Source organism: Pelmatolapia mariae, linkage group LG7 (genome assembly GCF_036321145.2).
Source record: "Pelmatolapia mariae isolate MD_Pm_ZW linkage group LG7, Pm_UMD_F_2, whole genome shotgun sequence".
Taxonomy (NCBI): domain Eukaryota; kingdom Metazoa; phylum Chordata; class Actinopteri; order Cichliformes; family Cichlidae; genus Pelmatolapia; species Pelmatolapia mariae.
The window spans coordinates 54798092-54870180 of record NC_086233.1 but is presented as its reverse complement, the minus strand read 5'-3'; the positions used below and the strand labels follow the sequence as shown (position 1 = coordinate 54870180).

Below are 72089 nucleotides of genomic sequence, written 5' to 3'. Positions count from 1 at the left end.
CCAATCTAACTGATGTTTGTACTTTAAAGCAGTGCACATTTAAGTGTATTCTGGGCTGTAAATCAACAATGTAGTAAATCCCCTTTAAATTTATGTTGTCATTTATTTATTTGTCATATGATCTAAAGCAATTTCATCTAGTAACATTTAATTGCCCTGTTATAATGTGCGCACAGCGAGGAGGTTTAACAATTACTGCTGTTTAATAAAAGCATTGTGACTTATGTACAAGGAAATCATTTTATCTTTTGAGCTTAATATGTAGATTATAGCAAAACCCAAGAGCATTTCTTGGTAATTTCCTCTGTTTACACTTTTCAGAAACAAACCCGGAGACAACTCACAATGGACCAATTTTTCAAGAGCCCCTTCATTGCTTGTTTAAAGTTGGAGTTAAACTGTGTGATTAAATATTATTTAGTCTCAGTGAAACTATTTCAATGAAAGAGTGCTTAACAAATCTATCAGACCACCATCCAATGGAAGGTTTATGGCACAGCTGTCCTAAATTAACGGTACCGGTAATTACCCAAATCTTGTTTTATGTTTCTATCATGGTAAATCCACCAGTATGTGCAAGCCCTTTAAACATAGTGAAATGCATATTGATTAATTTTTGACTTCTTAGAGCATACATCTTTCTATAAAACATCCAACAGATGTAACACTTAAGAAAGGTTCACAAGGGTCTCCAGTGAGAGAATTGTTTAGTTGTTAATGATCAAACATTTGTGCAGGTTGCATGGTCAGTTGTCATTTCATTTTGTGGGTAAAAGCAAACACAGGGCTAACTAAGCCTTAGCAACTTGTATGAAGACTGACAGAAAACAAAACAGGAGACAATGCTTTTTGCTGTTCTGTCCGGTGTTAATGGAGTTGCTTTTTAAACTTGAACTTTATAGTGATATTACTTTTGAACCATTTAAACCTGGTTGAGAAGTAGCAGATGCGTTAAATTCACCCCTTTTACCCTCACCTCCATGTGGTAACAGTCAGCTACACTTAATGAGAGGTACTCTGTTGTATTGTGCCCACAGAAACCAGTGCCGTGTGCATGGTTCTGACTTTGAAACAGCTGACCATGTGAGAGGAAAAATTTAGACCAAATGCCAGGAGACAATGTGTTTTCAGTTCATGCTGGCCCAAATAGAATGGAGAATCAGCACGTTGTGAATCCTAGAGAGTGCATTTAGAACTTTGCAGGCGCTGGGACATTAATAATGGTGTTTGCTTTATTTGATTTTTGATTTTGGTTTTTAATTGTTACTTTGTGTTACTGCGTGCAAATATACAAGTGGTCCTGCTGAAATAAGTGGTCCAAGTGTCCCTGTCTTAGTTTTCCTCTTTGCTCTTCTGAAGAAAGGCAGCTGTGAGCAATCTCTAGCTCTCTATAACACATGAGGCTCTGCTCTCTGCTTGTGTGTGTACATGCATGTCTGTGTGTGTGAGTGTACGAAGCACATGGATTTTTTGTGTTAGAGTATTTGGGCATGCTACTTGGACCAACTTGAGCCACTGTCAGCACTCTTAACAAGTCCCCAGCGTGCAACATGACAGTAAATAAGCTTCCTTGCCTTTCAGCCACTCACTTAAAGACATACTTGAACTTTGCTTTTAATTAGAGACTTAAAAGACCACTGTTAACACACACAAACATGGGGTATACTGCCCAGAGGACTGCAGAGTTTACACAACATATAGTCTTTTGCAGTTTTAATTCCTTTAACAATCTGAAAAATACCCAATGGGGGATGGGTCATGGGAACGGACTTAGAGATTTGGGTATGTGTCTGTGGAAGGGAGAGTTTAATGTACATGCTCAACAAAGTTTATAGTATGCAGTAGAAAGATTACTAAAATAGCAAATACCTAATGCAAAGACACTGTAGTTTTGGAAGGTTACTAAGTAAATAATCTCCACAAACAGCTGCATGTGATTATGGAGAATCTGCTCTGGTGTCCATTTGCAATTTACAGTACTTGAAGAACTTTGAATCCTTTTGACCAATCAAATTTGAGCAAGCTTTGGTTGCATACAGGTAAAGTGTTCGTACATAATGCAAAATAGACAAGAACTGAGCTTCCATTGATCTTTTTTTAATTTATCTGCAAACATAAGCAATGACCAGCTAAGTGAACACAAAGTCTTGGCCCTCAGTACTGTGATAGTTTCCCTTCATAAACAACAGACTCCAGAACAATATGTTAATTATCAGAATGCACAGACTTCATAAAAGCCTCCGGTTTATTACTGAACACTGAACTCTTCACAATTCCATTAGCTGGCCGGGCATCATAAATCATGCACACACAGTGTTGCTCTCCTGGTTACCATGATGATGTTATGTACACACTCAGAAACGCACCAGGTTTTGTTATGATATCATACAGCACGTCTTCTGCCCCCCAGGCTAAATTGTCAGGCTCAGTTTCCATCACCCCAACAACACCAACAAACTGTAAATGAGACTTTTTTTATTGCCATGACAAAAGATGTGATCACTGAACTCCTTTCCCCGACAGCGTGACATTAGCGACGACAAGACAATAGACCTTTCCCTGCATAACTAACAACAAGTGTCCCATCTCTTACCAAACACTGACATATCACATCTCCTCTAATAATGCTGGAAGAATGCCGTTGAAACAAACAAAAGGGTGTACACTTACAATTATTAATCCAGATCGATGTTTCCTCCGAGTCCATGGTATTTGAAAGAGTGTGTGTGAAAACCTTTGCCTTCAGGGTGTGTGAATGAGAGCGCATGTGGATGAGTGTGCAATGAGTCTAGCTTTGTGTTGGGGATTGGAGTAACAGAAGATGAGTTTAGACGAGCAGTAATATCAGCCCTTTCTACATTGCTATTGCTTATCATTAGTATTTCTAATTCTGTTTTTTTAAAGGTAAATTGCACTTGTATTTGTGTATCTTTCTTCAATAGTTACAGGCGATATTGAAAAACAAGCACACTAATGTGTAAAACTGTTATGTGTCACAAAAGCACCTGGGAGGAGAAGAGTGGTGACGTCAGCCAGTCTCAAAGGAGAAGAGGGCTGATACTGGGCATGCCCGCCTGCTACCTACCTCCTTGGGGAACCTGGGAGTACAAAGTATTAAGCAAGAGTAAGAGATTGTTAAGCAGGTGAATGACGAGTGTAGACTGGGAACTATATTGTACAGGCAAATGCCTCCCAAAGGAAAAAGAATGTGATGGGATATAAACAACGTACCACTGAGATTGAACCAATAAAAAAAGACTCATCCGTAAATCATTCATGGCGTATGTGTGACTGACTGTGAGTTCCAGATGCCACAGACATATAAAAGGCTGCAGTATGTACAGCTTGTGGTTCCCAAATGACAAAGATTTACAACTTTCCAAAGTGCTGTACACAGTAGAACAGCCTGCCTGGTAACCATTCAGATATACCAACAGAGCAGCAAATATTTCCTTTCCAACTGTCCAACTCATGACTTCATGTGACCTGTTTCTTGTAAGTGCTCATTCAGAAAACACTCACACATAAAAGAATATCAATGGCTATTAAGCAGAGTTGTGTCATGACATCAAATTAGCGTAGTTCTCTGTCAGAGATCGTTAATGTTATGCCCACTGGGCCTAGACTGCAATCCGTTGAGCTTACCAGCTTGCACACACACACACACAGAAATAGAACCACATAAAGTCATGGTGTTGCATGTGGTTTTCATCACCATCCACTGTCACCACCATGCGGCAATGGAACAGCCACATCTCCTGCACCTACAGAGCAAGCAATTTTAAAATAGCTCACATCCCAGAAAGGCCACCTCTGAGGCAGCATTTCCTACACTTAATTTATTTGCACATATTAGTCTCATAAAGTAAAAACAGATGGATGACACTGTGCGTGAAAATTCTGTCAACCCACATGTAATCTTATATGTTTAGATTTATTTAATTCTGTCTGTTTGCATTTTTAAATCAATATCAAAAGATGCAAAAACTATGATACAGGATGTCACAACTATGGCGAGTCTTATGTGTTAGTACAGTACTCCTATTGTGTTATTACAAATAGATGTGAGAAAGGAATACAATAAAATTCAAATTCGAACTTTTGACCCAACCCATCTTTGTGAGCTCTGACAAGTTTATAAACCCTGTAAGACCCCTTGAGAGCATGTTAGTATTGTGAACTTAGGATACTGTTTAGCCAATGATAAGTAAAGAAACCACACCACAAGCTTTCACTTTCCACAAAGACAGAAAAAGAGCTGTTTTCATCATGTCACAATAGTGGAACTAAGGTAATTGTTTTTATATACAGTACTGTGCAAAATCTTGAGTCTCCCCTCATTTCTCTTTATTTTGTTAAGAAAATTTTAAATAAGTACAGTGATTCATTGAAACATAAGCTAACATGGCCACCTCTGTTCTTTAACACAGTCAGAACTCTTTTGGACAAGCTTGTAATTTCTTCAGGTAGCCTTCACAAATAGTTACCTAGGATGTAGAATAATACAAAGCTTTCTTTATTGGCTGGTTTCTGTTGTATCTGTATCAAGAAGATCCAGCTCTGCTTCAATAATATTGAGGCCAGGGCTTTGGGTGTGCCTTACTTTTTTTTGTCTATCCATGCATTAGTGTGTTTGCAATTGTGGCATAGAAAGACACTAGTGCACGTCACTTTCCAGATAATAATGCATGGTTGATAATATCTGACAATACTTTTCTGCATTTATAATTCCATAACTTTTCTTTTCATCTCCAACACAACTGGCTGAACTAAAGCCTCAAATCATGACAAAGCCTCCACCGTGTTTACAGATGGCTGCGGACACTCACCGTCTTACCTCTCTTTGTGTTCATCACTCCATAATATCTGTTGCTACTGATCACTGTTTCAACTCCTTAAGAATGGCTTCTTCCATTGAGACTATTTCTGATAAGCATTCAAAAAACAAGCCTCTCACGTCCTATCTTTTCTAGATTTTTTTTCCCATTTCTTAAGGACATGACTCTCAGATACTGTTCAGCAAAATACTATTTCATGCCTGTTAACTTTGGCATTGTTCATAGAATCAACTAGAGAAATGGGGACATAATTATGTGTTTTTACAACAGGTTTTTGCAACTGCTAGTCACAGGTATACAATTTAAAATTGGCTCTATTCTATATTGTCTGTTATGTATAAACACAACATGCTAGAATGATTCATAGGTCAGGGTGAAGTGTCTTAACAAACACAAGGTACAAGGAATGCACTGAAAATGAATAAAAAAGCAATAAATGTGAATAGAAAAATCTTAAAAGATGTTCAGAAAGTCTGGAGAATTATTATTCAAGACCACTTTACAAAGATTACAAGAAAGTCTGGTTTCTTTACAGAAAAATATCAAGAGTGGGTCAAAGCTTTTGCCAGGTATTATGCATGTCTCTTGCAGCACATTTGGAAAAAAAAAACATCAAAAATAATGAGTCTAAAGCTATGTTTTTATTCAGTACTATGCAGTCATTTTTGCTTAAGTTGTCTCCAACAATGTATACATGCATGCAGTCATTTGTGGTTGGTATTATTACTGTCTAGTAGTGTGAGTATTTATTTCTAAAATCAGGTCATTACTAAGACCACAGCAACCAATGCAGACTTGGCATAAGGTGTGTGAGTAACTGTTAAAAATTTTACCATTGTTATTATGTTTTTACCACATGAATGATTTCACAACATGATAAACAACTCATTTATGCCCCTAAAATAAATGGATGAAGTGATTGATCAAATGGCTGCAAAAGTGACTCAATGCTTACAGATTAATTTTCAGTTAAATGTGTGTCTATGTAGAGTGGGTAGAAGCTGAAATGGGTGTCTGTCCTGGTCCCTGTCCCAGGCTGCATTCACCAGGGTCATGAAGTTATCCAGTGTCACCACAGGACTATTGGATGGCTGTCAGCGCGCTAAATTAAAAACCACAAGCACGCAGCATTTAATTTTGGTGTTTTTACCCCTAATGGAGTGGGACTGCTTGCCGCCATGGTGCTGGGAGATGTGTGTGTGTGTCTATACATGGATGAATGTGTGTGTTCTTGATTACCTGTACAAAGCCCCTCTGTACTAACTGTTTTACTGTCTTTCCTGCCTTTCTTCATAATGTAGCAGAGACAGAAAGAGAGATCCAATCTAGCACAACATAAAAAACCACAGATGAATCCTTTATCGCCTGTGACCCATTTTTTTTATTATAATAGACTAAATGCATGATGAGTTGATGAACTGAGGCCTAACCCATTCCATCAGCAATGTCTAATTTAAATCAAATTACTCCAAATGGCAGGATAATTTAAGCTCACCAAAAAGTCACGAGTCTAATGAAAATCAAGGAACAAATAGCCAAGAGACAGTACAAAGTCTTTAGAGATAATTGTATGTCTGCACAGATTAACATAGTGTCGGTGCACTTGGTAAACAACAGCTACTCAAGGCTCCAGTGTGATTTGTGGCTTAACAACAGAAGAGCAGTAGACCCCGTTAGAATGTTTACAAGCTTAAAATTAAACTTAATAGCCTAAATTGGACACTGTTGAGTAATTAAAGTTATAAGTAAAACTTCTGTGAAATCAGCAGTTTTGATTGAATGAATAGAGATTTGGTGTGAGGATGTTAATGTGAACTTTTAAATACTCTGCATATTCCACATGCACGGACCATAGCAGACCTTTGACTAGTAATAAAGCATATTTGTGTTCAGCCATTTCGGATAGGTGACATTTCTCCGACCTCCATTGTAAAAGAGCACCGCACAATCAAGATTCTGCAGATGGCCTTTAACTACCTTGGTAATGGAAAAGTGAAGAGAGAAATGAATGCGACCGGGCATTAAAAAGGGGGATAAAATTGTGATGACATAACTTCTAACCTTTCTGTGTGGGGTTGGCATGTTCTCCCTGTGCCCGTGTAGGTTTTCTCCAGTACTCCGTAGTTTGAAACTGCAGCTTCAATAGGATATAAGATCCATTTGGGGATCCACAGGAGGATGCATGAGATAAATGATAAACTATTATTTTGTATGTAACCCAAAAAGCTGCTTTAAAGGTTTGACTTTGTACGTTTTTGGGGGATGTTATCTACTTTTATCCTTTTCCCTATAGTGTCAAATTGTATCTTATGGAATAGTTTTTGGAGAAGTGACAATGTTTGAAAATGTCTTTTACATCCCATCTTTATGTTCAGCATCAACAAAATACTAAGGACTAATCGCTTGCAGGACTGAAACTGCACAGCACACAAATATAATAATCCTGGATGAATTGAGACAAATTCTTCTTTCCTCTACTTGGAAATTTGAGGCCATGACAAACTGATTATTTTCTTACAGTTAATCTCTGACGAATTGCTGCATAAAGTATTTCCTCCAAGAACATTTACACAGACATTAGCAGAAGCCTGGTCAAGCTTCAATATATCAAATAGTCAAGATAGTGTTTATAATCTCAAGTCAAACCGTTAAAAACAAAATAAAACAAAAAAAACCTCTCCAAGTATGCCAGGGAAAACTTTTAATAAAGACTTGGGACAGCTTACCTGTCACCATTTGTTATATCCATGTGCAAGACATTCTTATTCCCAACTTTTCACAAGTACAAAAGCTACACCTAGAGTCTTTTCTGATCCACAGGAATACTCCTCAAGCATCACTTCAGGAGATAGAGTAGTTGGTGTCACAATCACACAATTCCCAAGACCTTTTTGCTTTTTTAAATTTAAACTAACCTTTCCTGTTGCTTTTCGGTGAATGCCAGTATGCATTGGATATACACTGTACTATTATTATACTTCCTGTCATGAAAAAAAATAAACACAAGGGTATTTTTTTCACTTGTTTTTCTGACAGGTAGTCTAGTACACTTGTTAAGCACTTCAGGTTTGGGAGAAAAATCAATGATTTGGATAAAATACACCTTTTACAATGTGAAGTATAAGTTAAAATGCAAAAGTCCAGACTAACTGATAACAATTAGTCTGGATTTTCCTTGAGGCATTCATTTATTATAAATTATATTATCTTCTCCTGTGAAAACTAGAAATATCTTAAGACCATATGTTTTTTATGGTATTTGCTTTACTGGGAACTTTTTCATCAGTGTTACTCATTAAAAACAGTTTCAATTCAATTCAGTTAAATTCAATTTAATTCTATTCAGTTTTATTTATATAGTGCCACTTCACAACTGTTGCTTTATAATGCAGGATACAGACCCTAAAATTTTAAACAAAACAATAGAAGAAAAAGAAAAGTTGTTGCTTATTTCAGTTTAAATGCTGTCTGTGAGATGTAAAATATGGCAGGGAGATTGTTATTTGGCATTGTAAATCCCTCTCAAGTTTTTAGAGTGCATCCTCCCATTGTGTTTACGCAGACATATCAGAGCTCTGGTCAAGCTTCAGCATATCAAATTGCTGGGATAGAGAGAGGGTACCTTATGTAGCTCATTAGAGTGGAACCATCTGTAGGGCATTAGAGCTTCAGTATGCACTTCTTGTCCTCAGTTGTATAAAAATACACACTGTTCTCTCTAATCTGGCCTGCTCAGCCTCTCTGTTTATTTTTTTAACCTGAGACGGAAATGTTTGGTAACTGAATCTGCAGTGGACTTGTGGACTTTTTAGACTGTAGGTGACTAGAAACTGAGGAGTTTAGGTATGTCCAATACTGATAGCAATTGCAGCCTCCTTTAAAATAGCCATTTTGGCCATGAGCAGGTGTTTTGGACAAGAAGCTGCTTTAAAAGCACAAGAAGCTTGTTTGGTTCAATTACCAGTAAGTTATGGATTTTTTTAATCCAGTCTAAGTAGCCTTCATGAATGTTAATCTTATACATTGCATGGAGTTTTTGAATAATCTGAGAAACTCTGAGTGACACCGTTTTTCTAACTGTGTACACCAACAGTGTATGTGAAGTTGAGCAATTGAGATGTCATTGAGCTGACTGTAGACTTAGAGTTTTAAAATGGTCTTGGTTTAATTACTTTAACTCTTAGATTTACATACTAAGTCCTAATTGTAATCAGTGTCGTGGTTGTTGCGACAAAAAATGCAGTGCATTACTTAATTAATTGCCAGAGAAAGTAATTACTCGTTACTCCGTAAAATGACCCGAAACACGCTGTCACATAATTACCAGTTAACAATATAAACCTTAGGCTAGGCAATAAGGACACACATATAATCTTTCTTTTAGTTTTTAGTAGGAACATAAAGCTGACAACACAAACAAGAATTTAAAAAAAAAAAAAAAAACAGCCCAAAAACACTTTGAGGCGATCACAACATTGTCTGAAAAGGTGGAAACAGAGAATTGTCTGCTCATCAGACAATTGTTACCTGTTGAAGTTCTGCTGGGCTGGGGTCAGCGTGCGCTCAGCTTTTTCATCACTCTGGGTTCTTGGCTAGCTTTGTGTTAGCATGCGGTCTGTGCAGATGCTTGAAAAGAGCTGAAGCTGTGTCGCTGCTCTTTCTCTCCTGAATGCAGTTTGCACTTTACCATCGTGTTCATATCCTTTTGTGGAGCAAAAATAAAAGTAATGTCCATATCGCCACTCCTCAACAGCTGTTGACTAAGTGGTCAGGAAGACAAAAAGCATCTATTTTGTTGGGGTTTTTTTCTTTTCATCTGCCCTATAGGCAGATAACTGAAGAACCTCTGTAAAGCAAGTAGCAACATAATTGCATTATCTAATAGTAATGTGATTACAGTACACTTAGTTACACTGATTGTAATAATGTTAGCTGTTTTTTTAAGAGTTTATTTAATATGGGTTATTGTGTTGTTTTCTGTTTCAGTTGAAAAATATTACTGCTTCTGTCCTTTGACCTCTATAATTATGTGTGCATAATTATCAAACTATTATTATCAATCGCTCAGTGAATTTTAGTTAAAGCTTCCTCCAGTCTTTCCTCCTAATCCAGCCTACTTGCCTGAGACCACTAGTCGCCGGGCTAGTACAAAGTGTCAACGTCTTGTCAGCTTTGTTACAGACTAACACCTCTCTTAATTCCAAGTGGGCTGTGAGCTCAAATGGTTCACAGTCAGAATAAACTGTCATCTCCTCTGTTCCTAAATTTAAATTCAAAAATTCATCCATGTTCTGATTCCAGACAGCTACTTGGTTCTCTTGGTCTTCAGCCAGTCCACCATAGAAGAATCTTTTTTATTTACTCTGATTGGTTGAATCTGTCAACCAACCAATCAAAGTCAAAGTCACATAACACCTAATCACAAGCACTGCTGCATGTCAACAACACAGAGGTCAATAAATAAATAAATACATTAGAATAACAAGAAGAAATGTCTAAAAATTTAAAAAAAAACCACAGAAATATTAATCTAAGTGAGCTCTGTCTGTTTGTTCTACACTGAGGTATAAGGTAACGGCAACCTGAGAGGAACTTCCTGAACTCAGATGACAAAACTTGTTTGGCATGGATAATAATGTTTGGGTTTTTCTGGCTTTTTTTATCACTCGATTTTCCCAAAATGAACCTAAATCTTTATCTATCCATACACATAAATCCCTGTGCTTTAGTTTGGTACCATGTTGGTGCAGTAGTTAGCATTGTTGCCTCACAGCACAAATGAGTTCAGCTCCACCATCTGGCTGGGGCTTTACTGTGTGGATTTTCCATGTTCTCCCCTGTGTTTGTGTGGGTTCTCTCTGGGTGCTCAGGCTTCCTCCCAAAGTCATACAATTAATGAGTTTAGGTGAACTGATGATTCTAAATTGCCCACAGGTGTGAGTGTGAATGCTTGTCTGTCTCTGTGTGTTAGCCCTGTGATAGACTGGTGACCTGTCCATTGATAGCTGGGATAGGATAGGCTCCATCCCTGCTGTGACCCTGATAAGGATAAGTGGAAGATAATAGATGGGTTCTTTTTTATTTAAGTGTGAGTAACTTTCACTACTGTTACTTTTTGTCCTCACTACTGCGTATACTGCATTTGGATCCTCACGAAACAAAAGCACAATGGAATATTTTCACAGTGGTATAAAATAATTATTTCCTTTAAGTAATGAATGTTTTGTCCAACAAAAAAAGAACAGTGGAAGAGCAGAAAAGAAGCCATGCCATCTATTCGTCCACTCTAGTTTCGCCACTCCCTCAGGGCATTTTGTCACAGGTGGTTACCGTTTGTGTCTGACAAGGGGGTGATTTATACTCAAAGCAGGAGTGCCACATGGTAGCCATGGTAGGACCAAAGAAACCCCCAAAACAACCTTGTGAACTACACAGTAAAAGCGAGAGGATAAAAAAGTGAGGGTTCTGAATAAAACTGAAAATTAAGAGTGAAATATTACAAACAATTTCGGGGGCTTGGGGTAGTTGGAGCTTAAGTGGGAGTGAGAGGGCACATAAATTTGCATATTAGCACTTACTGCCTTTTTATCCACGCTTAATATTAAAGATATGTTTATGTAATGTTTTATTGCAGCTTAAGCATTTACTACCTGACAGGACCTTTTAACAAAATGAGAACCATAGGTCTTCTCACTACAATCAAAGCATGCTGGAATTAATTTCTCCTTAGTTTTATTACACAAGTTTTACACATTTTATAGTAAAAACATCACATCTTGAATAATAAAAGTAAACAGATTTCTATGGTATTAACACCTGGACTGTAACTGGTAAAATGTTGCAACATGTTTATAAAAATTGCTTGCACACAAACACACAGACTGATTATAGGTCGTGCAGGACTCCTAGCTGGTCATCTGTCTAGCCTAAGAGCAAATGAGTAGTTAGCCATTTCAGGACAATGGCCACAGTGTCCATTTGGCTCTGACCCCTCACACACTCCAGGGCAGCATGGAGAAAACATTCACAGCACTGCGGGAGGCCTCAACCAAATGCACACAATACTGGCCCCTGTGACACTGTCCATGCATCCTGTTGCTGTCAGTGCTCTTTCATCTCTCACTCTCTCTGTTTTGTGCTTTCTCTCACTCTTTCCTTGAATTTAGACTCATTTCAGCTCCTAATATTTAGAAGTCAAATCACTGAAAACCTTTCTAACCTTAATTTCTCAATTTCATTGAATGAAAATGAGCAATTTAACAGTTAATCAGGAAAAAAAAACTATCAGCTAAATATGATATAAATAATTATATAAATTTAAATATCAGCAATAATAGCAGTGAATTAACTGATGCGTTAACATTATAATTTATCTATAATTTTTTTTTTTTGTCTCTCTTAAACCACATAATGCACTGCTTTGCCAAACCACTAACCAGAAACAATGGACATCAGAGATGTGAAACCAGAAAGAGGAAAAAGAAAAGCAGAGCCAAAGACATGGGTGTGAAAACAGGTCATATAAGCTGTTGCGTTTGTGTAGGACCAATGAAGCAGGGTGGGGTGAACAAAAACTATATATAACTACAGTGAGGGTACTTTGGTGTGGTTGCTCATCTCTTCACCCTATAACTGACTCCAGCTCTATAAACTAAAGAGGTACTATAGTACAACCACAACTTCCTCTTACCTTTCGTTAAAGCCCAAGTTATACAGAGACTGAAAGCTGTGCTGGCTTTACAGAACCATTCATAAATTCATAATTGATCTCAAATAAACAGGTTTCCCACAAGTATTCACTCAGATTTTTATTCACTTCACTAAAGAGTTTAGATACAGCTTGTTCCAGTACTTTGTTAAGAAGTAGTGAAATAATCACAACCACATCCTAGTTTTTAAATAGCAACACTTTTTAAACATTGGAGCATGTTGTGTTTGTTGTAATGGACCCATTTAATGGTCCATGTTTTTGCAAAAGTAAAGCAAATTTTTGTTTGTTTCCCAACCCTGCAATAGAAAGCTAACCTGTGCAGCTGTCACCATGACAGCTGGGATAGGCTACAGCCTCAATGGAAAAGGTGATGAAAATGGATGAATGTTTCTTTCCAGCTTGCCAGAATGGAAGATAATATAAGAGAAGCTAGGGCAGCACTTCAATCTGGGGTCCTGCTGGTGATTAATGTGTGTGAATGTGAACCTGAACTTGATGGCTCACCTTTGAACACTGGAGGCCACATGCAGACACTAGTGAAAAACGCACAGACACCACACACAGAGTGGAAGAAATAAATAGCTCAAGTGTGAGGGTGGTGAGTGTGTATAGCGTGGGTTGTATCTGTAGTGGGATAGCACTTTTACAGAATTTCAGACCATGTTAATAGAAAATTAGTTTACATGATCTTGCCATGAATAGTAGCAGTTTCATATTCAGCAAAAATCTTTTTTTTTCATGCACTGATGAATGTGTGCAAAGGTCTGGGGCACCTTACGCCATGACTCTAACCTGAGTCCCTCCTTGTCTTTGAATCCATGCCAAATTCTTTATTCCCCATTTCACACAACATCATATTAATTCTTCATTCCTACCTACCCTCATCCTGCTAACTTTCTCCTTGTCCTTACTTCAGTTCCTATGTCTCTGGGCTTCTGTACTTCTTTTTCCCTCGAGCACCATCACTTCTCCCCCCCCCCCTCCCACAGGCTGCACAGTAAAACAGGAGCATGCAGGCTCATGGGAGGCCATTAACCACCAGAAATGCTGTCTTACAGCTCTGTTGCAGTGCAAACGACTGCAGATTCCTTTACACATCCATGAGCCCAATGTGGTAGACCAGCACATAATGTAGCCATGCTTCAAATGACTTCTGGCCCTGCATATTCAATACCTACTGAGCTGTGGTCACAAATGTTTGCAGGTGTGTAAATGAGAGATAGGTGTGGTCCTACTCAAAATTAATGGGTGCCAGAATAGAGCGCCCCAGTTAACTTCCTTGTAGTATTTCCATTATAGTTTCCATGAGTGTAAGTGACTTCGAGGAAAAGAGGATTGCTTGGCCACAGTCTTTGTTAGGACAACAATGATGAAATTAAATAAAATCTTTGTCCTCCTGGCTCTTCCTCTGTCACAGACACATTCCATAAGGCTGAAGCTGGCTCCCAATTTTGCATGTGGTCTGTAAGACAATACCATCATTATGAAGTGGTACATGCCCAATTAACCTTTAACCTTTATAGGCAATATATGATGGGGGAGGCTCAGCTGTATCGCTGATCTCGAAAAGTGCACATACACATACTATAGACACACACAGACTACAACTTAAAAAAAGAAAAAACACAAGGAGGAATTTTCTGATAGTCACATAAAATAGCTTAAAGCCTTGTGTATATGAAACATTTATTTATGAAGCTGTCAGTGAGAGGCTTGATTAACCATAGTGGAAAATAAGAGGTAATAGCATCACATTTGGGTTTCCTGTAGCACATGCAGAGCTGCTCCACCTCCACTTTTTAAATGGAGAGTTTGCAGGAACAGCAAAGATATACAAGCACAAGTACAGACCTTTTTTTCTTTATGAAAGAATCCAGATTCAATTCCTTTGACCTTGCGCCTTGACGTTACCCTAAAAGCTACCTTTAAAAATGAGCTATAAGCTGGGGATTTTTTTTACAATGTTAAAAGAATAAAAATACAAGCAATTATATATTTAAGCTCTTAGTCTAAAACAGCAGAGAAATATGATCTAGCTTGTAGCTGGTAAATATATGATTGCATTCCTATCTGAAATGGGAAACACATGGTACAAAATATATTGCTTTACAATAAATTGAAGTTATGTCCTGCATCATTCTTACTACTTAATGTAACATAGAGCTACTGTTGATTTATGCAGATGCTATTGACAATACCATAAAAATCCCACTGAGGTGTCAGCTTTCTGCAAGATGAAAAATATAATAAGATGAATACTGCTTTCTCTTCATTGCATCAGATGCACCAGTTATATTTCAAGTACAGACAGCCTGCTTAGTTAACACGATCAGCATAACACTTAGTTAATTTAAGTTTTCAATAGGAACATAAGTTTGTACTTTATGTCTTTCTTCAAATTGGCTTCACAGTTAAATATATTATTATCTTATTAAAGAAGTGTCTTAAGACACCTTTGTGCATCAGTGCATGAATGTCTGTGTGTAATGTAACAGAGCCCCGCTTAACTGCTCCCCAGAGACAGGCTTGAAACTGAAGCTAAGAATAGCCCTGGCTGCATTACCTCTTGTAAAGGGGGAGATAAGGGTGAGTTGGAAGGAGAGGAAAGAGGCAAGGGGGCAAGTGACACTGTGCCGCATGGGAGATGACAAGTAGACACGGGAGCGTTAGTCCATTGCAGGACAGCTCTTTTATCTGGCACAGATAGTATATACACATGACCTAACCAGTGACCCTTCCAACCTCTCAGAGACAAGAATGCATGCATATGCGCACAAACACATGCAAACACACACATATGCAAGCTGTTTGGGCACCTTACATGTCAGACATGCTTAACTTTTGTTTTTTGGAAATTACATTTTAATTTTTAGCATTTTTTTTGCTTGAGGAAGAAGAAATGGTGTTTAAGATGCTCAATACCATTAGGTTTAGTGGCATGGCGGGTAGCAGGTAGGTAGAGATACATGAAGGAATATAGTAGCCAGACGTTGAGGAATAAGTTCTTGATTTTAAATTGTAGTGACCCAGGATTATTGGCACTTTTTAAAAGACAGATGAAAGCTGCATTACTACTACTCACTGCTGTAATTCCAACATGTGCTTCTCTAACAGACCAACGGGACTCTGTTTGCTCGTTCTTTGTTGGGTTTTTTTGTGGGTTTTTTTTACAAGTGTCTGGGTTTGAGAATAGATGGATGGGCACACGGAGACACACAGAGGAATGACAAAAACAACATATCTCTGGGTGCCATACGGTGTGATCTGTGCTACTCGCATGTCACACTGACACATATGCACTCACAGTCTTCTCAGATGTCAGGTGAGAGGTTGTGACCCTGCACTAACAGCTCTGTTTCCTTTACCACTGAATATGAGAACCTCCTCCAGGATCTCTGAATGGTTCAAAAAAGGAAACGCTGCACTGAGTGACCTGTCAAAATAGGTAAACGACAGCACGCCAAGGAATAAATGCATATGTGAACAGTTTTGTGTGTCTGTGTTGACATTAAGAAAATGGAGACATGAATAGCTATATTCATCCCAGCAAAACAGCTACTCCAGGCGTGGTACTGCAGCAGTATTGGTAGTGATGTCTGATAATCACCTGTCATTTGAGATAATTGGGTAATTGGGGTAATGGACTTCACTGTGGTCCACTCTGAGCTCATCATTTCAAACAGGTATGGAAGGTTATATTTATACCATCTACACTAGCTGCCTAGGCATATAAAAGGATGAGCCAGAGGTAATTAGTGTCTGCCTCTGTTTTCATTTTACAGACCAGAGAATGACCACTGAGACAGATAGAAGAAAAGGATTTTAGAGAAAAGGAGAAAAAATAAAGAATGAGCTAAATACAATAAGCAGAATAAGAGCTAAATAACATAAATAAATAAATAAAGCAACCAAAATGCTTTGCCAGGTGTTTAATGGGGACTCAGGGTTATTTAGTGTATGACACAGGGAAAGACAGAACGCATTACCATAGCAGTCTAACATTATGGTCCCGCTGCTATTACAGATTTAATGACACGCTGTGTGGTAGCCAACTACATTTAACCCTCTCATCTGCATAATAGTGCTGCCCTTACAACACTCACAGCGGAGTAATACCTCATTGTAATTAATCTCCCTCTCTTTATCTCTCCCTTGCACCCATTCATGTACACACACTCACACATTTACGCACAAGAGAAATTGACCATTAGCGCACATTTTGCAAAAACGAAAGCACTATATAGTTTATTCTGCAAATTTGTCCATGTAAAATATTATCAAGCTAAACCAATGTATCCCTCTGACATTACATACCACGGGTTATTATGTGGGCTATTAAAATCATGGCCATGTGGGAATTTACTCTATTATCTGTAACTAAAGGTGACAAAGCACGTATAGTTGTTGGGTTGGATGCAGAAAAAATGTATTATAGGAAAATATTTTATTTGCAATCTCTACATTGGTGATGTAAATGAGGCAAGCAGCCCAGGTGAATGAATTTTGAGTCCATAGTCTTTGAAACTTTCTATCATTGCCTAGATAGATCAGGCACAAGTGACAGCAAAGCCGGTAACCGGTGAGCAGCAGTTAAAAACTGGAAAGACTGAATGAATCGTATTAAATGACACTTTTCGCCGAGAATGCTTTGCCATTTATCAAATTTATTGAGACTTTTATTTCTTCTCTTTCTCTTAATAACACTCGGTCACGCACACATGCATACATACTTATATACTGTAGGGAGCAGGAATCTGAACCACCATAAAATTCATAGCAGGTTGAATGTGACCTCCATTTCTTGCGTGAAATATATTCTCTGCTTATTCCTTCACATATTTCAACTTTAAGCATGGCCGAAAGAGCCATAAAAACGCAGTGAGTGCAGTCATCTGTCACTTGCAGAAGGCTACCGAACATTGTCTGTTCTGATGATAGCAGTGCCCTTCATGCTTGCCAAACTGGTGGCTTGGTACCTCCTTATTATGCAGACACTGGATGTGATTGTGAGCATTTGGTGTTCAGATAAGGGTTAAGGTGGGCATTTGCTGATCCTAAGGATAATTTTGGATGTAAATCCTTTAACTAAATAAATAGGCAACTTTATGCCTTTCAATATATATAGATACTTGCAAATTTCTTTAGCACATGCAGAAATATTAATCCATCAGGCATTTGTGTGTTTTGTGTTGGTTGGCCCTCATGTTGGAATGCAGGAATGTGCCTGCCATGAAGCAACATGACAACCGACATGCACATGGATTTCAGAAAGACATCAAAGACTGAGCCATATGGGTAGGGTTACCAAAACCACAGGAAGGAAGACGGCAGGAAGGAAGCCGAAATGAAAGAAAGCACATAAATATATATATAAAAAACACAATTCATTTTACAGTCTAATATAAATAATAACCATAATAGACTACCATGTGCCTGGTGATGATTAAGGAAAGTAATTAGCTTGCAATGAATGTAGAATGAGCTCATTAAGACAAATGCAGGGAGACTGAGGCTTATCACAGTCAAAGACACACTGGCAGCTTCTCCTTTATGAAAGCACTGAATCATCCGTCTTACAAATCTGTTTAAAAAACCAGGAAGCTGTGTGGCGACCTGCTGTGATCACCAGGCCATGACAGCAGTGTTTTGAATGATGAAGTAATGCATGGGTTGAAGAGCAATGGATGTCATTTTTCATTTACATATCTACACAAAAGGCCTGCAAACTGGACCATTTCTCCTTTGATTGCTGTTATTTTCTGAGCCATCTGAATGAATGGCAGTTCACCGAGAAAAGGAATTTCCCTCAGTATCAGCATGGCCCACCATTTATCTCTACAAGTAAAGCTGATTAATACTGAGAATGCCAATATTCACTTCTTACACTCTACTACAGTGCCATACCAAGCATTGTTGGCAATTGTAAAGAAAAAAGTGTCACATCAAATATATGTCGATTTAATATTGCACTCTGCGTGCAGTAAGGTTACTGCAATATACCTACTGAGATTGTCTGATTTTTGTTATTATTAAGCATGTGGCCTCTCATTTTATTGCTTTTTCTGGAAGTGAACTTTGCCCAGCTTTGGTCTTATGTAATCTTGTTGTGAATTTGGCTCAGCACCTGGCAGCTTAAATCAAATTCCCCTTGGTCTCAATAAAACAGTTCTGCTTGGAACTTATCCACTGTGAGACAGAAAGGAACATTGTGCGTGCTATTGCAAAAGAACAACTGATTCTGCGAAAAGGCCAGTGTGGCCCTTGTAAAAATGTAGCGGGAAACCAAGGTAAGCATGCAGAAGTTCTTGCATAAATGTTTTGCTTTTAAGTAAACAGACTCTCCAAATTCATTCAATAGAGACATGAAAATCGAGGCGCGAGTACTTTTGATTGTGCTTAGCAGTACCAAGTGGAAATCCACAGCGCTACAGCTGTTATGGTGACAAACATTTTATTTAAGCTTTTGATCTCCCATCACTGGCAGCTCAACACCATTCACACCTCTGGAAAATACTTAGATCATTCCATGCATGCACATACACGGTTACACGCATACCTTGTTTGCTAATGTGTTAAAAAGGGCAATGATACTTTTCCACTGCAAAGGTCCTTACTCTTCCTATACCAGCCACTAAAATTTGGGCTCTGCAATTTTTTTCTTTAGCTCAATGTAATTTGTAGTTTCAGTGCAGGTGGAAATTGTAATAATTAAACATAACATATAACTAGAGCAGTACAGCAAACATCCAGATCAGTGAGTATAATGCATTTAGAACTACAACAATATTTACGGATGTTTATTTTTTCTTAAATAAATGACAATAAATTTTAAATAAATCAGAGTAAGCGTAACAAAAAAAAAAAAACAATAAAAATAACAATTAAGCACATGTAATATATGAAATTAAGTCCAAATAGCTGTAAAGCACTGATATAGTTAAATTGAACAATTCAAACCATGGTCAAGGTGTGCACAGGTCTGTTATCAGGTTTGGTGATTTTTCACATAAAAGCTGAACCAGCTTAAGCACATATCAACTGTGTATGACTCAAAATCAATCACAGAGAAAATGCAAAAATAAAACTTAATTTTTAAAAAACAAATAACAAAACAATTAAGAAGCAGTTTTGCACATACTTAGCTCCGTCACTGAGTAAGCAAGACAAGCTTCAACGTGATTTTTTTTAACCTGTTGTCACTGGTTATTCTGCTTAACCACTCCAACAAATGTCTAACCATAGAGTAGATCGAAGGCAGAGTCAAAGAGGAGCATTGCAAGGTGTTTGGTGTCAGCTGTCAAATCCTTGGTGGCATGATGTCATGTGGTTTGACTGATAAAGGAGGAGATGCCATTACATGCCACCAGGCAGAAGAGGTATGCTACAGTAATTCCCTCAAAGTATCCACTTTTCTCTTTCACCTCTCTCTTGCTCTGCTGCCTCCTCTCCCTTTCCTCACATTAACACCTGATAGCTGTGACCACTTATCAGGTATCCTACCCAGTCTCTAAAATCAAAATGTTAAAAAGCTCTCACGGTTTTCTTATGCACTCTTTTCTTTCCTTCTTTTTAGGGGGTCCCAGTGTTATTTTTCAAGAGTTTTACAACTGTCAGACAAAAGCATCAAAATTACCTTTACTTCTGTGTCTGTATGTGTGTGGGGGACAAACTGACACTCATGGCTTAACCGCTCTATGCTGGCTGGCATTTTGTCCATGACTCCTACTCTGTCTAACAGTAATGTAATAGACAAATAAAATGAGACATAATAGGGATGAGGCCACAAATATCAAACATACTTCTGTAGATTAAATGAAATCTAAACTGGCTGAAAAGAAATGAGAGTAGACATCTGCGCATCCTTTTCTTACAGTTGATATCTATTACATCAGGAAAATATTTTCCAAATGAATTCAGGGCAGGTCATGTGGCTTGACAGCAAAACAAGGATAAAGTAAAGATATGTGACCAATTGGAAAACCAGATTAAAAGGCTAAAGGTCAATGAGGTGTGGCATCAAACTGCACTGAGAGCCATATCGATTTCATGGATATGTACACTGTGGCCCCTGGGATCTGTGGATGCCAGCAGCAATATGAGACACACACACAAGCAAGTGTGCACACACGAGGGTGCAAACTCACATAGTCATATATAAGCGCAACTAGTTAGGAAGATTTTCTGTTCTGGTGTTACGTACACAAACAGCTATACTGACACTGTGCAATTCCTAATTCAATAAGCCTCATGCTGATATAGACATTCGGTTTAGATTGCCATGCCATTAATCACATATGATGAACTGTATAACAAATGTTTTCTCCGGCTCTCTACCTACACAGCATCTAGAATTTCAAATATGAAACATGAGTAAAGTAGATTCAGAGATAGTAATGGTCTAAAAATTAATTCGCAGCAGCCATTCAATCAAAATTACAGAACCCATGGACTAAATCTTTTTTACAACTGGGAATATCAGCTATGCCAATATAGTCAACAAGGGAAATTATTACAGATTTTTTTTTGTTAATATTCTAAAACTATAAAATGTTCAGTGTTACATTTATTGCTGTGTCTACACAACAACTAAACAACTTGGTAAAGTTGAAGAACCAATTTCAAATTGTACCTATTGGCACTTTTACTAGGAGTGCATCACAAAAACACATAATTTATTCTCATTTCTTTAATAGAACCTATAAAAAATACCAAAGATAAGAGACTCTGACAGGCATAAAATATGTATTTTTGCACCAACAATGTGATTCCCAAAGAGCTATTAGCCAAAAACATGCCATATCTCAGCATACTGTTCAGTGTGTCCTTCTGAAGAAATTGGAGAAGCAGAGGACGAAAGAAGAAAAGACAGGCCTAAACAAAACTTGCAACCTAAGATGAATCATATCTGAAAGTCATATCCTTAAGAAATGGGAAAAAATCCAGCAAAGAACTTACACAGGACCTGAGAGATGCATCTGGCTCATCAGTTGATTCATCTACTCTTTGTCAGGCCTCATATAAAAATGGCCTCAGTGGAAGGATGGCTGTCAAGAAGCCATTCTTAAGGAAGGGAATTAGGGAGAAAAGCTATGGTATGCCAAATTACACAAGCACTGGACTGAAAATCAGTGGTCTTATGCACAGAAAATTCCAAGTTTGAAATTTTTGTCAGGTCGCGAGTGTCTGTAGGCATCTGCAAAACACGGTGGAGGCTCGGTCATTGTTTTTCGACATGCATGTCAGCCAGTGGTGTTGGAGAGCTTTTCTATATCGATGACTTTATGATTGCAGAAAAACACAAACAGATTTTAAACAATTTTGCAACACCATCTGCAAGAATTCATTTTTCAGCATGACAGAGATCCCAAACACATCCCCAATGTAGTAAAAGCATATCTGGAAAGAAACACACACAGTGGAAGACTATCAATCACTGACTGGCCTCCCCAGAGGCTGAACCTCAGTGTGGAATTATCTTGACAGCGAATACAAGAAAAGCCAGGACAATTAAAAGTCCTTGAAGAAGCCCAGAGAGCTATTCTTGAAGACTACTTAAAGAATTGACAAGAAAGCTTATCTAAGAGATTTCAGAGTATGCTAAAAAAAAAAAAAAAGAAAAAGAAAAAAAAAGTTAGTCATACCAAATATTACAACAAAGCATCTTAGAGCAAATTTGTTCTAGCACAATGAAGAACAAACAAAAGTTTCAAGAATTATTTTTCTTCACATTCCCAGTCATCTAAATTCCAACTTCAACCACAAACAATTGGTTTTTTTTTTTTATCTTGATGAATGAAATAACCACCCAGTCATATTGAATACTAATACCTTTATACATCAGTGCGAGACTTGTCAGCAATAGATTAAAGTCAACAAAGTATTAAACTGTGCCAATGCCTACCCAGAGTAACTGACAAGAATCTGACACTTTAAACACACACTGTCTATGTTTTGACATAGCTGAGTTCATTACACTGACAACCTGTCTGGAAGTTGAGCCCGAAGGCTGTTTGAAAGGAAAATATAAAGAAAGCAAGAGGGACCATTTGTATATTGATCTCAAAAATCAAGCTTGAAATCTGAGTGCTTTCGTGACACCCCAGCATGGAAAACTGTTGAAAACCCTCCATCACATGTTCTGGAGGTTTTCCATGTTTACTAAAGCTCATCAACTCTCTTGCTGATTCGGGGTTCCACAGTATAGAGCAGATACTGGAGGTGATTGCTTCCAGTCATGCACATTAGTCCAGTGTCTCTTCCCCTTCATGTAATATTTCAGTTTCTCTTTACTCTCATTGGGACTCCGCTACAAACCAAGGTACACATGACAGTCTCACATTTAACAGATGAACCTACACAGATAAACACCAAAAAAAAAAAAGGAGAAGAAAGATGAGAGGGGGGCAAAAAGCCAAAACATGCTGGTGAGTAAAGTTAATTTGTAAAAGTCTGGTAACCAATAGACCTTACATAAACCAGACATGGAAAAACAAAGCAGAAAATGTTGAATAAATATTGTTTTTACTTTAATGGCATAAGTGCTATCGCTTAAAAATACAACTAAAGAGTTTTTAATTATATTCAGCAGCACAAATATGGAGGATAAATTCTTTTCAGAGACAGTTTCTGGCTCATTTGTTTTGTTTTCATTTTACTTGCGTCAGAGACAGCATGGTGTGGTGGACATGACAAAAACCTCTTTCTCTCACTGAAGACTTGGATTTGTGATCATCGCCTCATCTGTGGTTAAGCTTAGGAAACAAAACTCTTTAGCAGGGCAAGGATTGCAACACAGAGTTTGTGGCTTGCCAAAAACCTTTATCTAACAACATTTTCTCACTCTGTTAAATAGAAAATATGAGGTAACACTGGCATTTGTTCGCCCATTGTGCCATTTCAATTATTATTTTAGGGCTCCAGCTCCTTTCACTGTAAACTAAGGATCTGCACGTTAAGCTTTCTTTGTGATATATGTGAAATTCAAGTTAAAGAAATTGTGGAAACTTCTGAATAGTTTTAAGATTTGTGTCTTTCTCATGTTCTGGTAGTGAAAACCAATTACCAGATAAACTAGATTAAGCTATAAGAGACAGATCAAATAAAAAATATTCACCACTGGTAATCAGTATGTGAGCCATGTACTGTATAATTTATTTTCATATAATTCTTCTGTGATTTTACTCAAGAAACTTGTACGAACAACGAAATAAGAACTTGCCCGTACTTTACAGTCCCAGGGACTTTTAGACTCTGAGAAAAACTGTGAACTGAATAAAATCTCTCTTAAGGACAGTATGTTTGGTATATGATATTTAACAGCAGTAAACACACTACACCCAGTGCAGGTAAACATACATCCTGACTGAGCCCTGTTTACAAAAACTGGCCACAGCAAGGGAGACCAACAGGGCAGAGGCAGACATCTCTTCTGCAAGGAGGTTCAAAGGAGCTCTTTGTACAGCAGATGAAAACATCTATCATAGGGGGTGTTTAGAATATTGCATGTCCTGCCACAGATCCCGGAGAGAAGAGAGATCACTTATGTCTGTAAATGAGGCTGAGGGAGCACAGGTAGTCATTACTCAGAGGAAACAACTGTTTCTACCTCTTACTCACATACCTCTCTCCTTCCAATACCCGCAGGCCACCATCAATACCGCCCAACCCGACAGCTATCATAGACCACTTGGCGGTCTCCACCCATGCTCAGAAGTTCACTGTCAACGCCTGACAAACACACATCTGCACAGCTGTAAATGCCCTGTAATATAGAACCAGAAACACCTCCTTGGTCTGACATCTCAATTCCGCTCTGTTCTCCCTCTAGTCTTCCTGTCAAAGTTTTTGATATCTTGATTCAGGCATGGCACTGTGGAGGTTGTGGAACAGGGTTCATTAGAAAACACCTTTGCAAAGGAGTTTTGCACCTGGGCACATGTGCATGAAGTGACGTTAATACTTTCTTGGTGTTGTCAGGATAATGGAAGCTGACAGATTCAGGTCAACAGGTATTGCTATGTGATTTTTGTTTTGTTTTTTTCTTGGTCCCAACTAATGCCATGCAGTTTCACTTACACTATTGATAATTGTTTTTGATGTGCATTTTTACTTTAAATCAATTGAAACACTGGAATGTGTTGTTCAGTTGACCCAGGCTATAAAAGGAAAAACACTGCTGTTGACAGTTTTATCCTTTAACACTAGTAATGATTAATTCTTGTTGCACAAGTCAATATTAGTTCATATAGTGCCAAATTACAACAACTGCCACCTGTAGGTGCTTTATGTTGTAAGGTAAAGACTCTAAAACAAGCACTAAAACACCTACATAACTTTGTAGATCATGTCTAACCTGTAGATCCCGTCTATAGACCAATTCTTGCTGTAGTTGCCCATGTGGATCACTGATCACAGAGAAACCAATTTTTACAAATGTAACTGATGGAGAAAAAGAAGTATACTGCGTACGTGTGCCTTTGTCTGTGTGTGAATACACTGTAAGGCTTCGCTCCAGGGGATCCTAAGCACACTTGCTTGCTCATTACACCAATCACATCAAATTAACCACTTCCTTCTAGAGATTCTGGTTCCTTTCCATGGATTCTGTTTCCTCATTTAACCCCCACTGTTTCTGTCTGCCTGTCTAGAACAGCAAATCACTTCACTCATGGGTTGTTTTCCAGCCAAATGTGAGGGTCAAGTTAACTCTGACCACACATAGTATGCTTATGTCTACAATTACGATCTCTTATGGCATCTGACAACAGATCTTCTATGCAGGATAGCACATTATCATTCAGCCTTATATATAAATAAGGAACACTAAGTTGTAATAAATAATAAGATAATAAGTTGATGCTGTTGAAATGAAATCATTAGCAATAGCAACACTGAGCAGTGAGCTGATAGTTTTTGGCAGTTATCACCCTTAGTGGTCTTTCAAATTGTTTTTTTGGAGAGTGTGGTGGTACTGTGGCAGTTGGCTGTGATGGTCTAAAGAGGGGAAATGATCATGCCACAGTACAGGACAATGTGAAGTATAAATAAATGTTTGGTAAGCTGAACTAATTTTGATTTAAGAAAATACATTGTCTTAAAATATGCATGTACATTTGTTTATGTGAAATAAGTTGATAAACAATATATATATAATTTTTTGATGTAATAATATTTAGAAGAAAAGATTTTCTAGTTTTTATAAAGTCCTCTTGCTGTTTCCTTTTGGGGGAGATGCAGTTTATTCTTTACAGCTGACTGATAAATAAACAATAGACAGAGAGGAAGCATTTGAAATATTTATTGTCTTTGTTACAAGAAGCTCTGAAAATCACTGTGGAAAAGCACAAAATGGGAGACCTATTTATACAGTTAGATAGGGAGAAAGTAAGCACAATAAAATGTGTCTCTGTAAGAAAAACACAGTGTCCATCATAAAGGCAGTTATAGCTATTTATGGTGCAGTTATGGTCTATGAGACAATGATAATAATATTTCTGAAAGTCATATTTTTTATATATATATTTGGGTTTGAGACTAATTTTCTATGTGACTCTTCTTCCAGTATTTCAGGAGCTCACTCAAAATGAAATTTAAGACGTTACCACTAAATCAATTAAAACAGGACTCCCATGACTGTGATGATGCCTTTCACAGAAGAGCCTTGTCATTTTATTTTCAGCCTGAAATACAAGCACTGTGTATCATATTACTTCCATTTTTATGTAAGTCTGTACATAAAATTCAGGTCAGGCACACTGGGTTGCATAATGCTTGGTTTTCATGCTCATGCCTCTGACACTGATGCCATCTCAACTTTTTATTTTTATTTTGGGAAATCTGTAACTGGGTTTGATCACAGCCTTTTATATTTCAAATGGTTTCTACTGAAGTTGCCACTTTCTCTTCTTCTTCTTGTCTTTTACACATTCACCTTTACACACTCACACACACAGGGACACACACTAAACAACAAACCAGCTGGTCCTGAATCATTCTGACATCTGCATACAGTGTACAGGGACTCGTGTTGCTATATCAGGAGAGGCTCAGCTGAGCTAACCCTAACTAATTCTGAGTATGCCTGTCATATACTTGAGACTGCCTGTAACTGCAGCAGTAAAGTTTTTGCATACTGATTTTATCTGTGCACAGAATATAAGTAAGCAATAAATTTAAGGAACTGAGGCTCCAAGACACATTTATTTAAATAACGTTCACAAACAGTTAGAATAAAAAACCCTCTATTGCACCTACAGTACACAAGAGTAAATGGATTGTACAAAAATATGTCATTTTTTTTTAGAATAACATCATAAATGGTTACTGTTATAGGTCAGTAATAAGACTAAACTTAGCATGCTATGTCTCCTGTACATGTCATATCAATATTTACAGTCATACATAATGAAAGTAATGCCATCATCTTAATTCCAATATTACAAATCCTAACTTTTAACGTCATTAAGTGACCAAATGTAGTATTAGCCCTATGAAACTTTGGAGTAAAACGAGCAACAGCAGTCAGTCAAACTATTGGAAAGAGCAGTCATGTAGCAATCCTTCATCAAACCAGTACTACTGAGGCTTGAGTGATGTCAATGGATAATTTATTTACAAAGTTAACTGTGCGTTTTCCTGTAACATACCTCTACTACTTCAAGTTGTTTGCAAAGTATATTGCATTTTTGTACTGCATATTTCACTGATCGTCTTTCATGTCACTTTAAGAGTTAAAGTTTACTTGCTCATCTGACACTGCAGTTTCACAGTTCTGAGTCACATTAGCTTGATCCTTAAACCAGTAAATATAAACATCCTTAATGTTTCTATATCCTGTCGCCTATTGTTCTGCTGTCCTCACTACCCTCCCTTGCTTCTGTTGTTCTTTCTTTTCCACATTCTCTCTGTGGTGTCTCCTGTTCCGGCTCTTCTTCATTTCCTGGATGTGTTTCCATTTGCCATTTCCTAAGCCTCGTCCTCGAACCCTCAACGGCCTCTTATCCAGCCACAGTGCATCGCAGTACTCCTCTAGAGAGCTGAAGGGAGAGCTCATCGCTCTCAGGTAGTCTTTATATCGCTGACGTGCCTCTGTTCCATGGTGTAGGCCGCCGGCAGAGTCGTCACTCGGCTTGGCTTTTCTGTCTAGCTGTCCATTTGTAACAACTTGTAGAGTGACACGGAGGAGAGTATGGGTGAAGTGTGTGTGCTCTTGAGCTACACAGATATACACACCGGCATCAGAAGCATGAAGGGAGCGAATTAGGAGACCTCTTTCCGTGTGAATTACTCGATCATCAAATCTGACCTGAGAGACAACAAGAAACATATAAGAGCTACATAATGACAACCCACCACCACAAACCCCAGCTAACACATCACCCTCCTCAAACACATACATTTGTGAAAATTTGTAACCAAGTTGTGTAAAACAAGGTAATGACCCCTAAAACGGGAAGCATATGGAATTAGGTGTGGCGAGTATAGTTCACGGCGTGGGTGGGCACAGGTCATTATGTGATGAGAGATCTTTAGACGCATAATGAGAGTAAGCGTTGAGCGCTGCTGGGAATGTATGTGCTTGTCGTTAAGGTAAGTGGCATGCTAATGTTTTTGGCCCTATTTCCGTCTAGCATCCACCACGGTTCATCGGATGATGTGACTGCTGTCAGAGCCTAAAAAAAACACAGCTGTGTTAAGAGGACACAGAAAGAGCATGAGGGAGTGAGTCCAGCATGTGTGAAAGTGTGGCTGCTTCAAAGGGATACCTCCCACAGCTGCACTTTGACCCCCGGAGGTGTAACTGATAAGAAATGCAGAATATTACCATGCCTTTTGCCCATGTGCTTGCTGTGGACTTGTTTTACCATTTTTTTCTTACATACACAGGTGTCTCTGTGTGTGTTTATGTCTGTGTGTGTGCGTGTGTGCATGTGTGTGTGTGTGTGTGTGTGTGTGTGTGTGTTTGGATAGCTCTGTGGTGGTTTCCAGATCTGACACTAATGATGTGTAGTCAAGGCAGAGGCACACCCACAGGTTTCAGAGTCTTTCTGGATGTTGTCTTTTGCACACATTAGACCTACTAGCCAGTCTCATACCACATTCTCATTTCCTGACACACCTGACTGACTTGACAAAACATATGGTATACGTATTAAAAACATAAAAATCACACTTACGTGGCTCTCTGTCCTCTGCCTTTTAAAATCATCCAATTAGCATTCATGTGCCTATCTGATTGCTTTTTAAGTCGCCTGCACTCTTCCATCTAAAACCAAGGCATCTGTGACTAAATAGCAATGCCAGGCTTTTAAACTTAGCCAGATGGTCTGTCTTTATTTGTATGCCTGTGTGTGGATATGTCTGTGTCTGTGTGTGTGTCTGGGCATGCAATCACATCAGCAATTCCTACAAGGGAAAGCAATCCAGTGTATAGTGTATAGTGGTGTATAGCGTTCATAAACACACTTAGATGCTCTTCTGTTTTAACAACTTTGCATGAATAAGAGTAAAGCAATGAAATGTTATTTAATGATGAAGTTTAAACTGTTAAATGAAACACAGGCGAGAATAAGCATTTTTTGCAGTTTACCTCTAAGTTAAGAAATTCCCACCTAAGCTGAGAAATAGGTGCTTTGTGCTAATGAGCATTGTGCATCACATTTAACCTTTTCCATACTTTTCTTATTAGAGATTACCTAATGGGCTAGCATTCCAGGCTCCAGGAGGTAAACGCGTGTGCACAAACATGATGTGAGAAAGATGGCAAAATTTCTTCTAGCTCACATCTTTAATAGCTGAGTTTTACTAGGAGATAAGAGGAGGGACTGAATGAGGAGATTATGAGGAGAGTAAGTTTTAGACTGGGCTGCAGGTGCTATGAACAGCTGGCTGAGGTTGCCTTTATCAAAACCCAGAAACACAGGAGGGAAAACTGTGGGAAATTGTGGACACAGCATGAAAGTTATGAGGAAGCTAAGTAGGCAAGGAGTATTGGGGCAGGACGTGAGCAAAGATTAGGGTCGGCTGAGAAGGAAGTTAACGGCCAGGGAAGATAAAAGGATGACAGAAGAAAACAGAGTGGGCAGAAAAGAAGAGATTGAAATGTGCAAGACACTTAGATGATCACGTGCTTTGCAGCTGTGAGAACACATAAACCACCTTACACAACTAGAAGGCCAAGATACAACTATTACACCCAACTAATGTAATAGGGATGTAGTTTCAATTCTGCATCCAAAAAAGGCCTAAAAACATAGATCCAAATTTTACACATAACACACATATTAGCAAACACACCATTGCCACTAGGTGATTAAAACGAAGAGAAACATCAAGATAGTTAAAGAAATCAAATAACATTCGTTGCAAGAATGCTATGCTATCTGAACATATTCAAGATATCGCCCACACAACTGACTATGAATTTCAACATCTGAAAAGCTTCACAAAGTGTGCGCTTCTCTGACCTCCAGCTTGTTTTTCACTTGAACTCCTTCATTTTATGATCAACGTTTGCTGCTTTGAGGCAGCACAATCTTGTGTTTACTATAATTCTACGTATAAACTGACATGACAAAGAAGTAAAAAGGCCAATAATTTAAGTACCAGAAATTATTATATCAGTATCTTATGTTGTCTGAGCTCACAAATGAGAAAAAAAGTGTTTTAAGGCAATATTGCTCATAAACTACTTTGCTCTTCCACTGTTCAGTCTGCAAATGTATTTGAAAATACTATAGTATAATATATAGTAACTATGTATAGTAACATAATAATCTCATATTCATGCTCCGGCTTTGGCCGTGTATTTTTATAATTATTATTAGCCCTGTTTTCAAACTATAATCCCAATTATCTCCATTATATTTGTATTTTAACTCTTTTGACTGGAAAGTTCTTTTAAGATATGAACCCTTACTTAAAATTTAAAACACCTGAAATTTTAAATCACTCTTTTCTTTATTTGACTCCAGCATTCAAGCTGCCATCACTTTGTCTACAGTGCAACAGGTCACATATTATTTATGCCTACACACACAAACACAGAAAACACCACATTGTGTTTATTGTGCCAAAACACATGGCTGTCCCTGGGGAGTTCTCTGTTATAGTTTTTCACTGTAGGGGTACATAAAGAAACACAGACACATGCATTCATGCACAGACAGACAAAAAGCAGAGCTTTGTGCAGTGTGAGCCCATAAAGAAGCACATGGGGTCTTTAGTGGCCCCTGCACCTGTCACTGTGCTTACATTCACCCCTGAGAGAGAGGACAGAGGACAGTGGTAGGAGTAAATTAGTGTAGCGGGAAGTAGAGAGGTTAAGCACTAAAAGGGCCACTTGCAGTGGGTGCAGGATAGATTGTATGTTTGGATAGGGGGAGGGGAAGGCACTGAGGTGCTGAGTAAGCACATCTCTGTTGTCTCAATGAGAAGACAACTGTCATCATTATTTAGTTCCTTTCCACACCTCAAATACAAATATATTACCTCTTTCTGCTTTTATGCCTTTCTGTTCCCACCCTATTGTTTTTGCAATGGCTGGAAACTTTGCTGTCAAGGCCTTAGACATTATTAAAAATATGGGTATGCAGAGATTTTTAGTACAAATAATTGCTGAGAAGTTCAACACTCCAAAAGCAGTGCACATGAAGTCCACTGTGGTGTGTTTTGATGTTTTGAAGCATTTCTGTGAGAAATTATTGCCGCTGTAGCAAACACTGTTCCTAGGCACTCTAACCTTCCCCACTTTTTGATGTGGGAAGAAAAGAAATGCAACCCCTTCAACATGAACCCAAGAAAAGCAAAAGACTTTCAGACTACAGAAGGAGAGCTGAATCTATGAAAAATGCAGTAATATTCTAACCACCTCTCTGCGTTCAGATTCCGGTCTTTGCATGTACCATCGAATCCGGGCCTGCTGAGATTTGGGGATACACTCGAGAAATGTGGAGTTGCTCTGCACCCCGAAGAGAATTTTCTCCTCCACACTCCCAGTACCAAGACCTGTAAAAAACAAAAGTAGTGTCTATGTTTTCTCAGGTTCTAACAAAGATACAGTATCTGATGCATGTCTCATAATTAGATTCTTTTTTGTGACAATTATGCAGTACCAGGCAAAGGACATCACTGTCATTAAAAACATGTTTGTTGCATGACATGAAAACCCCAACAATGGATACACTAGCACACAAATTTCAGCTGTGTCAGCCAACATGCAAGTATCTTGGACATATTGTCATATTTCTTTGAAAAACTTAGGCTGTCTCCGTTGATTCTGTCTCTTCATGTGATCCCAAACTGACTCTGTAATCTTGACATTGGAGCTCCGTGGGAGCCATACCATCTGTTGCAGGATTTTTTGTCTTTCTTGTCACTGTTTATAGTTCTTCTTGAATCTGTCTGCGGGTTTGGGTTCATTATCAAGCAGACAGAATTTGAAGTGATCAGATGCTTTCCTGATTTTTTAAGAAATGCTTTACAAAAACAAACAGTGGCCGAATCCCTTAAGACATAAAGTGTACATACTGTCTTCTGTGTCCCAGCACTGCATGGCAGGGTCTCCATTCTTGATGTCCTGTCTTCTAGCTCGCCTTGCAAGCAAACACAGAAACAAAGCAAAAAACAAAGAGGGGTATGACCACTTCAGTCTTCAGTATTGAGATGCAGAATTTAAAGTATAAAGAACATTTATGCTTTATGCTCACAGTCCAGTATTCTCCACGAGGGGAGTTTCACAATCTTAGCATCCAGCTAATTTAATATACATTGTGTACATTATATTAGTAGATTATCCACTTATGAAGTCCTTATTAGACATTTATCTGAATTCTATTCTATGAATTACAATTTTAGCATCACCATATTATCACAGTTAAAGGTTCGACAGGAATCAGACATTATAAAACAAACAGCCATAATTAGCCAAAAAAGCCGAAATCAAAGTTGGTAATAACACTGTTATATGAAAATTATGTGAAATTATTATTATTAAGTAAGTAAATCCAGATTGATGTTAACACTGCAACATGTGAAAACTGAAAAACAAAACAAAACAAAAATCAGAAAAGGGTTTTTAATACCTTTCTTTGTGTTTCTCAATACTGCATTTTGTAAATCAGTCAAACAAATAGTTATTAAAATGAATGTTTCTGACACACTTCACTTGAATGCCAAATTTGCCATCACTTGTGATAAACCCGTGAAGAAATTGTCTGAGAATTGCTATTTTTTCAAAAGCACTTAAAATGTAGGGAGGCATTAGCTTTATAGTTGTATAGCTAAAGAAGAAGAACCACTCCATTTTATTTCCATTTTATTCCATAAGATAATCTTGTCTAGTACTACAATAGGATATATCCTACAATAGGATATACATATATATATATACGCATATATATATATACACATATACATATATACACATATATACACATATATACACATACACACACACACACACACACACATACACACACACACACACACACACACAGAGAATTGGGAGCATCATCTTGTTGGCACTTTTATCTGTTTTCCTGCACAAACATTTAGAGTGTACCAGTTTTTTTTTTTAAAGAAGAAAGAAACAAGTTTCTTTGACCTCTGACTTGTGTTGCTCACTTGGGCTCCTTCAGTTTGTATTGATTTCTTCCTCCACTTCCTGCAAGTCCTGTGTGGTGGGACATCTGTAGCCTACATTCCCTGACACTCTGAAGATCTGCTTTCAAAGAGCCCTGGAGGCCTCCACTATTGTACAAACCATAACAAAATCCCCACTGGGCAATAATATGGCACTATGAACCCAAACTGTAGGGCACAGTTTGTTCAGAGCTTGGATTCATGCAAGCAAGCTCACAAACAAAAACACAGAACAGGATTTGATTTTCACCTCAAGGACCACACTCTGCAAGTGTGGAATGACAGTGTCAGCCGAAAACACGCTGAAACATCTTTAATCATTGCCTGAGAAAAATAATTACCTAATGGCTTGGAAAATATTGTGAGGTGAAGAGAATGAAAACAGAAAAAAAAACATTTAGCGAGAGCTATGAATGTCTGAGAGTTCCAGCATAAAGAACTAGCCTTGGAAACACACACAAACAGACACACCCCCTGGCAAACTATGGAACCAACGAGTCAGTGTTCACCGGTCCACATATGCGCTCTAATGATTTCCTTTTATTTTGGGGTTTGTTCACGTACTTGTTTCAGGCTTACTGCTTTGAATTAATGCATGAGAACATTTCAAAAATACAAAAGTACTACAAGTGACATGTGCATACCTCTTAGAGGCAGGGATGTACCGTGCACATGTGTGTCCATCCCAGGCACAGTAGGGATCTCGTGCCAGGCAGCATTCAGCACAAGCCTGGCCATATAGGTGGCATCTGCTGAGTGAAACCTGGGCCAGACCCTCACTTGAACCCACGTAGAGCTGTTGCTATGGTAAAACACAACATTGCTTCAAGACATACAAACATACAAAGCACCTTCAACTTTAACAATTTTACATCATCCACAGAGGACATATCACTATTTTGCGTAAATAGTTAATTAGCTAAGTCTGCTAAAGCTAAAACTATTTTATATATGGAAAAAATATTTGTTCTATATTAAAATTATATTTATTAAAACATTTTCCTCTTTCCTCATTAACATTCTTCATCTATCAGAATATACTTTGTTGTTTGATTTAAATGAAACACAGAGATTTAAAGATTTCCCCTTCTTAGCATAACATTTTCTTTGTACACCATGTACTATTTTTATAAAGCAAAAGATTCTACGCAACATTAAATGCACTACATTTAAACTGCTCTGAGTGAGTAACAACCGGTTTCCACTAAGTTCTTGATCTGTTGCAGATAAAAATCACATTACAATATAGGGCGAAGATGGCATTAATCAACAGACACAAGGCTGCTAGGACAACAAAACATAAACACCTACACAGAACAGTAGACTATAGACGGAAGGCCTTGAGTGAACTGTGTAAGGTGATACTTCTGATTTGAAGGCATTTTTGCTTCGATGTAGTATGGGATGTAATTACAGAGTTGGCACTGAAACAAGCTCATATAAAACAGATCTGGTAGTTTCTTGAAGATGTTTCACCAACTTCGTCAGCTTTAAGCTTGGAATTAATGAAGAAGCTTCTTGGATGAGAAGTGAAACTTAAAGAAATCTTTGTTGCTCTAAAAAGTTCGGTTGCAAGGTTGCTATTAATCTAGTATGCTTTAGTGCATAGTCTTCCTATGGTTTCCTTTGTGGTGTAGGACCAATTTAGGATAGCGTATAATACTGAAAGAATGGCTGCATATAGATATGAGTCTGATATATTTTTTATTTTATTAAAAGCACATGGTTAAGTTTCTTAAATGATTACTACTTTTTGAAAATCAGGTTATAACCTAAAGAACACTCCAAGATATTTTTAGGTTTCTGTGAAGGCTGACATTTGGCTTGCAAAATGAATAGGCTGAATTTCGCAGTTGCAACTGGATCTAGTCTGACTCGCCTCAAAACTCTAGCGGGCAGGCACACAGACACAGGTCAAACACTGCTGGTGATTAATGGAAGCTGTGATTGGGGTTGAAGTGTCTACTGACATTCCTGACCCTTATATAATGAGGCATAAGGGTGAGAGAGCTACAAGAAAATGGGGAAGACTACAGACAGAGAGGAAAACCAAAATATGAATAACAAGATAAAACTATATGATTTGTGCCACACAAGCCATGTGCATATAACTTAATGCATGTGGCTTAATCGAAGCAAAGAGCAAATTTGCATGAACAATTGCGCAGAGTGTGCAGAACAAACCTGTTTAGACGAGATCTCCAAACTAAGGATAGGAGAGGGATTCTGCAAAAAGAAAACAAACTCCATCAACTTTAAAAGCTAATGGATATTAATTATTGGAGGTCAGTTAGTGAAATATTTATATGTAATGAATACATATAAATATTTCACTGTCTTATAAGTCACCGACAGCCACACTAAGAGGAAACAAAACTCAGCAAATCAGGTATAACGTATGTGTGTATTTATTTGAATAACTGTGTTTTGAACTAAACCTGGAACACTTGAAGCTCTTCAAGAACCACTTCCTCTGTTGACCAGTTTTCTTGAGTGATGCTCACTACCTTAAGAATGGAGCCAACATCTAGGGGAGTGAGACAGAAAGAAAGAGGGGTGAAATTACCACCAGAATATCTTCAGAAAGTTGTTTGAGAAGCATATCGATGTTAAAACATAGACTGTATATGTTCATTTCACCCTACACAAAATCTGTCCAATGCCAACGAAAACAACAAGTAATATACTGCCCTCTGCTGGTCAAATGTTGACTTTCACAAAAACTAGGAGGTGTGACTCACCTGTTCCCAGGAACATAACCTCATACTGGCCATCATCTGCCAAAACTCTGTCCACCACAATGTGAGTCAAGGTGTAGTCAACTTTGACACGTGTGAACACAGGACGACCAGTGAGAGGGTAGACAGAGCGATACATCAGAGGGTGGAATCGAATAAATCTGACAACTTCATCCGGGAAGTCTTTAGTGGTCTTGATCCTTGGATCATATGTTTTGCTTGGGCACTAAAATCACAAAAAAATCACAGCTGATTAGTGACCGTATTTTCTATATTTCCTTCCACCAGTTCAACTATGAAGCAGATTCACTCAAACAATTTATTGGTATGTGTCTCCTTCTAGAGGCTAAAATAAGAACTGCAGGAGACAAAGCATATGTGAAACATCTGTTTCACACCTGATGTCAGCACCAAATTGTCCATCACATTACTTCGCTTAATTAATCTTTTTTTTTTAAACAAAATGAAACATGAATCTGATTAACTTGTCAAGTAACCTCATCAAAGTGTAAGTGAAGGTCATACATTATCAGGCTGCATGTGCAGATGTAAGTATGCCCTCCAGCAAACTTTTACATTAAAGCCATGTTTATAATTTTGCAATTAGAAAATTAAACACCTTATCTAATATATGAAAACAGAATAGCTAACAGTGATAAGTACAGAAGGTAAAGATGATTTCTTTTCTTTTTTTTCTTTATGCTCTTCTCTTTGGCATACAACATACCGTTCCAGGACGGGGATATGGTATCCTCCCCTCATATTCTACCCAGCGGTGGTCAGGCCCCTCCTTGTGGGCATAAGGTCCATTAAACACAGCCCTTATGTCTGCCATGCTATAAACACACACTGCTGAGCCACGGAAAATGGAACTGGAGGAAAAGTAAAAAGAACAGGTCAGGTTAATGCTTGGAGAAACAGGAAAGGACCTGAGGTTGTGTTGATAAAAATCATACCTAGAGGTTGTGAAGACTGCATACACTATGGGGGTTTTGTCATCTCTGGTTGGGAGTAGAAAGACATCCTCTACAAAATAAAAAAGAATGAAAAAGTATTTTTTTATTATCAATAACCAAACAGAAAAGATTTAGGCGAGCACCCAACAATAAATTGCAGTATTGAAGAACTGCAGTCAGTAGCAGCGTTAGCCATGTGGTACTGTTGATGCATTTTCGTCCTTTTATGAAATGTTCTTAGAAGACAAATTTAGAACATATAACTGACTTTATTGACCAGATTTTCAGTTTTTAATCTTACAGTCACTTACGGAGCTGATCAAAGTGTGTGTCCACGCCATCTGGCCCAGGGATGGAACACACAAGTCTGGCTTTGAGGAAGGTTGTCCATTTATTGGTCAGACTCCTCAGCCCACCCACATCATTCTGAAACACAACCACACACTCTGTAACAAACCATCGTCGCAGAGTGCAGCTGTCCAACGCGGCTAAACACGAAGTGTAATTAATAATATACATTTGAGCATGAACACTGTAATCCAGCCAATGCGGTTGGAAAGACAACACACAGCATCATAGACTGACTCAGGTTTCCTTCACTAATTATGAAAATAAACAGGTGAACCACATGCCTCTGGAATACATTTGCTTGTTTAACTTGCACAAAGAAGACCTTCAGTCAGGAGTAACTGAAAAGTGAAAGGAAAACACTGAGAAGGGTGAAAAACATAAAAGGAAAACGAACGAAGGGGAAGTGCAGCGTGATGAAGGGGAGAATTCAAATGCTGATTAATAATGCAGGTTTTACTTTAGCATATGAATTGCTGTTTTAAATTGAGACCTTTGACTGAGGTATGGTAAGAGGGTTCAAGTGTACCTCCTTGTCACGCATTGAAAACTTAAAAGACCCCCCTTGTTAAGCTTAGCCAAGTGGTGTAGAAAGGGCTGTTATGGTTTAACACACAAAAAACACACTTGTGCTTAAGAGACCCCCCAAAATGTAAGCACTTAATGGGGATCTTTCACAATGGTGATAATCTTCAAAGAGGATTGATGTAAGGAGCTGTCATTCACAATGCAGATAATGAATATGAACCAAAGTACAAAGTACATGAGGGACACATGGCTCAGAGAAGAAAGGGCCGTAATTCAGACGAATCTCCTTCCAGTCTGCTTTACGGCTTATTCTCAAGTCATAACCACGCTGAAAGCTTTTTTCTAAGAATGCAGTCCTGGATCGTGCATGCTAATATTAAACTGCCATGTCACCTAGTTCCACTTGGAGAACTAATTGGACACTGTGTCATAATGCCTGGTCTGTTACATAGAGTTGAATCTTTTGATTTCTGGATTTTGTCATTTATTGGCTGTTTTCTGTTTGGTCTTATTGTTTGTTTTTTAAGTATAGGTTGAGGGCTTGATTCCTGTTTTGATTTCATTTTTCATCCTCACAGTTATGTTTAAGCATCTTTGAAAAGGTGATTTACAGTGGCTTGCAAAAGTATTCGGCCCCCTTGAACTTTTCCACATTTTGTCACATTACAGCCACAAACATGAATCAATTTTATTGGAATTCCACGTGAAAGACCAATACAAAGTGATGTACACGTGAGAAGTGGAACGAAAATCATGCATGATTCCAAACATTTTTTACAAATAAATAACTGAAAAGTGGGGTCTTGCGTAATTATTCAGCCCCCTGAGTCAATACTTTGTAGAACCACCTTTTGCTGCAATTACAGCTGCCAGTCTTTTAGGGTATGTCTCTACCAGCTTTGCACATCTAGCGACTGAAATCCTTGCCCATTCTTCTTTGCAAAACAGCTCCAGCTCAGTCAGATTAGATGGACAGCGTTTGTGAACAGCAGTTTTCAGATCTTGCCACAGATTTTCGATTGGATTTAGATCTGGACTTTGACTGGGCCATTCTAACACATGGATATGTTTTGTTTTAAACCATTCCATTGTTGCCCTGGCTTTATGTTTAGGGTCGTTGTCCTGCTGGAAAGTGAACCTCCGCCCCAGTCTCAAGTCTTTGGCAGACTCCAAGAGGTTTTCTTCCAAGAAGAAACCTGAGCTGTAGATCTCTGCAGCTCGTCCAGAGTCACCATGGGCCTCTTGGCTGCATTTCTGATCAGCGCTCTCCTTGTTCAGCCTGTGAGTTTAGGTGGACGGCCTTGTCTTGGTAGGTTTACAGTTGTGCCATACTCCTTCCATTTCTGAATGATCGCAGTGCTCTGTGGGATGTTCAAGGCTTGGGAAATCTTTTTGTAGCCTAAGCCTGCTTTAAATTTCTCAATAACTTTATCCCTGACCTGTCTGGTGTGTTCTTTGGACTTTATGGCATTGTTGCTCCCAATATTCTCTTAGACAACCTCTGAGGTCGTCACAGAGCAGCTGTATTTGTACTGACATTAGATTATACACAGGTGCACTCTATTTAGTCATTAGCACTCATCAGGCAATGTCTATGGGCAACTGACTGCACTCAGACCAAAGGGGGCTGAATAATTACGCACACCCCACTTTTCAGTTATTTATTTGTAAAAAATGTTTGGAATCATGCATGATTTTCGTTCCACTTCTCACGTGTACATCACTTTGTATTGGTCTTTCACGTGGAATTCCAATAAAATTGATTCATGTTTGTGGCTGTGATGTGACAAAATGTGGGAAAGTTCAAGGGGGCCAAATACTTTTGCAAGCCACTGTATTCTAGAGCAGGTTTCTTATTTGTCCCCTGTGTTTCCTTTTCTGTGTTTTTGAATGATTCATTCAAGGTTCAGAATTCTTTGTTTCAGTTAAAGTTGTGGTACATTTCCTATTACTTTGTTAGTTATTTGTCTCTTTTTTGTCTTGAGTTTTACTTCCTCTCTTGTCTCCCTCTCTTGATTGCCTATATCCGTCTAGTTTGCCCCAGCTGTCTCTACTTCTATAGTCTCTATTTTGTTATTTTTCTTATGCACTTTTTATTTATGGACTTTTCATCAGCCATAATAAATGGCTTGCTTTTTGTTGTGTTTAGTCTGCCTCTTGCGACACACTGCGTGGTGCACAGAGAGCCTCAGATCATGCATCTGCCCTGCTTCTGCCCACAGTCAGCAGTGCAGCTAAACTTATAGTTGTTTTGACGTGCTGTGAAACAGAACCTAAGTGGCAGTGACACATTATCATCAAAGGTCTTTCAGAAAAGAAATTACCTATATTGACCTCAGTGACTGACTAGGTAGAAAAAACACAGCAAACATAAGAATTATAACCATGATTTACTGCTCCAGACAGAGTTGGATGACGACAAAAGAATTGGGAAAAAATTGGGAACGGTTCCTCCCAGCCAAAGATTCACACCCGATCAGGACACCATCTCTTATTTTACAAGGTCCTATCTACTTTAGGCTGTCTTTTCAAGCACCAGTTCTCTGCTACTACCACATCACTACCTGGGCCTCAGCATCCATGTACAGCATCATACTTTCTTTCATTGGCTTTGCTGTCGCTTATTAGTTATACTGTACCAGCCCCTTCACCCCTCCACTATATATCTCCTACTTTCCACACCTCTCTCCTGTAATATCTCACCTTGCACACACGAGCCACTCGGGAGAGGATGCTTTTGTCGTTGCCTTCCCAGGACACCTCGCGGAAGAAAAAGTATACTTTATCATCATCTGGATTGTAGGTGTCTGCAATGGGATGGGCAGCTATAAACCTGGCCTCTGAAGACACAGAATGGAGAAGACAGAGGAAATAGCATTAAAATGAGTCATAATGGTTTTGGCATGAACTGCAGTCTTAAGGTAGCATTAAAACTACACTTAGCGTGTGTTTATTTACAGTCGTCTTCTATTTCTTCAGAGAGATTTGATGTATTACTCTCTCTTTACTAAGTGTAAAGCTGAAATGGGCTGAACATAAACTGCACTTAGGTACATGCAGCAACTGTAAAAGAAGATTTAATTGACTTTAAAAGCAGTTTTGTTTAAATTTACATGATTTTCAGTATGTCAGGCAGTATCAATTATGCATCAGTGCAGCATAAAGATCCTCTTACACACCCTGGGTTAAACATCTGATTTATATGTGAGCATCTATGACAAGTGTATATGTCCTGCACTTAAAATCTTTGTTACTGGTTTTTTTTTTTGGCCTCTTTGGGACATGAAAGCAATCTATCAACAAGAAACTGACACGATACTTCTAAATGTGTTAGCAAACATTTAAAAACTGAATAATGCGAAGGGAAGTACCTGCTTTGGTTAGACACAATGCTGATGCAAAAGGTGACAGTAAAGCAGAACAGCTGTGAATGCAACAAAAGAAGATACAGCAGAGAAAACTTCAAACAGTCCAGACATCTGAATGGAACAAAAGAGTTGGGAGATAATTCTATGTCTAAAATTTTTTTGATTGTGAAAAATTAAAAAATAAAACTGTCAAGAGCCTATAAATAAGAATATATTATGTTTTATGTGGTGATCCTGTGTGTATGTGCAAAATTTAATCTGTACACTTGCTAATTATCAAATGGATAATTAATACTTACAATACAGTTAAACTGCACAAAGCATGTTTGCCTCTGAAAATTACTGGAGGGCAAATAGGTTATTTTTGGATTGATTTTAACTGTTCGAGCTACTAAGAATTATTAGTAAGCACAATTTTCAACTGCATTTACGGCACTGGACACTGTATTAAAACAGTAAGTGTTACATATGATGTAGGAAAATAGCAGTGAGGAGAAACAACAGCATGTTGCCATCAGGAGGGAACAGGCCCAAAAGTTTAAACATTACAGTGACATTACATCAACATTAGCTCAACACCTAGAAGCCAAGCCAACCACTAGAGAGTGATTCCCCAACTGGAACGGCTTAATGCATTATAGCTAACACATGGGACAGAAGGTCATTGCTAGTCATGAAAAGATGTTCCACCGAAACACTCCAAGAAATGAGAAAACGAGACGGCCGCCCTGTGTCGACACTCACTGTTTACACACACCGACAGAGAGGGAGAGAGCGCATTACTCCAAAAATCTCTGACTGTGTAGTTGTGAAATGTGGAGACCATGTGTAAGGATTTAGGTCCTAGTGACAACTGTTGATACATGACAGTCCATCAGTGGCTATAAAACACTGCAAACAGGAGATGATGCATGCAGAGAAGGTCACTCCTCAGTCCTAAGTGATGACTGTGCATACCCCTGGCTAACATGCGGTGTGACTAGGACTGTGAACTTTGTGGCACTCTGTAAATTCCCCCATAGGCGTGGTCCCGGCTCAGCTATGGCATTCATATAAAAGTTCCAGCTAAATGAGTAAGCGGGCTGTTTCCTTCCCTCTGGAATGCCAATAACCATCCTGAGGGCACAGAGAGGCTCTTTGTATCAGTAGAAAGGCCAGAAGTTATGCGAAAAAGCAATAACAAGTTTGGAGTGCAGTCAGCCTGTTAACGTGGATGTGTGCAAGCATGTGTGTACCATTGATCCAGTAGTCTTCAGAGATGTCTGTGCGTATGTAGTGTTGGTCAGGAGGAGGGCCTAGGGAGCGTGTGAACGTTGTATCTTTGCCCAGGAAGTCTGAAGATGTGCCCGCATACAGGTACTGATCTAAAGAGAGACACAGAAGACTTAAAAAACAAATCTTACAGCTTTTTTAAAAATATATACAGAGTGAGTAAGACTTCAATTAACATACTGAAACAAGCACATGCAAGAGACACAATTGTTTGCATTTGTCTGCCAAGTAACTTGTTGCTGCAGAGACACGTAAGCTTGTGTCTTTCTTGGTCCCCAAAAATGGGAGAAAAGGGCTGACAAACAAAGACATGAATACAAATTCATTGCAAATAACTGAGTGAAGTGAAGCGTGGCGCTCTGCAGCTATAAAATTCTCGCTCAATAAAAGATAAGGCAGGTAGAGGACTGCTTTGTACAATGTCACCTATGTTATCTTACCTGTGAGGACTGATGTAAATGGCTGCAAGGGATCAAAAGGACATTTCAACCTGCCAGACTCCTCTGTATTAGACAGCAGCTTCAAAACGCCATCCTGAGAGACAAAATTAAGAGGATTCACAAATGTAAGCCTATTTATGGACTCTAGTCAAAATGTTTCCTGTAAAGATTCACTCATGCCCACTTTACCTTTTTGTGGCCAGTGATTTCAATGAATGCACAGGTGGGGTGGAAGGCCCCTGTCCCACAGGCATAGACATGTGTTCGGTTGTAATTGTGAAGGACCCTGATAAAATTTGCACATTCCAGCTAGAACAAGCAGGGACAGAAAAAGAACATGTATGAGGTACACTGGAAGGACTGATTGAACAGGTACATTTAGTAATCACAGAAACTTAAAATCTATAGATTGAATGGCTTTCTTTAGAAACACTTACATTTTCATTTTTGCCAGCCAGTTTGCACATTTCCACGTTTTCCTTCAGAGCAGGCCAGTGAATCTAATAACCGATAAATAAATCAGAAATATTTCAATTCTTACAATATAACCAGAATGTGAGCATTAAGCTTCAATTTACAGAAGACCTGTTGCAGTTCTTTATAGTTTACACGCTATGCTAAAATATTTAAGTTCTAAAGATTAAAACTTTTTATTCGTGACAAACATTCCATGAATAGCTGTTACTTTTGAGAATATAGTGTAGGATACAAGATTTTCTGGATCTCTTTTAGATCCTTTAACCTGATTCTTTTTTAATGAATCATTAAAGTTAAAAAGTTAAAAACAAGAGCAGGGCCCTGAACGCTCAAACTTTTTTTCCCTTTGTTTTAAATAGTATTTTATTTCATTCTATTTTTACACCAAAATATGCTAAACGTAAAATGAAATGAATAATAACTACACAATTTTTTCCCCTTCATCTCTATCCATATCTAAATAACAAATGGCATTTTTACAGTATTTAAACACCTGTAGGTGTTGTGGTAAGAGATTAGCTGAGGTATAATATCCAGCCTCCCTTTAATGTATGCAACCATATTCATACATGTGTTATAACAGGCTTATGTGCTTAGCGTGTTACTTCCACTAAATCCTACCATGGAGTGCTATCCCCAAACTTATTCATGGCTGAATTATCATACAGAAAAGCAGTGTTACAATACGATGTGCTGAACAGTGTGCCTGTGTTAGGGTTTTAATTAGTTTTGGATAGAGTTTCATGTGATCGCTGACCTTGTTTCACCTAGTAAAAATGAGTAATTTACTTCAGCATATATAGTTATTTAAAGACTTAAATTATGTGGACTTCTTTATAATAAAAGGTAGAAACACCTGGAATGCTTGTGAGCATCATAAAGCCCTGACTTTCAGGGGCTTTTAGTCCCAATCCAGGTATGCGTGTTCAGTAACTGAGTTTGCACTGAGTTTGCAGGGGAAGATCACATTCACTGTCAAGGCTGATCTCACAGGGCTCAGAGGGTCAGACTTTCAGTTCATATCTCTCTGGCATCTATATCAATGACCCCTAGAGGCAACAGAAATGCAACACTTTAAGAGCAAGACTAAGAGTTAAAACAACCAGATAAAGATCAAATAAACACACTGTCTTCCCACCAGTGGATCAACCTCAGCTGCATAAACACACTAACATCTACAAATGTTAACATATGGCATCCATCCAAATGCATTTGTGTGTTTGTGTAAAGTCTGAGCATGCACACTCCATCAAACGTGTACATACCTGATGTATGTAATTGTGTGTGTGCTCCATGCGTGCGGGTGGGGGCAAGGACTCTCTAAGTTGATGACCCTGACCTTACTAGACAGATAACTTCAGACTGCTATTGACTGAAAGATCAGTGTTTCCCTAAAACAATACATAGCTGAGTGCATTTCAGGAAAATCCTAATGGAAAAAACGATTCTTATCGCCCCACTTAATTGCCAAACAGGTAGCAGCTAAATGTTCCATAATGCATTGTGCACATTAACTAACAGGTCAGTTAACGTGTGTGAAAGCTTTAAACTTAAAGCTTAAAGCTTTTTTCTTCAAGTAATATAAGGTTTTTAAACCAATACTGAAGTAATCTTGTTTTAGTTTTACAAGCGGTCCTCGATATTTTAATCATTTATACTCTACCCAACTCAGCTTGTTTTGTTGTTTGTTTGTGGCATTTCAAACAGGAAGTTGGAGAGTGCCCTCTGATGGAAAAACATCAACACTCATTACTTAGGTACCTGGTCTCTTCTTTATTTTTATAATTTTCATTTATTGTCCATTATAAATGCTAATACAGATATATCAGCAAACAGCTAATATCTATAAATATATTGACCCTCCTGATATATCATTCTGGCCCTACTTTACACTCCTGTAAATATATTGATGTGTACCTGAATAAATGTCTACATTATAACAAATGGCATGAACAAATGCAAAAATAAGCACTGCTCTTTACTTAGTACAGTGTCTTGTCTTTTTACGTCTGAACCTGGATTATTCTTTATGCTATATTGATTTTACACATGCATATATGTAGCATACCTTTGTAGGGGATTCAGCCAGATTGTCAGGGTCAAGCAAGTAGATGTGGTCCCTGGCTCCCAACAGAAGACGACCCCTCTCTTCATCCAACAACAGCGACTGCGAATGAAGGCCATTGGAGGGGCTCAAAAACAGAGATACACTGCCCACCTGCAGCAGTTCTGTCCCAGTATGAGAAAGACACAGACAAACACATTAACAAATATCCCCACTGCCATGTAAAATGCAGCATTGTGAGTCAAATTAAACTAAAGTGAAAAAAACATATTTTGGTAGGACTACACTGTGGGGCGCAATTTATTCTCTGCAGTTTAAAACCAGTATAATCCCAAAGACAGACACTGAGATGAAAAAAGTCTTGACTTAAAGTTGCCTAATCCTGTTTAGCTACACATGCTCATAAATAAGTTTTTTTTTTTTCAATTTAGATAGCATAGTATCTCAGTAAGTAGAGTTTTAGACAGGAATACCTGTTGTTCATCCATTACACAATAGTACAATTTTGCTATTCACTTGTACATTTTTATGCAGAACACGTACTGTTTTTATATTAAATTATATATACAGTTTGCTTGCTTTAGACCTGGACTCGCAGCTTGTAAGGTCCATAGGTTTCTGAAAGCTGAATATGGTCGACATTTTTAGCTCAGTATCGTGTCTTTGATCTCCATCAGAGGATCTCTTCTATCACAAGGCTCTTTTCAGCGCACCACACTTGCCACATGCCTTGAGTAAACACTGGCTCAGTGCAGAGGAGTCCTGTGGGAGTCACTCTGAAAGGATTGACACTGTGATTACCCTCTTGGTGAGAATGATTGGAGAGGTTACCAACCTTCAATATTTGAACTTTTGGGACCCCTCCTCACCACACAATCTCCCTTAATACCTCCCCTTTAAACTGAACCCCCACGTGCTGATGTATCTCCCTCCTACACACATATCATGCCCCAAAAAGACTAAAACTCACAAAGAGATTAGGCCTGCTAGCCCTTGGTGTGGTGTCCAGTAATCTGTTCTGTAAACACACAGCACTATGAGCCTATTGAAGCTTAGCATAGTCTCCACACATTTCTTCAAAGAGGAGAGCCCTAAACACCATGACAACCTCTTGATTAGCTTTGTTATTGGAACTCAATGTTCCTCTCATGCACGCAGTTATTGGAGTAAGACTTGATCAAGCTTTAGACTTAGAGACCTCTTTTTAGAGCTGTAAGCAATGCCTGAACCTGCCCTTTCTCACATGTAGCACACGACAGGAGGTCAACTGCATCAGACACATTGTCACTGCTAAAAATACCTCATATGGTGAAGGGTAGGGGTGTGCAGGATGCAGGGCACATCACACCCATATGCTTGCTATGATTTATCCAGACAATTATCCTGCTCAATTCCCATTTGTAATCAAAAACTTTGTAGCTACCAGGGTAACACGTTCATTTATTGAATGATCCATCTGGTCATTTCTGTTCTCACTTGTAGCTCCACCAGAACCTGATTATGGTGAAACAATTACAGTCTCAGGAATGAATATGCAATGTAGGATGCCTCTGGTTTCAGAATATTCAGAGGAGCATGGCAGACACTATTATATTTTAGGTCAGACAGACATATTGATTAGAAGCTAATGCTACATTTACTAGGAGACTAAAGTTCTTGGGTTTTCATTTTAAAGCAGTTTGTTTAGAGGTATTCCCTCAATGAGGGAGTACCTCATTTTATAATTTCACCCTTTAGTCACTGAATCTGTATTTGGGCTTACGTAAAGCTGATGCGATGCTGGAAGTGAATTCACTGCTGGATGGTGTTGCTTTTGAACAGTATCCACTAATGAAATGATGACAAGAGGAGCAGGATGCATGCACTTGGTTAAGCTTTTGTTGTTTTTGACAGATTTGTCTTTGCCTCAGTGATTCTCACTGAGAGAACCAAATATGGATATTGCTGTCAAATAGCCATTCACTTTAGTGAAGATTAAAGTAGCATGTAGCCAAATTAAAGGCAATCAGAGCACATGACATGATAAAGTACTTTACTTTACTGGCTTGGAAGAAACATAAAATGAGACAAACCGTAGAGCTAAATACTAGGCTAACTGCTGAAAAAACAGTGTCCACAGTAATCCTTATTCCTGCAGCTACTTGCATATGTTTTTGTTGGACACATAGGACATGCATATGTATCTATTTCCAGGCATAGTTGGTTTTAGAAGCCTTGACCAAAAGACCAAAAGCTTTTGGAGGTTGAAGTCAGAGTGAGTTCATGTTCAGGTCACAGTGGGGATTCAATTTTATGGAACAAAAGTTAAGTTAATTTGTGTGGTTCCTTGTAGCTGATCCACAGCATTAGGGATGAAGACTTTGAAGTAAAGTTTGCACTCAGGTTTGAGGAATGCAAATATCTAACTTCCTAACTTTTGGTGGCACAAAGCAAACACACTTGGTTTATGCAAAGCCACATACATGGACACAGAGCACATTTATAAGATCAGATAATATCCACGCAGCAGACTGATGGATCAGTAAGCGAGAAACCTTTCACTTTGCTTCATGTTTATGTGCTACAGATCATCTCCATAAACTTCACTAAATTCTCCTCTTACCATTTCCTCTGCCTGTTGCACAAGTCACATTCAAGTAAGAAAAAAAAGATGCACACTGAAAGATGGAAAGATGTATGACAAGAAAGAAAAAAATGTAAAGATAAGATCCTATGTCAAACAGCAATATTGTTTGAATTAAAACAACCAGCAGCAATATTTAGTTCTTACCTCTATGGCTGAGTTTGACCCTGGGGACACTCTGTTTGATGCTTGCTCCAACAGGGAGGATGGCCAACAAAATCAGTCCAAACAGTGTGACCTCCGGATGGAATAGAGCCATAAACTTCTTCCCTTTGCCTCCATAATTACTGCCAGACAAGCAGAACATAGCCCCAACCTCATTCCAGCTCTGATTGCCAGAGTCCTCTTTCTTCATACTGTGTGGAGTCATCTTGTAGTGTTTTCACTTTGTGCTTCTCTGCAACCCTGGAGGGAGACCAGTGTAAAGAGTCAAGCTAGGGAGGAGCAATCATAAGTGTATGAGGATGCAAGCAGTCTCATCTAACTCCAGAGAGGGGGTATATACACAAACTTCTGTGGCTGTTTCGCCATGGAGCCCTGCAGGCATGTCCCCTTCCTTTGCCCATCCTACATCAGCTGTTGCTTGTCACCGGCTCTCCTTTTGTTTCGCCTTTAAATCTGTTTGCCCCAAACAAAGGTCAGACTAACAAAACAGTTGCATTCTACTACTTTTCATCAGGCACGTCTCCGCTTTTCTCTCTCCTCCCATATCCTTTTCACATGGATAACTCAACTTAATTCTTTGCCTTAATGATACTTGCCAGTAGTTTAAGGATTGGTTGATGACCCTGTCACTTCCTCCTTTATACCATGTAAAAAATGGGCCATGCCCTGTTTAGGACGTCACAATCAATTAAAAATGCCCAGACATTAGTTCACATTCTGAAAAGTTAGCTGTCTGACTAGGATTGAAAAGCTGTGCTTTTAAATAAATGTGTGGTTTAGAATAAGTAGCAGGACCACAGACTGTTAATCTTTTAAGTTAAAAAAGAAGTAAGGAGGAAAAAAGACAAGAACTAAAAATTAACTAATCACTTGTTATATTCTGAAAATCTGTGTTTTAATAAATTAATATTTTTTTCAGTGGTACTTGGACACCTAAAAAGGGAAGCAGTGGAACTAGTATATAAAGATTTGTCAGTGAACCCTGATACTAATTTTCCTTCTTAAAATTAAAGTTGCTTGTCATCACAATTTATACAATACAAGATAATATTCAGATTAACTTTACCACCTCAAAAAGAGTGCAGAATCATACAAAATGTTTTTTACACACATTGCAGCTTCATGAAATCTGTGCCCTTTATTACACTGTTGATGCATTCATTGCATCTTCTAAGCACAGACTGAGTACCGTCCCTGTTTTTAACCTGCATTCCTGCAAATTCCACAGCCATTACGATACTAATTAACCAGACTACTGATGGAGAAATTAATGAATGCATTGAAAGAATGCCTCCCCTTAAGACCTTTTGCCACCATCATTACTTTCCTTCCACCCACTTTCAGAAAGCACACATCAACCTGTCAAGTGACAACGATAAACAATGGCAAGCTAAAGCTAGATTAGATATGACATTCACACTCCTATATCTCTAATATTGACAGCATGTATGCTCCTTAGAAGTCCACCACATACAGAGAATAGCTATTTGATAATGTGTAAGCAGCACCTTAAAAAAAAAGGTGATATCCTGAGTAAATATACTGACCCGGGTCTTTGCCCATCGATTTGTACTGCAGGATAAAATGTGAAACAGATATTAGGTGTTCAACTACAACTCACTTAAGTTTATTTGATTTCTTTCTTCAGTCATCTAATGTTTAAAACTGTAGCTCTTTGTGCAGAAACAGAGGTGAGCGGCACCCTTCCGAGTGCCCCATAGCTTTAAAACTAAGAGGATTAGACTCTGATAAACAGACTGGTGTTTATTTAGGATGACAAATTGAGACATGTTCACACCTTCAGGGTTAGAAATACAGATATAGAGCTCTGCGTGATGGATGGGCAATCAGCAAAGAGAGTGAGAAAGTTAGGAGGTTAAAATCCATGTAGTCTTTGCACTTTGTGAGCGACACTGATAGTGCTGATGGTGAAGCTTATCCTCCCTACAGTATTTTCAGGAGAGCAGTGACACAATTTCACTCAAGTGAGAAGCACTTCAGTAATGCATCTCTCTTCACAGCTTGAGTGCCCACATCTCTCGGCAGCACAGACATGTGCAGCACCCCGCTAGAAGAATGACCCCCAGGAAAAGAAAAGTACAAGTCTTGGAAGAAAAACAAAAAAAACACAACCTCAATTTCTTGAGTAATAGATGACACACACCGGAGGAGGAATACCAGAGTACCAGTGAGTCAGTACTTTGAAAGTGTCAATAACGGAAATGAAAAGAGAAATAAGGGAAAAAGTGCGCAAGAGATGTGAGTAATGGGGGAAACCAACTTCTTGTGCCATGTAAGTTAAGCTAACACCCCTATTTCCTGCTGACTAGAGTCCTTGTTGTCTTTGGCAGCATGGCCGGCACACAGTGCAGGTTGTCAGGAGAAACAATCCTGATAGAGATGGTGACAGATTTAAAGCTAGCAGCCAAGGGCTCCTGGCTTCTGATCTCTCACCAACACAAAGCACCTTTAGATATACTGACTCTTCTGTTTCAGTTTAAATAATACAGTCTTTGCATGCCATAAAACATCTACTCAGTTAGTATTATCAGTGAATCTAGTAGCCGACATGTTGTACAAGAATCATAAAGAGAAACTAGCTCAAGTGAATACACAACAGAAGTTGCCAGCAGTCATGAGAAAAGAGCAGATGGTGAAGAAGTGCTCTGGCTATGGGCATGCTTGCACCAAGACCACCCCTAATGAGGCATTTAGCAACACCCAGGTGCCCTGTAGAGTACACTATTATCTAACCCCTCCATCTCCACAGGACGGAGTGCATTAGCACAGCTATTTGTCTTTATTCCCTGACCACAGGCACTGACCTAGCAGAACAACATAGGTAATTGTTTCTAGTTCTCAAGACATTAATTGTTTTTCTTGGCAAGAGTCAATCATCTTTTCTTTAGCCTTGTATTTAAGCAAGCATGCAACTCCCCCTCTGTGTGTGAGCTAATGTCTCACAGGAAAAATGCTAAAAATACAAACTACAAAGAATATGGAAGAAACATTATATTTTAAAGTGGGTTTACTAACTATAACTCCAGGTATAGATGGAAGTAATTAGGGAAACACATCAATGTTCCAAAAAGACAGGAATCAGCCTTACTCTTTGTGTTTTAAAGAAGATGCCATGTCTTTTATTTTTATGTTAGACTTTATGACCACAAATAACAGTAGCAGGTCTGTGTCTACAAGCTGTCAATAAGACTGATATAAAGGCTTATAATCAGTGGCTTTAAAGTATGCTAGGAATTAACTGCTGATTCAAAAAACGTAAATATGAAACATGTGATCCCTGAGGCATTATTCTGGATATAGATCAACCCCCCCACCCCCCCCCACCCCCCCCCACCCCCTCCAAGCTAGAATACATGCTTATAAATTAAAGCTTTTGGGGAACTTTCATAGTATAAATGTGCAAGTTTTTTGTGTAATTTGTTTACTCATTTTATTAAGTAGACATCAAGGCCACAACCTGTGATTCATTTAGCATTTTAATCACTAACGTGATCCCACATTATCTGACTGAAACATAATATCTAACAGCGCAGCATGTGCATCTCCTGGGAAATTAGATATCGCTCCAGAAATTGAATGCAAAATAAATTGCCAAAATATCCCCTTACATGCAACATTTAATCATCCAAAACATGGCGATGGAGACAGAGATGGGCTTTGAAGTTGAAAACACTGCAGTAAATTAGTCCCAAATAATGAAGGAATACACAGTGCAAACCATGCTTGGTAAAGATGCCAAATATTTCTCCATGCAACAGAATAGGGTTGATCCCTTACTAGTCGGACAGCCTGGATTTCCTGAAACTGTTACCTTTAATTATATCGTATAACTGATTAACTGATTACCAAATCTCCCACATAACTATACAAAATTAGACTCTATGGACTCCAGACAGTTGATTCTACTGCCCTGGTCAATGGATTTAAGTGAGGATTTCCCAGAGTAAATGACTCAGGTCTTAATTTAAACAATATAAACCCACAATTACACTTTGCTCTAAACCACTATGCATGAAATCTGTGAATGGAAATGCCTAGACAAGAGGACATTCCAGTTGAATTCCTTCCGTTCTGGAAGTGAAGAGTACGTCTGTGGGGAATACCAAAGAAGATGGATTAAATTCCAACCCTGAGGTCCTGTCTGTCTACATTTTGTCTGTATCTCAAAACACTGGAAAGGGAACACTCCTGGAGGCTGCTGGTATGGAAACCAAATACACCAAAGCCAGATAATATGCCCCAGCACCTGTTATTAAAGACTCACTTTATGTTTACTGTTGGTCTTCAACAATAGAAGACAAGGTTCACAGCTCCTCACAACCACATGCAGTTGTCACAGAGCCATCTCAGGTCTCCTGTCACACACAAGGGTTAATGGAAAGCTGGGAGGAAGCAGCAAGGAGTGATACTTGATCTATGGTTTAACTCGTCAACAGAGAAAATGGCAATTAAAAAACATGAGGCGAAAACAAAGCCAGGGAATATGTAAAAGAGAGAACAGTCCATGTAACTGAGACGGTTGGATGAAGATAAACATGCGGGTAGTTTTGCTGATAATTGACAACAAAACAAGTAACTCTACTCACACAGAACAGGTCATGACGCGGGAAAGCTACTCAGAATCTGTATGAGTGCCTGCATGTATGAACAAATGTGTGCGTGTAAGCTAATACCATCCTGAGGGAGGCAGATGGGAGCAATATAGGGCATGAAAACAGTGACTGACATTTGTAAGTGCACCCACTTGTATCCTCATGGCCTGAGGATATAGGGGTACACCCATCTAGGCTACGCAACAACTCTTCTCAAGACCAAACTGTCATCTACACACTTGAGAAGCAACTGTATTGTTCTTTGTAAGTGCTGGAAAGACTCTGTTATGCAGTTTATCTCCATATGAGCCTAAGCACAGTTCATTTACAGAGTGGGGACACAGAGAGGCCGCAGAAAGACAGCCAAACCGAGCCAGTCAGTCTGTCTGCAAGTCACTGGCACCTAGCTGTTGTAGACACTCTAAACATACTAACATCACTGCAGTAAATGTGTCTTCCCAGTTGCTTTGTCTGTCAGCACTGAGGGATTTTGCAAACATGACCATATTAGGCCAGAATAGTGTGCAGCACACAAGTATGTTTTAATAACACTTTCCACCCGAAACCTGTTGAGTTTTGCGAAAGACCCCTTTCAGGTTTTAGTTTTCGTCACTGTCCAGGAAAAAGCCTCAGCATGAGACTGCACTGACTTCTGACAGAGCTCAAAAGTGTTGCTGTAGGCCATTTAAAACACAGCTCAATATTGATGCTGTGGTTGTTTTAGAGAAATGTTGGATTGGTCCAGACATGCCACATAGAACTGGAATGAATTAGTGCACACAGGAGGCTCAACTGTAGCACGGCATGGGAAGGGCATTGATTGGCATAGCAAACAATGGAATACACCCCTTTAATCAGTCCAACATAGTAACTTATTTTTTCACATGGAAGGTTCCTATCACAGCCACAGCAGTCTTGAGCCTTCCCCATTCCCAGCCAAGTAAACATGGGGATGTGTGTGTATACTGCAGTGTGTATGTATTAGGTATGCCTGACAGCATCTCAATGACGCAATGTTTGGACACTGTTTAAAGGAGAAAATCAGACAAGATTTTCTGTCTTGTCTTTCTGTCGCCCAAGGCAGAAGTCATTTATTTACCTCAGTCATGCTGATCGAAACCCCTGAAACACTGCCAGAGAAATCAATGCATCCACACAAGTACAAACTCCCCTCGCTCCCTCCCTTGTTTGCCTCTCTCAGAACCACCAGATCCCAGTGCAAAGTTAGGTAAACCTTTAAAAACAAAATATGGGGAGAGTGGACCAGTGAGTCTAAAGAACTACATCACTACTTGTTTTCTTTTCTGCTGGACTGTAAACCACTAACATACACAAACACAAATAAATGACCTCAATGAGGCAAACGTGTCCACTTCAACAATTTACTGTATGTATGATTACTTCAGACAGTAGACATGTACTTGGCTTAAGTCCATATAGTCACATTCAGTTTGGGGGCATTTAGAAGTCCCACACACTCAGACCCCCTCCCCAAACACTGTGCAAAGAAAAAATTCTCCCTCTTACCAACTTCTCATATATCCATATACAGTCTCTGTACTTTAAACGATCTATCAAGAAAAAGAAAACAATTAAGAAACTTAAATATTGATTAATAAGTTTAAGTCTGTAAATCCAGCTTAATAAAATATACAGATACATAAAACGTTATACCCCCTTTAAAACTCTGCAGTATTAATTTAATAACTTAAACTCTACTGTGGTCCACCTGACACACGGTTATAACTTGGTGTAGATTGTTACCCTCGTTATTATTATGGCGTGTTCCTCACCTGCTCGCTCGCTGACTTCGTCTCTTCTCGCGTGCAAGTGCACCACATGAATAGCAGTGTCCCAGAAAGTTGTCCGTTGCAAACACACACACAAAAAAAACCGACCAAAAGTATGACACTTGGCACAACCTCAACCCGACCAAAAGGAAAGTGGATGGATAAAATGAGGTCTTCCTGCAGATATTTCCACTCCCTGTAATGTTAGTTAAACTGAAAAGCGCTCTTGAACTCTTCGCGCACTGCGTGTGTGTATTTTGGATGGCTGGGTAGTCTGTGGCAGTACGCCCCGGGAAAGACAGACGGCAAACTCCCAGTTGTGCTGCTGCTGCTGCTGCTGCTGGAGGGGAGGGGCCCTCAGCATCTGTACCGCCGTTCTTTTGGGCGCTCCACAGCTTCAGTTTCATCCCTCCGAAAGTGCTCCGAGTATTAGAGTTACGATGGGCCTTAATAACGGTTGTGTATTTCGGCTAATAGCATGATCAAAATAGCTTAAAACTGATCTGAAAAGCATTCATAACCATGAATAGACTCACCAGTCACAGCTCGTGTTACTGTAAAACATGTTAGTGATTATCATGTGGTATTTTATAATTATTAGTGGCAAAAATATGGCTGAAAATATTATTGCAGTCAGCTCATTGGATTGACCTAACCACTCAGGACTGCCTCACATTTTTCTGTGGTGCTTTTCTCCTCTTATTGACCACTCAGTGCTTCACTCTACACAAATGCCCTCACCCATTTTTTCTTTAAGCATGCATCAATTTATCTGTCACACCAGTGAATACATTGGGGGCAAGCCTGATTTCACTATCTTGCTAAGTGCACTTCCACCTACAAGCTGTACAGTAGGAGGTGGGGATCAAACCAATGACATTCCAGTTAGTAGATGATTATCTCTTTTTAGGACCTGTGTTTAATTGTTTAATTTTACATTGTTTTCAAGTAAATTGGAGTAACTCACATCGATTTAATCCCGAAAATATGTTGTATTCCCCTGGGTAAATGGTTAAACTGTCAGTGTTTTGATATATATGGCCATTTGTGTCCAGTCAAAGTCTATGCGGCTCATTTTTGTAAACTTGTGTGTACTCTGGGTTTCCCTGATCTACTAACAAGCAGAAAGAACCAAGAGCTGAATGTTGGTTCAGGCAGCAGATCTTGGCCGTGTGTCACAAAAGACTGTGCAACGAATGGAGGAGTTGATTTTGAAGTAAACATGGATTTCTTTGGCACTCTCTATTTATGTACACACAGACGTGAGTCAATCCAAATCTGCACTTCTTGTGAGTTGTGGAAGGGTTAGAGCCAAACATGCACAAAAAATGAATTTATTTAAGAACAGAGCTGTAATGTTGGACCAAGAAAAGAGAGTTGCAGGATATCCCACCCATAAACTTAGATGAAAATGCTTGTTATTGATTTTTGGTTGTAATGATCATATCACTTTTCCAGTGGTGGGTGTGTATCTTCAACAAATTCGACTGGGTCCCGGCTACCCAAGAGGATTAGGTTAAAGGTCAACAGGTGAAAAGAGTATCCGCCCACACTGTTGGGAGGTTTAGTGTCAGGGTGTGATCTTCCTCAGGATATCGTTCTCTTGCGTACACTCACACAAATACACATACACAAGCGGAAAGCAGTTAGTGATGACTTGTACTGACGACATAAGGGTGCATACTGTCCAATGTTCATTTGATCCCTGCCCATTCTCCAGAGAGCTTTGTCGAAAGTGTGTGTGTGTATGATTGTGATTGTGTGTGTACTTGTAATGTAAACCTGTTTTTGTTTTTTAGGTCAGGATAATGTTTGGAACATATGTTATATGATGAGATGACAGTATGTGGTTAGATGATATGGTATGGTTGGGGTAAATGATTGGGAAATTAATGTAAGTTCATGTGTGAAGTGATTGAAACAACTGTGTGTGCCTGCGTGTGTGAGGAATCGAGTAAAATACTTGCACAAATTGATTGATTTCCTTGGGATTTTCCCTGGGATTTGGGTTGAGTGACATAAGAGTTTAGCCTCATACTGGAATACATTACTACATTTCACAAACTCGAAGCACATATATTTGTCTCCAAAAACACCCAAATGTTTGTTTATTTATTTATCACGTACTGGACCATTATATCCTGTTATTTAAACATAGTATAGAAATTGCTCAAATTGCAGGAGAGAGACAACAATAATACCTGCTCAGATTCAAATTGGAGACTTTGTGGTGCACGATTGGCAGCTTAACCTATTAGCAACAGAAGCACATATGTTAAGTAACTCGAGACCCTTTGTGGGATTTTAAACAATGTTCAAACAATTTAAAATCTGAGGGATGCTGACGGTGATTTCAGTACCAGAACATGATTTTAGTGGACAGTTTAACAAATTGTGGGAAAATTTCCTAGAAACTGAGTTATTTAAAAGAAACAAAGAAAAAACAGCCCAGAGGGTTATACATTGTTCCAATTAATATTATGAGTAGAGCACTTTATACAAGCTGGAGCTAGCCTATTCTAGCTTACACTGGGACTCTTGTCCCAGGAAAATGGAGGCTGCACCACACAACAAGAGTCTACAAGTAATACCAAAAAAAAACCAAACAAAAAACTTCAGCAATAACTATAGTTCTAGTATATATATTGTTCCACTTAAGTCTACAGGATAAGAAGTTGTGTATAAAGGTTTCACTTCTAATTGATGCTTCTTAATGGGGCATCAGATGTTCAATTTGGATGAGGTGGAAAGCTGCAGCCATCTCATCAGATCTCATCATTGAACAGTGAACATTATCCTGAAAAAGAATCTAATGCTAAAATGTAAACAGAAGATTGTGGGCAATGGAGGAGAAAGAATGTTATTTGAAGAACAATTTGCATAAATGTGTCTACAATAATGCAAAATCACCATTCTTTAAAAGTGGAAACACTTTCATTGGGAAAGTGTGTGTTTGGGATATGTACATGGCCAATATGTCACATTTTAGTGTTGGGTTATATATTTTTATTCTTTCTTAAAGGTTTTGCTAAAGCACAAAAAGAAACTGCTGGTGTAAGATTGAAGGCTAAGTTCTCTGGTAAGTCAAATGAGGCGAGAGTGCTAAAAGTCTTATAAACTGTGACATTAAAGTTCCATTATTAGGTTCACAATCCTTACTTGTTTTTAGAGAAGGAAATGGCTTTTTCTTGCATGCTTGTGGTATTCGTTGGCGAGAGGGTCGTGTGCACAGTCACACACACAGTGTTTGTCAGAGTGCAGAATGTAATGCAGTCTGTGAGTAATTTCTAACACTAATCGTGAAGATCTACAGCAATAGGGCAGTTATTCAGGCCTGTCAACACAGGCAGCTCCTATTTTACTTCGGACACACACGGAGGCCTCCAAGATTTAGTTCCAATAGACCTGAACTGATTAACTAATCTTGATTACAAGAACTGCCACCAGGCTTGTGGCGCTCTTAAACAACTGGAGCAGAGTTAATTGTCAACAATTGTTACTTATTGATGATTAGGGATAAGGATCATTAATTAGATTTCAACTAGACATGTCAACAAGCAATGTAAGGATTTGAATAGCCTAAGAAAATTGAACTATACAGAAGCACATCAGACTCAATTTTTTCCCCAGAGATGGTATACAATATTCATTTAAGGCTAAGGCTTCTTTAAATAAAGTTGTCTGTGAATGGTAATCTGCATCATTCCTCTTCATGTCTATTACTCTTCTACATATACAAAGAGGCTTACTTACTACTTCTGTGTCAATGATTTGTGGATGAGTGGACACAAACACTATGGCAAGCATTCAGATAGCTCACGATACTTCAATGTTAGGAATCCATCGAGATATCACGGCTGCTGTATCACATTACGAACGTGTGTTACTCATCGTGGGTGTTTCTATGTAGCTGCATCACTGCAATGTAGTTAAAAAGAAAGCACACCCTCTTAACTCGGGGTTTCACATATCAGAACATAGTCAAAAATTAGAAATATGGGCCATACCAGATTCTGAAGTTATTAAAACAAAATCTCATGACATGATGTAGTACACTATGTCATTATGAAACAAAAGCTAAGTTAAAATTCTGATACATTGTGTGAAAAACTAAGTACACTCCATGATTCAGTATGTGGCCAGGGCAGTAAAAAGAGAAGAAAGAGAACCAACAATGCCACTTGAGGAATTGCACCTCAGGAATTATTAATCTAATGACTTTGTTACATAATCAGTTGGTAGTAAAAGCTCACAGGCAGGGAACAGGTGTAACAAGTTACTTTCAATTCTTTATCTGACAATAAGTTAAAAACAAGCCTGGAGCTGCAAATAAATAAATAAACAAGTTAAAACCAAAAAAAGATATTAGATATTATTCTATAATACATTTATTTATTTAAAAAAGTAAATAGATTAAATAAAATATCAGCTCCAATAAATAAATCTATACAACTATCTGGGAGGCAAACTACAGTGCCTAGGGGTGCCACTAAGTCCTTGTCAAATGTGTCTCACTGCATTTTCTTGTGTCCCAACCCCTTCCATTCACATGTATAAGTGTGGGGAGAGAACCTCAGCTAACCTGCCTAGCCTCCCAACAAGATGTCCCTACATTGACAACTGCATACCTCACTTGTCTTCATTTGCTTATTTTTGTACTTATTTATTTATCTTTCACTATTTTTTTATCCTCATTTTTACCTTATTTATCTTAATATCTTGTCTTATTTTTATCCTTATTCATCTTTTTCCTTCAACCCTACCTAACTTGGCATTTGTGTATGGACAGCAAAGGAAGAATTTCATTGCACAGAGAAATGCTATTTCTTCTGTACACATGACAACAAACACTTTGAATCTTAAATCTTTGAATCCACACCTACTAAAAGAAAAAAAATAAGGAGAAACAAATTAAAGAAAGACCGAATTAAAATACAAAGCGAAAAAACATCATGGTTGTTATCCGAAGTCTGGTCTCCAACCTTAATGCTGTGTTTCTACTCGCCATCATCAGGCATTGGGCAGCCAAATACAGCCACCAAACAAATAGGTCCAGTCAACAAACACTAGGATAAGACTAGAAAGAGGTTTTCTAAACACACCAAATCTATTTTCAACATACAGAATCTATTTCAATACATCCATAACAACCACTGCAGTCATTATAAATCCAAAAAGCCAAGAGAGCCTGAACAATGAGGTGCAGGTGCGACTTATTATCAAAATTGGATTGGAGAGCTAGAGAAGGAGTTAAGGTTAATGCTGCATTCAAAAAGCATTTCTCGGGTGAGGAATATTTTTCACATGTTTGATAGCACTTTGATTTTCTTTTTCAGCCATTCTTTTGCAGATTTGCTGGTATGCTTGGGATTACTGTGAGTTGCATGACCCAGTTTGGGTCAAATTTTTGACTCTAGAATACTTGATATGGTATACAGATGAGTTCAGGGTCGTCTCGATAACTGCAAGGTGCCCAGGTCATGTGGCTGCAAAATAAGCCTAAATCATCGCCCCTCCACCATTTTTCTTGACAGTTGGTATGAGGTGTTTGTGCTGTGTTTGGTTTTCTCTAAACATCTCCTATTTGGCCTTGTCTGTCCAGAAGATATTGTTCCAAAAGTCTTGTGGTTTGTTCAGATCCATCTTTGCAAACCTAAGCTGTGCTGGAATGTTCTTTTTAGAGAGACGAGGCTTTCTCTTGGAAAGAGAAGTCATGCTTGTTGAATCTAACTGACGCCTGATGCAACTTGAGTTTTTTTGCAGTTTCTCTGAATATTGCACGGTCTGACTTCTGGGAGAATTCACTAGGACAGCCATGTGAATAATCTTTCTCACTTCAAAATGTTTGGAAATGGCCCTATAATTCTTCCCAGATTGAGGGTCAGCAACAAGTACTTCTTTAAGATCATTGCTGGTTTGTTGGTGTTGATGAACACACTGCCAAAACTTCTACTTTTCGTTATATGACAAAATATATCGATCACGAAAATAAAACATCTATCATTTCATATTATACGCTATCGTTTGTTTCATGGTGTCGCAAAATACACTGTTTACGGCAATATTTTTTCATCGTTTGGATGGCCACCATGCATTGAACAGAGAATACAATCATGGCCAGTAAAGAAAAGGCAGAACCAGGTAGCTCCAAAAAAAAAGGACCAGTCAAAACAAATTCCTAAACGAGGGGCTACCTCTGTAGCATGGACATGGTTTGGTTATGAAACGTCTGACACAGACCAGAAAACATGCAAATTATGCCGCAAACCGGTCCCCACCACAGACTCAAACACAACAAACCTCTTCGAGCACCTACGCAAGAATCACGTGAAAGAGTGTGGAGAGAGTAAGTAACAGCCCACAAGAGGCTGTTACTTACCCTTTTAATGCCTATGGATGCAGTAAGGGTGTTTTAACACACTGATTCTACATGTTTGCTGAGTCTTTGCTAAATAATAATAATAATAATAAAAAACATGTATCATGTTGTTCATTTGAAATTGCATTTACATAATAAGACCTGGTAGAGTCCAGAATTTATTTTCTCTTTACTGTGTCCTAATATGTAAAACTTAAGAATTGAAAGAAGGTGCACTTTCTTTTTACCGTGACCATAAACTTAGGCCCTATAAACCATTTTCTCTGAAATATATTCCATTCACTCTAATAGATGTTTATCATAACTCAATAGTATTTTTAAAAAGTTCAGGGAAACCTTTTCACTGCATTAGATTTCAAAGGAACTGTTTTTCTTTTCCTTTTTGTAACTTGTCTTTGTTCCCACTGTGTGACTGTGTAAACGGATCTATATCATGAGTAATCCAAGAACACACACAGAGTTATGTATCCATGACTTTAGACGACATTACAAAGACTTACGACACATCATCGTTATGGAGACTCGCTTTTTGAAGTCCAATCACCATAATGTGATTTGATTAGTAAACAGATTTAGGTCCTCACAACACAGATAATACGTAGACCACACGCACATATGCACACTCACTAACCCCAGTAAAATACCACAAGACTGAATTTTTCTGACTAGCTAAGAGTCAAACAGTCACAGCTTCAAATATCAGAGTCTAGAACAAACAATAAACCCACAGTCCATTTAAAACCGTTTTCCAAACGCACAAACAAGTAGGCCCATTAGACTGAAAACTGTAGCAAAAACATACCTTCAGAGGCAGAAAGTGAGTACACAGAGGAAATTAGTTTGTTTTTTCCCGTCTGCACTCTGTTTATTTTGTGTTCTGAATTTGTTAGTGATTGGCAAGTGTCTAAGCGTGGGATTATTTGTTTATTTTTAACAGGAACATGCAGCTTTGTGGTTGACAGCGCGACAGTCTCTGCAGTGGGAGTGAAGTGACCTGAAAGTAGAAACAGGTGGGCTGTATAGCGGCTGGGAGAAGAGCACGGGGGAGAACATTTGAGACACCGAGAGGTATTTTACTAAAGAAAAAGTACAGAAGAGCATATTTCAAAATAAGGACAGAACTGAAGCACAATTTGTTCCCTAATACTGCTATACAAATACATTATATGTTATAAAATAAATACATTAAAATACATAAATAGTGTCATGAGTTATTTTGATCTCTAAATTGGGTAATGTATAATGTGTACAAAGTACACCATTGTAATGTATTTGCTTTATTCCTTTCTTTCTTTATTACAAGATATTACACTGTGAACAAGAAGTAAACTGAGGTTATTTTTGCATGAAATAACCAAAAGGAATCCACAACTTGCTCAGGTACTCCAAAAATGGTGTATTTCAGTGTAAATTCTAGAGCTGCCAATATCAGCAGCACTTTCTCCCAAACATTTATCTCGTCTGTGGAGGAGAGAGGTGCAAAGTACCGATTAGGAAGGGAGTGACTGTCCTAGGAAATGAATGGCTGTCATCTTGCAATGACTTGTAAAAATGAATGTTATTCAAAGGAAATTCATCAGCAGAATCAACTTTGACAAAAGTCCCAACTTGATTTCTGCATAATAACTTTGAACTTAATATTCTACTGAACAGTTGCTGCATTTGGGGGGGTTTTAAAAACCCTAACAATGCTTCTTTGTCACCTTAACATGTCGTTTCAGTGAAATCAAGCCAAACTCTAAAGACGTCATTTTTATTTGGCATTGCATCCAGACTAAATAGTCGAGCTGAAGTCTGAGATCTTGATAGGCCTTTGCATTCCTTTCTAGTGAAAAAAACATCTGGAGAACTCGTCTGATTAGACAACAACACTCCACTAAGGAGGAGGAGAAGACAGAGAGAGAGACTTGGAAGGATATAGTGTAAATTACACCTTCAGGGCAGGAGGCTGACGTGCAGCCTCAGATGGTCTGCAAGCCTTTGAACAAAACATACTTAACAACGTTGTCCCCTGTGTAGTTTGAGTGTAGCCTTGACGTATGCAGCTGTGAGATATGGCACAGCTGTGTTCTGTGTCTTTTTATCAGGCAGACCTCTCCTCCCCCGATCAGCTGTTCGTATTTTGTAAAATAAATTCCAAGCATACAGTAATGGTTTAAACACACGAGTGGTTTAAATTACTGATCCCAGCACTGCTTACCTTAACACACATAATAATGAACAGATAGCTTTCAAACTTAAAAGACTGACAAACCCTTGTGTTATTGTTATATTCAGTAAACTCAACATTAATCAATCAAATAAGAACCAGAGCCAACATACAATATGCAAGGCTTTCACTTAATAAACGTAATCTCATTAAGTGCTGTTGTTTTACTGAGTTTACAGAAGCTATCAAAAAGAGTCAGATGATGGGATCAGGCACAGGCAGACAAGGGGAAGTGGAGATAGGAAGCATGTGAAGTTTACTTCCTGTTAGGCTATTGTAGAAAGCGGTTTTCTTAGATCATTCTCTCTAATATTCATTTTCCCCATTCTTGCCACATGTGATTCCGATCTCTCCTTTCGGGCAATTAAAGATACAGAAACCCCAAGGGGAAGGAGAGGGTGGAGGGAGCTGCAGATAGAGAAACAGCAATGCCTGTGGCCCTGGATTTACTTCAGAGTTCTCACAGCTTATCAAACATCACAGTTCACTCAGTGAGGGCCTTGTCCCCTGAGGCCCACATTCATAAACACTGAGACTGGGTCCCTATAAAGATAGAGTCGATATTTGACATGCCAGAGTAAACAGATGTAGGCCTGGGTTTAGTGAACAAATACCCTACAAATGGATGTAAAAATCCTAGAGAAAACATTTCGAATGCAATAAAACAATATTTCTTGAATTTAGGGAGGTTCCATGGAAGAGTCATCTGTCTACATACTCAATGCATTTTTTTTAATGTTTACTGTATTTCTGTAGCCTGTTTAGTAAACATGATACTAAACAGTATTATAGGGTGTGTGGTAAGTGAGGTTGCATTGCGACTTTTCAGTTTTCAGCGTGTTAGCTCTCTGCATTCCCTAAATGAGTCATTTTAAATCACTGTTTTTGTCTTGAGATGGCTTCAGGATGAGCGTGAGAGAGGGGCAGACGAAGGAGGAAAAGCACGAAACAGAAACAGAGATGGATTCACCTCATTCCTCAGACCTTCCACTGATTTTAACAACTACCACACGCAACTTTCCTCCCTCCTTTTTTTCTTTTTAAAAATTATTTTTTATAAGCAATGCCTTTTATTGACTCCTCTTAAAGAAATGCCAGAAACCAGAATTCCTTCCCTTCCCTTCACTGGAACTTTGAAGAGACATGCCAGCAGACTTCAGACCAACTTTAACCATATGATCATATTACCGATACACCATCAACTATGCTCTTATTTCTAATATTCTTTACTGCACGGCTGACTTCTCTGTTTAGACAGTTATTATAATGCTTGTGTTCCACACCTATTCATTATAACAATGGAATGCATTTACATGACTTTCATTAAGTCTCAGAGTAACTCATTGATGAGAATATGTATGCCAGTGAAGCGTGAACTTCCCAATTCCCAAAAGTGTATCTCCGGTGTTTTTAATTCATTTTGGGGAACCCGAGTGTCAATAACTGGTGTTGGCTAGCCTGCTGACATCCGTAAATCACTCTATTACAGTATCTAAAAACAATTTAAAGCAATTAGGAGCAGTTAAGCAATTACCACCATGTTCTGATAATGGTGGTGCCTCTTTATCATTACCAAGGAGTCCATTTCTAATATAGTCACAATCTATGCTGGGGTGACTCAGTAACTAAGTTACTTCCACTATTTTAACTGACCAATTTTGTCTAATTGGAAACAATTTTCAGCAGTTAGGAGTATCAATAAAAGTCAAGCCACTTATAAAGCAGTTCTGTGGGGGCACAGCATAGAGGCACATGAAGTGTTGGGTGGAAGGTTGGCAGACGTATGAGTAATTACTGGTTTTCTGTGTGTGTGTGTGTGTGTGTGTGTGTGTGTGTGTGTGTGTGTGTGTGTGTGTGTGTGTGTGTGTGTGTGTGTGCATCTGTAAGCATTTGTGTAAAGACATTTGTAATAAGGCCCTCAGAGAGTGCCTAATGTGCCACCTGACTGAACAGGTCAGAATGTGCCATAAAAACACCCTCACCTTCATTAAGCCTATGAGCGTTGAAGGCTGCTGGATCCTGCACTCTGCCTGCTACCACACAGCTCACGCTGTCACTGGAAAGGAAATGAGGAGCGATCGGCACAATGACTCACTGTGATTTGGAAGTGGCAATGGGACAAGCCAGAGATATATGCTAGGAGTGGTGGCAGTGCTCATTAACCTGCAGGTTGTTGGTGGTGAAACAGGAAGCAGCTTGTAGCCGTTGAGCTGCTGTGCATATAACTGCGTATGGGACAGATAACAGTGGAAGCCCAGTGCTGTAAATATGGAATTTCACTCACTGGTACCAGTCCCCTATTGCTCTATGTCAGCACACCTCCCTCTTTCACACCGTCACAGACTGGTAACAGCAAATTGTGTCATGCAACAATAATCTCTAACGGTTCATTGCATGAATACAGATGGAGTACTGTGTGGAAAAACATACTTTGTGTGAATAAACCTGAACAGCTAAATCCTTACCACTTCAACAGATGAATTCAACCTGAATTCCACTAGCAATTTCTGTAATGTCTTTTGTTTTAACTGGATCCTCTTTGTGAATTTTTCTAACACTTTGACAGTCAATGACAGTACACTCCCTGACTTTGACGCCCATAAAGAGTAAAACCAGCAATAAATAGACAGGAGAGAAGTAGGAGGAGAGTAGAGAAAGGGTAACACAGTGATAAAGTTTGGAAAATGAGACGCCTTATCTGCTTTTCATCTGCAGTAATGGTCGTTAGCTGAGTTTGTGCTAGCTTGCAATAAATTTTTAACCTTTCAAATCACAGGGTCATTTCTTAGAATTCGTAAGGAGACTGTTAAATAAATCTAAAGGGTTTTATTTTTTCCCACAGGGTATAGCTCATTATATTGGAGCAGCGGAACTGAAACCAATACCATATGGCTGTTAAAAGAAGAAACTCGATTAGAAAGCTAAAAGGGTCACATGAAGGCACTGGGTTTCAAGGGTGAGATATGCAGACAGAAAAGAGTAAGACCGAAGGACAATACACTTTGGGTTCTATATGTTCATTTGGAGACAGAAGCTAAGTGACTTTAATTGTTTCTCAAATATTAAGAAATTAGAAAGCAAGGAGACTGGTATGGTATGGTATACACATATGTTTAAAGTATGGTAACTTTAAGCATATGTCTATCGATTAGGATAAACCTATTTAGTTTAAAGAACAAATAACGTTCTGCTGAGAGTTAAATGAGTTGTTTTATATCTCCTAATTTACCAATAAGATCAGAAGACAGATAGAATATAAAACTGGAAACATGTGTAAAAATCCACCCTATAGCCTAAACATAAACCCTTGCAAACATGGGTAAATTTCCTCCACCTATCCCAACCCTACCCCACCTTTTGCCCCCTTCACCCCTTCAGTCAGACCACCTCAGAAACTGTCTCTACTCTGTGGTCTAACCTCTTGGAAGACCAGAGCATGAATCATGACCTCACTCTTGTTAGTTAATCACATCACAAAAAACAATGACCCCTGTAGGAAGCAAGACTTAAAAACCAGGAAGTTCAGATAGAGGGATAGCCCAAGGGTAGTAATCAATCATCGGGTGTCTAGTGTGAGGTCACCTGCATGTGTGTCTGTGCATGTTTAAAGCAGTCATTGCTTGAGCTTATTTTGGTATCTAGGTCTGTTTTAATCCCTTAATTTTTAGGATTGTGTCTACAAGATCTTGTCAAATCCTTGTAAAATAGCAAAATGAGTAGCATAGAGCATTTGTGTTGCCAGGTAACTGCTGGTTAGGTTTGGTCTCACTGAAATTCGGACCTATTTTGATAGTAGACCTCATAGTGACAGAAATAAAGTATCAGGAAAAATACTTCTTGCTCAAACTATTATTGTTCCATGACCTTCATTCCTGTGATTTGTGAATGTGATATGACCCTTTGTTTCCAAGGTTACAGCATGGCACAATCCAATTAGTGGCAATGTTTTGATTGACAGCTAGATGCACTATAGGAAGCTGATATTCTCCCAGCTTCACACCATTTTCTTCTTCTGACAGAACAGGGAATCTAGGGGAAAAATGTTTCATATTTTCTTCCCTTTGTCAGCACACTCTTTTATTCACTTACTTTTGATTTACTTTCAAAAGCACTGCTTCCAATTTAAATGTCAATGATTCTTGCATTTTTGGGGGTAATTTCTTGCATTTTTTAATTGCATTTTACGACTAAAATTTGGATGAGGTCGCTGTTGTATGAAGATGCAAAAATAGTGTCATCTAATCCTTTAAAATCATTACCCAAGCACATTGTAGTCTCATGAGAGACAGTATTCACCTTTAGAATTCACAGTAAAAGTAGAGCAGATTTCTTCAATCCCACAACCCCTTAGGGCAAAACAGAAGAACACAGGCTGTCAGCGAAGAAGAAAACAACCCATCCTAGGCCCTGTGGCATGTGTCATTATTTAGAGTTGAAATAGATTAATTCCCTGTACTGACTGGTGTGAAAGATCATATTTAGCCTATACAGTGGTAATATATCACAATAATATGGAATGCACTTCAGTTGATTAGCTTCCTGCCTTCACACACACTATACAGGTCCAAAATACAGGGGAATATGCTTGTTTTCTCAGAGAATGGCTCTGGGAGTAATTATAGTGTTCATGTTAAGTCATAGGCAGCTTGATACACCACACCTGTTCCACTGACACATCGGCTAAATGAAAGAGGAAGGCCTCCTGTAAATGCATATTCTCCTGCTGTTTATAACTATGTGTACGAAGCGCCCTAACCCTCTGTCTGCCTCTCGTTCTTTCCCCTTAAGCTGTCTTTGAGTAGCCTTTTGTAATGGGTAGATATGGTTAATGTACCGTGTCATTGCATGTGACACATCTTCCTTTCATCCTACTTCTTTACTATACAGAAAATATATACATTATGTGCTTTTGGAGCAGACTGTTTTCATAACGTCTCCATTACTGTCAGGTCTTGTGTAGTTCTGAGAAAGCATGCATCAATTCACTTGTCCAAAATAAGGGGAAAAAAAAATAAAAACACAGATCCTTTTTCTGCACTGAGTCACATAGTGAAGTATCATTCAGAATTATGGAAAACACCCAGTTATTCAAGGGTTTTTTATTTATTTTTCATTCTTGTACTGCAGAACAATTCTCAAGGCATCAAAATTATGAAATAACACAAATAATAGTCAAACAGTAGTCAAGAAAGTGTAAACAAAACAAATATATGTTTTAAATTTCAGCCACATTTTACTTTGATTACAGCTCTGCACACTATTGGCATTCTCTCAAGCAGCTCCGGGGGTTGTTACCAGCAACACTTCAGCTTTGGAGAAGTTTATCTCCACATATGCTGAGCACTTGCTGCCTGCTTTTTCCTACATCTAAACCATCTCAGCTGGATTTAGGTAAGGTGATTGTGGGGGTCAGGGGATCTAATGCAGCACTTCTTTACTCTTCTTACATAGCCTCAGGGTGTATTTTCTGGTCATTGTCCATTGAAAACCAAATTAAGCACAAACCAGACTGCAAGATGTTTTGCTGCAGTATGAAAACCGTATCTATCGCTTTAAATTTAAAATATGACACACAAGCTACCTTGTTTAAACTTTTTGGACTGCATGATAAATGGATGGATAAATCTTTTTGAGCTAATTAAAGAAACAATATAAAATACGCTAACTAGTAAGATTTACAGAGAGAAACTGTTAGTACTTTTGAACAGAGCTACGATAGATGTTCCTTATTTCTAAAGTCAAGCTAAATTGATCAGCTGGTTAAAAAAGAAAGAAAAAAAAGAAAATCTCTCATGGCATAATTTCAAAGCCTAGATACAATTTTTCATGTATTTAGCTCTGGCACTAATATTTTTGTGGTTGAATCTTAAAAAGCTGACAAAAAATTAGATCAGTATATTTAAGTGTGGCCGTGACTCATGCATTTAAAGAATGGCATCACTTGTAAGCCAGTCTAAACTATAGATTTTGTGTAACTGTAGCTTGGCAGTTGCGGCCCAGAATTTTTACTCCTATATAAAATTTAGAGTTTATCAAAAACAAATGTTTACCCTTTGCCCTGGCTACAATTTAAACCTAAAACCACATGGGTTATCCATATTATGAGTGTCTGTATGTTACATCTATACTGCTTTCTTAAAGTCGTGAAAGTAAAGCATTTGTTATGATATGCTGCATGACGTGAAGCTCATTTTATTAGCCAAGTTGTACAATGTAAAGAAAATACTGTCACGGTATGGTACATTACTAACTTTCAGAGGTCTTTGGGGAGGAGTCCACAAATGATTCCCCATCTCCTTTCCCAGCAGGACATGTCAAGGATTATAGAGCTCTGTTGTGTTAGAGCTGTCTTTGGGCTGTTGACAAAATATCTATGCAGCACCCCTGGTGGCTTCAGCTGCACAAGCTTTGTAGACTGTGTCAATGAATGTCAGTGTTGTAAACCTATTTTCATGGACTTGGTCTCCTCCTTAGGCCAATGAATTTTATGTTTACCTTTAAAAGGAAATGGTCTATTGACTGCCTATCCCGAAGAGGTGGCACTGTTTCTCTGGGCCTGGAGAGTGACTAAAAGGAATGAAAGGACAGATGGACCCAGGAAGAACTGAATCCTTTGATGTGTGGTTAGTGATAGAGCTTCAGGTTGATGTGTTTTGATGTCGGTGAGCTGAGCTGAGCCTGTCAGGTCAAACTCAGAGCATGCAGTCAAACTCAGAGGATACACTTTGAACACTGTAAAATAGACATTTTATTAAAGCATTCTGCAAATACATATACGTTCATATATTTTCTCTATTTGATTCCAAAGAACAGTCAAATTACTTACCAAATTTTAAAGTAGACAAGTGCTATATTTGTTGTATTTAATAAGCACGAGTTTACCATTTACACTTTATAGCCTCGGACTCAAAAATGCAGAAACCAGAGTTGAAGTCCTGCTGCTTTGTTGTTTTCACATCCAGATGTTGACTTCAGGTTTTCATCTTTGGATGGAGATACTCCCTGATGTTCTTTTTAAGAGCATACTAAGTATACATGCTAAAGATAAAGCAGTAGTAAAGAAAAAAAGACAACGCTGCTTTTGTCCTAGTCATAAAAGTGCCTTAGCAACGTTTCTCGACCAGTAAAACAGTGGGAATTCTGTGTATATAGCTCATACAGTGCGCACGCGCGCACACACACACACACACATATACTATGCAGATTGAAAAGACTCCCCTGATGATGCCCCGATTAGGCCTGACCACATGGAAGCTGCTGAGTGTGAAATTGAAAAACATGGGTAATAAAATAATGTTAGTACTCTTACTTTAAAATAGTATTAGAGCATAATCAGAGAGTCCCCATACAGGCAACTAGTCCCAAGTAAAGACCTCTGACACCTCAGCGCGGTGCCGTTCCTCATAGATGTGACGTAAAGTATGATCTTTTTGTTCTTCTTCATCATCATTGTCAGCTTTAAAATGCAATAAATACAGAAATGTTTAGAACCACTGGAATGAAGCTTACTGCACAAACTCATTTAGGCAATACAATAAGTGATACTTGAACAAAGAGGTAATTACCCTTAAAATGCTCCAGCTTAGAACATCCAGCATTCAAGTGGTTCATAAAATTGCAACACAGCTGTTGCTTGGCCACAGTTGTACTCATAAATATGAAACTTTGTTGTGGAAAATGGGCATGAAATCAATTAGACAAATAATTAAAGTCAAGGAGAAAAGCCTAAAAAAAAATTTTTTCTCAAGAGCGATTTGACAAAATCAGAGAGGAAGTGCAAGCATGTGTACCGAGGGCAGAGATTGACAAAATAAACAGAGTGAAACGGTGTCTTATTGATTTCAAAAGACTCAGAGAGTGGCATCATATTTCATGATGTTCAACACCCTGTGGACAACACAACTAAACACAAATTAGATACTAAGCCAGAGTTTACAGACAATCTGTTTGTGACTAAGTAATAACGTATAATATCTAATAGAAACATAATAAAACATATTTCCTTTTCCAACTGTTTCCTGTTTCCTTTGGAGATGTTATCCTCTGTGAATTCTCAAGGTTCTAAAAACAAAACCAAGACAAATTTCATCTTCTCTCCTTTTATTTCTCTCTCTTGTCCAAGTTATAAAAGCTAGGTCAAATTCATGGTTGCAGCTCAGATGGCTTAGAACATCTCCCTGGCTTTGGTCTTCAAAGAGGCCCCAAGAGAACCACAATTTTTGCCTCTTTTAACCTTCCTTCCTCTCGTTTGTCAGAGAACCACTCTGCTGACAGCAGACCCACTGCACTGCTCACACTGTCAGTTGTGTGATCCCCTAGCCAGAAGGTTCACATCTCGACACCTCCGAACCACTATTTCCCAGATTCGATCTAATTATCTGACTGTCTGCACTAAGTCACTTTAGCACCAAAACTGTTGCTTCTTCTGTATTCTACCTCTCAGGATTAAACCAAAGGGAATGACCGAGAGAGCCAGAATTGCCCACTGGGATTCACGAGACCTCTGAGGCCCCAAACACTGATATACTGTTCTGTCATCTCTTTCTGTCTTGTTATATTCCAACTGTCTGTCTGTTCCCTGTAGGAGTTGGGGCGTGCCTCCTAATGTGTATTTAAAATCCCGTCTGCCCTGTCACCACATTGTTAGGATGATGTCTGCACTGCCGTTCTGCAGGGCGCTCTGTTTTGATTTGATGACAGTGGAACCACTGGTGTATGCTCTGCTGGGGCCTACAGACTCTGTGTCTGTCTGCTTTTTATCCCTACATCCATCCTGTTCCTCCATCCCACCACTCCTCCACTCCTGGGGTTTATGTCTCTTTTTCCCCTATTTGTCGCAGCTTGTCTTGTCATAACTCACACTGGCTATCTGATGACACAAGAACACAGAGGACAAAAAAAATATTTATGTGTGTCTACGCGTGTAGAC

The 72089-nt window shown here is 38.7% G+C and overlaps 1 protein-coding gene across 1 annotated transcript; it reads right to left on the bottom strand.

Annotated features, from left to right (window-relative positions):
* Window positions 1–26758: 26758 nt before the first annotated feature.
* On the bottom strand, window positions 26759–54835 carry sema3d (sema domain, immunoglobulin domain (Ig), short basic domain, secreted, (semaphorin) 3D). Its single transcript, XM_063481149.1, has 18 exons — window positions 54576–54835; window positions 48152–48409; window positions 45385–45545; window positions 43277–43339; window positions 43029–43148; window positions 42840–42933; window positions 42363–42491; window positions 40463–40599; window positions 37195–37309; window positions 36884–36953; window positions 36655–36799; window positions 35931–36153; window positions 35628–35716; window positions 35374–35415; window positions 33834–33991; window positions 32077–32141; window positions 31418–31554; window positions 26759–27853 (listed from the first exon to the last, which is right to left on the bottom strand). The coding sequence occupies exons 2-18, from the start codon at window positions 48372–48374 to the stop codon at window positions 27389–27391; spliced, it is 2436 nt and encodes an 811-aa protein (XP_063337219.1). The 5' UTR covers window positions 48375–48409; window positions 54576–54835; the 3' UTR covers window positions 26759–27388.
* Window positions 54836–72089: the final 17254 nt, after the last annotated feature.

What these genes read in the sequence shown, in the direction of transcription:
- sema3d (XM_063481149.1), bottom strand. Translation starts at nt 48,374, where the DNA reads ATGACTCCACACAGTATGAAGAAAGAGGACTCTGGCAATCAGAGCTGG. An exon ending in ATTTACATCAGTCCTCACAG is followed by an intron (nt 42,492 to 42,839) that starts GTAAGATAACAT and finishes GTCTCTCTTTAG; the next exon opens with ATCAGTACCTGTATGCGGGC. An exon ending in TGGAGATCTCGTCTAAACAG is followed by an intron (nt 33,992 to 35,373) that starts GTTTGTTCTGCA and finishes GTTTTACCATAG; the next exon opens with CAACAGCTCTACGTGGGTTC.